Raw genomic sequence first — 72,089 nt, forward strand, 5'->3', positions numbered from 1 at the left:
CAGATCTCTGAGTTTGAGGTCAGCCTAGTCTACACATTTAATTCCAGGATAGCCAGGGCTACACAGAGTACCCCTGACTCAAAAAACAAAACAAACCAAACAAACAAAAACAAAACCCCAAACCAAAGATGAACAAAGAAAAAAATAAAACAAAATAAAACACCAAATAAGACAATGTTGAAGCTGAGCTTGGAATAAAAATAACACTAACACAGTGCACAGGCCCCACATGGCAGGCAGTAAAAACAGTGGCTCTTTAATCAGTAGTGATGGTTGGGATTTGGTCAAAACTGAAGTAATTTAAGACCACTCAAATATAGTTTCATGTCTGTAAAGTGTGAAAAAAGTTGTCAGAATAAAGATGGAGTCACATCAACCTTAACAAAACTAAAGCTGGATGAATATAAAGTGAGGGTTAAAGTGCTATGAGAGATGAAAAAGGCATTGAACAAGTGTTCATCTTTGTCTCAACCTTCTAACTGAAGGTCCCAATCCTGGCTTCAGGTCTCTGGCTCAGGTCTCTGGGTCTCTGGCTTCAGGTGAGTTAGAGTCAACAGGAGGCTTGTTCCACTTGCTGACAGGATATGAACATTTATGCTTTCGCAAACAAGCTCCAAGGAGAAGCTTCGGCTGTGTGGAAATGACCACAGTCTGAATGGAGGCAACAGAAGCAAGTGGAACACAGAGGTTGAATATCCATGGTCCCGAAGGAAAAGACAGGGCAGACTCCTTGGCCTCCAGTGTGGCTATGACAACATCTGTAGAAAGGGTAGAATTAGAATAGAAACACTATGACTGAGTCTGAGGAGGGTTGATGGGAGCGGTGAAAAGAAGCCTACTTACTGGCTTAAGAACCACTGGACTTTGTGAATCAGAGACATCTCATAGCATCCTCTATGTGGCCCCTTGACATTTCTGAGTTTATTTTCTTTTTATCTTTGTAGTGCTAAGGTACTGAACCCATGGACTTGCACATGCTAAGCAAGCATTCTACTAGTGAGTAGTATCTTTAGCTCTATTTATTTTTGGTGTTTTGAGACAGAGCCTCACTTTGTAGCTCAGACTGGCCTAGAATTCATCCTGCTGTTCTTTTCTTTTTTCTCTTAAGTGGTGTGTGTGTGTGTGTGTGTGTGTGTGTGTGTGTGTGTGTGTGTGTGTGTGTTATTTGACTCACTCATTCTTAAGATAACATGCAACAGAAAAACAAAAACCATATTACCTCTGATCCTGTGTTGCCTTCTGAGAAGGTCTTAGGACTGAAAGGCCCCGTGCAGACCTGTTAGTATAGAGGAGCTGGCATTGCTGCCTAGAAAGCAGGGTGTGGGAACATGTGTTGGTTGGATGGTGAGAGATCTATGAGACCACAGTGGAGCAGGCTACCTCTATGCTCTTGTCTGGACTTCAATCAATCATGCTGTCCCAAGGTCAGGAGACAAAGGTTGAGTCAGAATGTGGTTTGGATAAGCACACAGATGGGCAGAAGTCACATGTTGGCAGGAAGGCCCTTTCCATCTCTGTCCAATACCACCGTCTACAGGAGGTTAGGGGAGAACCAGAGGAGTCATACAACACGGGACGCAAGAAATGGTCAGTATCATGTGCTCAAAGCACTCCCTGTGTTCAAACCCAGGCTACTTCTGAAGGGCCTCCTGAGATGGATTTTTCACCTTCTTGCATTGACTTTGGAAGAAAAAATACCTTTTGTGTAGGCTGTGGAGAGTGGGGACAATTGCAAGCAGCTTCTTCCTGGGCCCAGCATAGCCACACCTGGTGCTCCAGCCTAGGCAGTATGGAAGCCTCTGCTCATTGCTATCTGTGGGGCCTGAGTATTGTCATTAGAGTTTATTATGACACTTCCTGCAAAAGGCCAGGAGAACCATGTGAGAATAACAAACTGTGGGTGGCCCACCCCTCCCTGCCATGATCAGTGAGCTTGCTTTGCTCAACTCCTTGACTCTGAGACTGAGTGTTGTGGTTGGGCTTTTTGTCAGGACTGTTGGCTCACCAGTAATGACACAGAGACCTTATTAATTATGAAAGCTTGGCTGATATCTTGGTCTTGTTCCTGACTAGTTCTTATGACTTAAATTAACTCGTGTCTTTTTTTTTTTTTTTAGGCAGGGTTTCTCTGTATCTTTGGAGCCTGTCCTGGACAAGCTACATACAGAACTACATGGAGAGACCCTGCCTCAAAGGAAAAGAAAAAAAGAAAAAGGGATTTGGGATTTGAAGTTAGATGAGGATGAACCTTACTCCTCTGCTTTGCCTTGAGTGAGTCACTTTAGTTTTTATGCCTTAGGTTTTCCACCTGTAAAATGGTGATAACATATCATATTCATTTAGGGAACCTCAATGAGATGTGGATGAGGATGAGTGTCTCTCTCTCTCTCTTTTTTTTTTTTTTTTTTTTTTTTTTTTTGGTTTTTCGAGACAGGGTTTCTCTGTGGCTTTGGAGGCTGTCCTGGAACTAGCTTTTGTAAACCAGGCTGGTCTCGAACTCACAAAGATCCACCTGCCTCTGCCTCCTGAGTGCTGGGATTAAAGGCGTGCGCCACCAACACCCAGCTGGATGAATGGATGAATGTCTCTTATCTAGAACTAAGAGTAAGTAGCTCAGGCGTTCACAATTTTGGGATCCTAGGATATTTCCATAGACCTTGTTAGTTGTGTGTCATTTCACTTAAGAATCTGAAATCTAAACACTTCAAAATCTGAAACTTGCAGAGTGTCATGGTTCAAATACCTTAAACATTACAGCAATATGGAACAACCTCGCCTTCCAGCCTTGTCGTGAGGAAGGATCCTCACAAGTAGATGTATGGGGAGGAAGAGAGGTGAGTGCTGGTGCAGCTAGGAGCAGAGGTGAGATAAGGTCTCACCTGTGGATGCCCACATCAGCATGGGATGGAGCCTCTGTTCTCATGAGGTCTGAATGGCTTCCCTGGGTAGCTCAAAAGCAATGGCTGCAAAATGGTACAATGGGCAGCCACTGTTTTCCACACAGTTCCAGGACATAGAAGGTAGCATTAGCCAGTCACTATCCCCTACCACCCTGTCTGGGGCACCGTGTATGTGTGTGTGTGTGTGTGTGTGTGTGTGTGTGTGTGTGTGTGTGTGTTTCCTTCTCAGTTTCCTCTCTTAATCCAACATTAAAATTTTACTCTCAAAGCACAGCTACTGACAGAAGACACCAAGGGCCATGGCCTGTGGTCTAAATTTGGCCAGAGCCTGTTCAAATGTGGCCTTTTGAACTGACAGCACTAAGTTTTGTACTTAGAAATTATTGAAAAAAACTCAGCAATTTGTGACATACAGATAACTTGCTAAGTCACATGCTGGTGTCACCTGCCGTGTAGTCTGCAGTCACTTTGTGTCACATAGACTATTAATGCCTTGACCCTTTGTGACAAAAATGTCTCTTTATCCCTGAGTTCCAGATACCCTGCCTTACAGAAGCACCCACAGTTTAATTCAAACTCATGCCTCAAGCAACAGAGACCAAAGTTCACATCTATGAGATTTTTTGGAGGGCCAAAGCTTCCTGTGGCTCTCCTTTGCTGGCCAGTGCACAGGGTTCTGGCTTTTAATTCCAGCCCTAGCTAATAAACAATGGAACTTTAAGAAAATGGTCACCGAAGATCTGCACTCCTGGTTTTACAAAGGAAGGACATATCTAGGAAATGTTTAGAGATGGAAAGGGCCACTCCAACAGAAAGATTGGCCAATTCTACAGCATTCTGCTAAAAATCCAGTTCTTTTAATTTTCAGTTTGATAAAAATTATTATAGACCTTTGCATTTGTGCAGGAGATGCTTGAAGCATTTCTAAGGATATTTCACCTGCCAAGTTACAAAGCTGATTATTTCCTCATACCCTAGTAAAGTTAGAGATAGTTCTTCATCACCTTAGGGCAGCTAGCTGCTCTTTCCTGGATATGACAGACACAGGACCTACACAATATCTAAAACATCCTTTGAAAATAAAGGCTCTATGTTCACCCTGCTGGCCCCCTCTAAAGTCTCAAGAGGGAGAATGTCATTCATGAATGACATGGATCTACTTTATTAACAGTCAAGGACTCTGGCTTACAGGGACTGTTTCTAGAAACTAGTATGTCTTTAAATACAGCCCCCTGGGAGTTGCTTGTTTTTATGGCAGTCACAGCTTCTAGACACTGCTGATTTCAGTAGCACCCTATGTCCACAAGTCACCTGAAAAGGCCAGGGCCCTGGAAAAAGACCACAATTGCCTATTATTTGGACACCAAAGCAAGTTGCAGTTTGAATGGCAACCATGCCCTGCAGCAGTTCAAAAGCATGTAACAAGTGGCTTCAGAGGTAGCACTTGGTTCTGTTTCTGCTCTTTTCACAGAGCACAGTGCTCCTAAAAACACAAACCCACATTTGAGCCCATGCCATAGATGTTGCAACACATTGCATCACCTGGATTTTTAATTGTTTATAATGACCTATATTGGCTGCACAAATTGTCTGCTTGTGTCTGTTCAACCGCTCCCCTGCAATCACTGCAGTATTACACAGCTGCCCAACAGGGTGGGCTTCAATCTCCATCAGAAGAATGCATGGAAATCTTTTTCCTAAACCCCAGAGAAGAGCTGAGTGGGAGGTGAGAACCAAGGTAGCTGAAGACGGCGTCTATTTTATGTGTTGGCTTTCTTAGGCTGAATGCTGGGTCTAGTTGACAAATGTTATTGGGCAGATGAGATGTCTGGATGGCAAGGAGAGGCCTGGATGAGGTGACGTGGCTGGTGATGTATTTTCCTGAGGATTTTGGGGGTAGGGGGGAGTTGTCAGCTACTATTCCCGGAGTCCCACCTGTCTGTTCAAGCAAGGTCTGTGATAAGTATTTCGAAATCCCGGTAGTGGGTTTCTCGCCGATGCAGTAAGTCAGATCAGGCAGAATTAAATGTCCAGGTTTAATGAGCAAAGCATTCCCTGGTGATCCCGGGGAAATGGGGGTGGGGGGAGGGGAGGAGAATCACGTGGCAGCTCTAGGGATTGGAGCTTAAGTACTTTGTAGACCAGCCACAGGGCAGGAGCCATGCTTGGCGGGTTTTCTTGGTGGGGGGTGTTGGAATAGGCACTGAGCTGGAGTTTCCCAACAGTCTGGTTGACCCTGGCTGCAGGTGAGACCGGCTAGTATCCCATCACTGCCAGAATCTCCATCCCAGGCGAGAAAAGGCATTTGGCCAAACGGTTCTCATTATTACAGTTAAGTATCTGGACTTGGGGGGGGGGGGGCTTTTTCTCTGCTGTCTTTACCTGCTTACTCTCCAGAGTTAATCTGTTTCCTTAGTCAATTCCCTCCTCTGAAAAGGTCTGCAGTATCACCCTGAAAAAGCATAGCGCTTAGCTGCCCTGAATGAGACTATCGCACTCCCCTGAGCTGTTTGGAAGCCCATGACCTCCCAGGTCTCAGTAGTTTCCAGCCTGTTCCCCCCTCATGCCAGCTAGTCAGAATGCATGTCATCTGACCAAATCATTTGTTAATCCTTGAGGGTGACAATTCATGGGGACATCTCCTAGTGGCTCTGGTGTCGGACCAAGATTGCCCTAAAAGCCACCTCCCCCTACTGTTTTGATCCTGGGCCCTGGGGTGGGTGTGGCCTCAGCTTCCTATTTACTGTTCTTGTACCACAGGTGTGGGGGGTTCCGCTCTGAAAACGTCTGTTTCCTCCCTACCCCATCTTTAAAATGAGGTGACTGCTCTCATGGGTCAGCAGGAAAGTCCCTGTTAATATTGTCCAGAGCAGAATACAAGGCTAAGACAGAACTGTCACTCCCAGGAGCACAAGGCCTGGGAACTGAGGATGAAGAAGGCTCTCTTTCCCGGTCTTGAGCCTTACCATCTCCTGCTGACTGGCAGGGTCTCCATTTGCGCTGCCTTTCTCGTCAAAACAGAATACTTCAGCAGAGTGCCTCCTGATCCTTTCTGATGTGTTTCTAGAAGCAACTGACCCTGAAGCTAGAGGAATCTGATTTATTGATTCCGTACTGGGGAGCTCTAGACAAACACTATCACTCCCATGACCCAGAAGCTAGAGGAGATGGTTGGAGGGCTTTTTGTCCCTGACAGCCTCCAGTTGGAAAGTAACACGGGAGGGGTATGAACATCTCTGGTGTTGGTTTTTCCTCTTGAAAGACGTGTGGGGAGTTAAGCAATTAAAGGCAGTTTTTATTAAAAAAAAATTCAGAAAACACTCCTCAGTGATTAAAAGACACGTGCCTTCAGAGATACCTCAAGCTTTTGGCTGAAAGCAGGCTGGGATTGGTTAACCACCCTTCCCACAGTGCAGTGGAGTCCTGGCTGAACCCTCTGAAGGCAGAAGCAAGTCTGTCTCTGGTGTTCCCAGGTGACTCCAATGCTCAGGAATACTGAGCAGCAGTGTCTCAAGGGTGTGTTTGCTATTAAGCCTGGAGAAAGGCTGAGCACACTCCTTCAGCTCTGGGCTTTCCAGATAAGATAAATTGAGTTCAAGATCTAAGTGATAGTGACAAAGCCCCAGAGAGCTTTGCTAGGTCACTCCCAATGTTAAACTCAAAGCCCTAGGCCCACAGGGTTTAGGTTCAAATGGTCTTGGTAAAGTACAAAGACTCACATTTAGGGGTCTCTTTCCACCATTTGACAATGAGGAACAAACTGAGGATGTCAGAGTAAGTCACTGAGGAAGAGCTTGCCTGTGAGAAATCTCAAGTGACAACAAACACTCCCAGCCAGGACTAATGAGGCCAAAAGATGGTGGCTCTTTCCCTTACTGGGAAAGGGCCAAAGGGAAAACAGAGAAAAAGGAGGCTTCCTAGAGAAGTAAAGGAGTCCCAAGTTTTTAGATAAAATCTTGGGATCTAAAGAAAACAGATTCATGGGAAATAGATTTATATAAAACATTTAATGGTGCGCTTAATTCTCATTTTGTTCTGTAAGCCACGGAGCACCTTTTACCAAACAGATTGATGCTGCAAGGATTGCTCCAGATGGTGCTCCGTGGCTGTAAGGCATGTCCTCAGGGCACCATGGCCAGGCATCCCAGCAGCAAGCTGCTCTTGGGCATCTGGGATGTGTAAGAGACAGATTGTAAACAGACCTCAGGCTAGGGCTTACTGACTTGTAGCATGTCAAGGAGGCAAGCTGCCCAGGGCAGGAAGCAGTGTGGAACCCTGTGAAGGCCATGCACCAGAATCCCATGCGTGGCAGTGGGAAAGCTCACTATTTTGAGCCTTCTCTTCTGTCAGAGGGTACTGTTTCCCTCCTAGAGTCTGATGAGGCATGGCTACATAGAAAACATTTAGTGGCATACTTAATTCCTTAGTTAGAGAGGCAGATTATTTTAGCTCATCGAAAACCTCTTCCCTCACTTGCCCTAGTACATAGGACTTGCTCAGGGCAACAGGACAAGTGAGGTCTGTAGTTTCCATTTGATGCTAGCAGCAGTTAGTGGGAAGGGACGCATTTACCCTTTAGGGTGTAACTGGCAATGTCAGAAGTCAACTGTGTCTATGTACTACTGACATCTAGTGGGTAGAAGGCAGGAAACACTGGTAACCCCCTACACAGTACAGGTGAGTCCCACCCTGACGAAGTATCCAGGCTCCAACAGCAGTAAGATTAAAGTTGAAACCTGGACCTAGAGAGAATCCTGGCTTTGACCAGAGGAGGAAGTGGAAACAAACAGTCTTGTTAAGTTTGGGATCTGGTAACATCTGAAAACAACATCAACCACCCATGACTTTTCAGGATCATCAGTGGAAATTCAAGGGAACATTGAAGACAGTAGAGTCAATTAAGTTGGAGTCCTGGGTGGATGGATTCAAGTAGCCTTTCAGCAACGCTGTTGCTCTAGTTTTGCCAAATATTCCTGAAGGCTTAGGTGTTGAAGGCTTGATCTCCAGCTAGGTTGTACTGCTGAGGCAATGTACATGAGGGCACTAACTTTACCAGTGGATAAAAACAGTGGTGAGCTCATGTCTGAACGGTCTGTTACATGTGAGGCACGGTGGGGAGAAGCTGATGCTTGCAGTGCACCTTTGAAGGGGGAATCTTTTCTGCAGTTCCTTTGTCTCTACTTCCTGTCCACTAATGAGCTGAGCCAATTTCCCTCACCTCATGCCTTTTGCCAATGATATTCTGCCTCTTTGACACAGGTTCCTAACAGAAACCAAGGGACAGAGAACTCTGGCACCAAATCAAAACAAATCTTAATTCCTCCACCACCTTGGGTACTTTTAGAACATGATTTTTTGTGTCTGGGTGTTTCACCTGCCTGTGTATCTATGCACCACATGCATGCTGTGTGCCTGTTGCTCTTGGGAGGCCAGAAAAGGCATCACAACCTCTGGAAATGAAATTACAGCATGTTGTAAGCCACTATGTGGGTCATGGGGATCGAACTCAGGGCCTCCGGAAGAACAGCAAGTGCCCTTAACCACAGAATCACCTCTCCAGCCCTTATCTCAGGTATTTTGTCACAGCAACAAAAACTAAGTTTACAAAGACGTGAAAAAAATGGAAATAGGAGGAAGACAGTAGGGCCTGAAACGTGCAGTTGGAGAAAATGGGGCATCACTCCTCATGTTCGAATTCCTCTCTAGGATGAGGCAAACTGCTCATTAAAGCCTCTGAATATAACCAAAACCAAAACCAAAACCCAAAGCCGGGCGTTGGTGGCGCATGCCTTTAATCCCAGCATTTGGGAGGCAGAGGCAGATGGATCTCTGTGAGTTCGAGGCCAGCCTGGTCTCCAGAGCGAGTTCCAGGATAGGCTCTAAAGCTACACAGAGAAACCCTGCCTCGAAAAACCAAAACCAAAACCAAAGCCTCTGGAAACACACAGCAAAGTTATCTGGCTAGGCCACAATTTGCTCATGTATACTTTAAAGGCAAAGTAAAAAAGAAATCCCAATTCCACTACAATTTTGGCTGATTCTGACATTTCACCTTAATAACTAGTGAATTTACAAATCAACTCTGGAACAAGACTTGGTAGCTCAATGTAGGTCAAATCCTTCATGGTCATTATTGTCTTGAGAAAACAAATTAACCTATCTTATTGAAGTATGTTGCTAATCTTTTAATTGATAATTAAAATACTTAGTTTAGTAATAAAAGAGACATTGCCAATGGAATCTTTTGAAAATGCACTTAGACTTCAAGGATTTTAATTTTTACCTTAGAAGAGCTTTATTCTCTGCAAAAGGGAGATAACAGTGCCTACATTCTTAGGACCATGGTTGATTAAACAAAGATTACACAGGAAGTTGACTTTGTATTATGGTGGCCACATGGCCAGAGGCAGTTCCTGAAACTCAAGGCTTTTTCTTTATTATTCATTTAGGGAGAGTCATGTTGGACTTTACAACCAACCAGAACGGGGGGGGGGGGGGGGGGGCTAGCTGGGTAGAACAAATTAACTACTTCCCAGCAGGTCTGGGATTCTTTTGAGCTTCAGACAGTCCCTAGAAGTATTCCAGTTCACAGATGGACAAAACAAGACTCAAAAGTCAGCAAGATAGGGAAGCAGATACCCTCTCAGGGAGGCAGGAAAAAGGAAACCTGAATTACAAGAGATGGAATTCTATCACTGTGTCCTAGGAGATTTTGTAGGCCCACCTCAAAAGCAACCTAGGCACAATTATGAGGACTTGGAAGGCATGGGAGGTGACTAAGAACTCAGATGTACTCCAAAGGGTTGTACAATCATATGTGCTGATCAACTTCAAACTAAAAACCTCGGAGTGACAGAGGCATAGTTTAAGTGGTGCCGTCTTCTTCCTGGAGAGGGTTGCACCAAAGTGTGTCCAAATGGTAGCAGTGGTGGTGGAAGGGATGCCCATAGATGCTATTCCTGAGGAAGGTTTTAAAAGCAGAGTTCCTTGGAAAGAGGTTATACAGAGGGCAAGAACTGAAACCATCTAAAACGCTGAGAAAGGAAAGAGGAACACCAAGAAAGGCCTATTCACTCTGTGCAAGCCTTGATTACAAGCTCTGACTTGAAGGTTTATCTTACACAAATAACTAGGAATCACCTGCTTGGGAAAAGATGACTGCCACTCTCTCACCTTGAAAATGAGACCTTATCTCACTGATTTAAATGCACAGATTTTGGAGATGGGCCTTCTCAAATTCAAACGACAGCAGCTCTCACGAGTTTTATTGAGTGCCTCAAGCCAAAAGAGTAAACCTTACCACACATGATGAATGTTGGACTTATGTCTCTACTGCTATAGTATTTTAGGGTTTTTTGTTTTTGTTTTTTGTTTGTTTTTTTTTTTACACTTACAGCTTGGCTTTCTCATCTGTCAGTCAGCTGCTTTTTTGTCTTCAGCTCTTATAATTCTAGATCTGAATTCTTTTGTCCATGGGCATCTAAATGAAAATTATACTTTAAGAGTACTAGCCAACCTTTCTTTAGTCCCTGGGTGGTAAAGTAGGTGGGGAAAAGTGGTCTGACCTCTTTCCTGGGAGATTACCTACGTTTGTACCTTTATCATAACCTGTTCGTTCCTGTCAGAAGTCAGACCATTAGGTTTATTTTATAGAGAATTATAAAAAAAAGTTTTCTTGAAAAGTATTTTTTACATATATATCATATGGAAAAGGAAGTGTTTTATTAAATGTTCCACTGACTTAAATAATTTTGAAGTGATAACGTTGCTTATATTTTTCAGGAAGAAAAACAATTGTAGTAGCTAATGTGTAAATAACTATAAAGCTATTTTAGTAATTTAAATAAATTTACTTTTTGGGTTTGAAAAAAAAATGACAGCAGCTCTCAAAGTAGGAATTCAGAGAACCTCCATCCTTATGCTGAATGATAACTCTAGACAGATATGGATCTGTCTAGCTTCTTTCTAGGTAAGATCTATCAGCGTTCCCATGCTGCATTTCCACTGGTAAGAACTGTGTGGTACATCAACCTGGTTCAATTGCCATTTAATCCAAATATAATCAAGGGCTCATTCATAGTTTAATCTTGATTTTTATGGAGCCTCAATACAGAAAACGTCCTTAAGGTAGCAAAGGCTATTTAAGTAGCTTTAAAGACTGGGGCATAGTTTGTGGTTGCACTTGCCTAACATGTATGGGTCCATTCCCATGATCATATGAAACCAAACCGAAAGGACACTTATATTCCCAGTACTCAAAAGGCTGGAGGAGTCTGAGTTTGAGTTTAGCCTGGGGTATGCATAGCATGATCTTGCCTCAAAGAGGTGGAGTAACGTCAAGAACCATTTCTAACACCCACATGACTACTTACACACAAGATTTCTTGACATCAAAGCAAGTTTTTGTAGTTAACATGAAGAAAATAAGAAGCACATCTAGTTTTCTGTGGTTTTAAGTAGGCTTCCAGAAATTTTTACCTTGTGAATATAAACAATTTATTAGCAAGTATGGGGTATGTACTAACTCTTATGCTTAGAGATGGAATGGGTATAGCTAAAGCATGTATTGAGGACATATAATTATCTTTATTATCTAATAAACTTCAAACTTTCAATTGGGGTAATTTACAAATGTTTATTAGAATTAGCTAACTATAAAGTTATCAGGAACCCTTTCTTGAGATTGTATTTTAAATTGCACTTATCAGCAATACCCAGTAGCATATCTGACTCAAGGTAGACCTCAAACTATCTCATTTGTGATTGGCAATTTTCCTAAAATTGTGGGGAGAGATCAGATCAAAACCTCAATGACTTTCATCTTGTGAAATGTCATGAAAAGTTATGAGCCTTGATGCTTCAAAATGGGAATAATTACAATTTCCAGTTTAATTATTCTTACAGTCTCAGGATCACACAGGCAAATAATTATTAACTTGTCCAAGAACATTAGAATTTAACAGAACTTCCATCAGTCTAAGCTGTCTTACATTTTAAGGATTTATTCAGCCTTTAAGATGAGATGACTATAAAGTCATGAGGGCCTAGGGATATGTATTTTTTTAATGTATTTTCTTTTGCTTAATGATCTTCATCTATGACCACAAATTTTTGAGATTTTTAAATCTCTGATCACTTTTCTCCCTTGAAATGCTTTGGCACTGCACGATGGTATCCTTTAAAATGGAGGAAACACAAGTGAATATGAATGCAAAGATCTCTATGAGGCTTTGGAAGGCCTTAAACTCAGATCTTCCCAAATGCTGGGATTAGAGGTGTGCACCATCAGACTGGTAGTAGAGATCTCCATGGCAGGAAAATTCAGTTACCTCTTAACTTTTTATAATTCCAGTCAGCTTAAATAGAAAGTTACTAAGAGTTACTCCCGTGGGAAGGTATTCTTAGTATGTATTAAGTGTAATCTCATTAGGCTTTCCAATGTCCTACATCTTTTCAATGCCCCATTTCCCAGTTACTAATGACCAACAATACATGGCTGAGGTATGGAATAGTCCTAGCAGCATTACTGCAATCATTAAATTGTAGAAATATACTGACATGGAAGAGATAAAACATATTATGACTACTTTTAACCCATTGATATTTCTAAGGTTATTGAATGAGAAAAACAGAAATTTAAGGGAGCAGAAGGCAGGTAGCAGATGGAGAAGCAGTGTCTCGTTCTGGAGGAAAATCTACCAGAGTAACTTAGCTCCTAATAATATGCCATTATGTCTACTGTTTCTATTTTCTAAATCCAATTGTTCTAGTCTTTTCCACTTTTATTACTTACTTTGCATAAAGGTCGCTGAAAAAAGTATTGATAGAAGTGTGTAACTTCAGAATGTAAATGTTTAGCTTTATCCTGCCTAGGTTGTGAAAATGGAAATAAAATTCTCAATGTTTGCTAGCTGCCTGATTGTTTATGCTGCAGACTATCCAGAATTGGGTAGAACCCCAGGTAACAAGGGTAAGAGTTCCTGGAGCCTCTCTACCTGAGTACTTACCAGTTTGTTGACACCGGTACTAACCAGGTTCAAGCTAACCCTGGCAAGAAAAGCCTTTATTCTTATACACAATCTGCTCTTGCCCATCAATCTACACATCCTAGCCTTCTAGTTTTCCAGCAGTCTCTTGTCAAAAACATACAATGAAAAGACCTGGTATGGAGGTGTCAAACCTCTACAGATTAAGAGCAGAGTTTAATTACTTTAAATCAATCTTAAAGACTCCTTTATTCTTTTTAACCAAATGGCAAAAATCAACTCCAATCAAACCAATTTTGCAAATGGTATAATATTTTTGTCAACCTGTACTTTCAGGCTGAGGAGATGAAAAGCTGTCAAAGGGCCTGCTGTGCAAGAATGAAGAAAGCCCTGAGTATCAGTGATTACTTGCAATGCCTGTTTTGGGTGTGGAGTGAGGCAGGCCTAGAGAGACAGATCCTTGGAGCTCTATGCCCAGCCAGTCTACCAGAATCAATGAGCTCCAGGTTCAGTCAGAGACTCTGTTTCATAAAGTAAGGTAGACAATGGTAAGGTAGAAGAGGTAAATGTAGACTAGAAATGACATATTTAACATCAGGAGCATGTGTGTATGCAGACACTGACAGACAGACACACACTCTCATGACACTACAACCAAGAGCATAAGTTAGAGAGTGGGGAAATTTGAAAAGAAAATTTCATTAAGTAATTCCCTTTATGTAAGATTAAATGATAGTCATTATATGAAAAACACCAAGGAGAATACATTCAAGTTAATGGAAACAAGTCTTTATTAAGTAACTTTTAATATCAGAAAAATAAAACTCTTATAATTCTCTTTACAGCAAATATATAATATCAGTGCTTTGGCCATCTTAAGTTAAGGGCCCTTTATCATAAAATATATGGTTTTAAACTTTACTCAAATTGAATTTATAATCCCTATGACTTCCCTACATATACATAACAAAAGAGTGTAGTAAAATTAGCAAATACTAAACTATATTGATAATTTATCATTCTTAGTTTGTGGTTTTTAGAAACAGTACACGCACCTAATATATGTCGATTCCTTGGCTTATTAGTTGCAGTGTACGATGCAACAAAATACAAAACACATGCTTGGTGACATTCGTCCATATCTACAAGACGGCAGCTAGAGATTAGAATTCAATACTGACAATTAACTATCCTACAAGCAATTAGCATTACATCATAATATGCCATCAAGGCAACTTTTTTATACTGAAAAAATCAAAATAAAAACCGTTATTTGTAAACTTTATACGAAATGTAACTCTTCAAGTGGAAATAAAAAATAAAGTTTGTCTATTTACTATTGAATAGACATAAGATTTCAATTTTTGTTATACTGAGAAAAAAAGCTCTTTTGTGTTGGGAAAATAATGCTTCAAAAAATAATTAGTAGAAAAACCCACCAGTATAATGTTTTGTCCTTTCAATGCCAGCAAATTTGGGGACATACTGAGGATGAAGTTAAAACATCCACAGGTGAAATGTACAAGTGTGTTTTAAAGAAATCTTTGTTTGTGATTGGAAATAGGTTTGAAATGAAGTAAACTGATTGGAGGTTGTCACAGCTGCTTTCATGAATTATGCCAAGGGCATTATTATCTCCCTCCCCATCCCCTACATTACTAAAAAATAAAAATATATTTATAATGTGCAAGACAAATATGGATTGAACATAAAATGTTTCACATTTTGATCTACAGTCTAAATATTAATAGCTTGATCAGACTAATGAATGGAATGTTCGCATTCTCAAATTTTTCAGCCAATATAGGTGCATCCCAAAGCCCATCCTGAAATGGGAAAACCCAGTCGGCTATTTCCACATTCACCAAGGGAGGCAATGGGTAGGAATTCACAATCAAAGATAATTGTATTCCTGATCCACTGAACACACCAGCCTTGAGCACTCTGGGCGAGATGAAAGTCAATGTAGCAGTTTTTGTCCCAAATTGTAACCAGTGATCTAGTAAACTGCCATCAGCCCTATTATTACTAATAAGTAATCACAATGCTTTAAAAAGTTACTTGCAATCCTGCAGAATTAGGCAGAAGTTGTTGTAAAATAAAAAACAAACCTGTTTTGTCAAAACTGGCAGTGTAAAGAAGGCAGCACTGGAAGTGTCAGTCATCTGTAATGCCAGGCACCCTCCATAAACTCTTCATGTGGCTAGGCTTTGGGACCCACTGACTACAATCTCAGATGTATACATTTTGCTCATAGGTTACACAGCAAAGTAGAACTTCAGCTTTAACAACTCTTATACAAGCTATGTCTCTGAGTCTATAAGATAGTATTAATAATTCAAACCAAACTAATAGACAAGAGACCACTTAGGTTTAGTGTTACCATAGCAGCCTTTTATAAGTGTACTAACAACTTTAGCCTAATCCCAATAAAGCCTGATAACAGTCATAAGAATTCATTAGGAAGTTTACTGGGGGTACCATTATACCCATGCCTTTACGAGTCCATATAGAGATATAGTATTTATGTATATATATATAGTTAAGAGTGAATTTGGATTGCCTGAGTAACAGCTGTCTGGCAAACTGGACATGATGGCGTTCTCTTTTCACAGATCTTGTTGGCACATTCCATGCAGAAGAGGTTGTGGCCACATGGAACTAGGGCAGCAATAACTTCATTCTCAAAGCAAATCACACAGTCGTGCTTTCTTCTTGATTCTGGAGGTGAGCTAGAGGTGGAACCACCATTGGAAGAGGAGTAACTATTGGTACCATTAGAAAAAGCAGGGATGTATATTGGAAGGCCAACATGGTTGCCTGTACTAGGTGGGTCGCTCCTAACCCTTCGAGCAAGTGGGTGTTCTATGCTCTCAGGAAATGTAGGAGACAGACGAGGAGTTGATGGCTGACTTCCTCTACGCTGAGTCTTCATGTTACCAGAAGGATCACTCCCAAAGCCAGAGAGTGGGTTAACTGGTTCAAATGGAGTCCAGATAGTTTGAGCAGATGTTGGTAAAGAGTCAAAGGCAGGAGAGTCTACTGCAAGATCTTCTGAGCCCACAGATGGTAGTGTATCTCCAAACCAAAAGTTTCCTGTGCTAAATGGGCTTGTTGGACTAAAGTCAGCCAGCCTATTGCTTCCAAAATAGGAATCCGTGGAACCACTTCCTAGAGAACTAGAACTATCATTTCGATAGTTGGACATCATTCTTGCACGGCTAGGAGGAACTGGATTGGAAGAGAGCCATGCAGAGCCAAGAGTGCCACCTTCAAAGCTCACATCAGTACCGTTATAATGGAAATCATTTTCTTCATTGAGCTCTATATAGTTTCCTGTACGCATGGCGATATGCATTTCTATTTCTTCCCGTGCTCGATCAACATTTTCGGGCATCCCTGTCACTTCAAAGACCGGCTCCTTATCTCTGCTTGGAGTTACTATGTACGTGTGGGTCTGTTGCTGAATTCTCTTAATTGTTGCTCCTTTTGGTCCAACTACGAGCCCTACCACACGATAGGGGACCCTGACTTGAACTGTAGTTTGACCAGGCAGATTAGGACTACAGGATAACCCTCCCAGAGCAGGGCCATTTTTGTTTCGAGATGCACGAATCATAGAGAAGTGCTCTGCAGCCGACAGGATTTCTCTTTTGGCCATGGCAACATCTTCTTTCCGTCCAGTGACAACAAAAATAGGCTCTTCACCACGAACAGGTGTCTTGATATACGTGTTTGTCTTGGCTCTCAGTGCTTTAATTTTACAGCCTGTTAAAAGAAAACATTTCAGAATCAGTATCTACTTTAAAAGTATTTGTACAGGCAAACCGTGAAAAGTTCTTTTCAAACTAAACGCCCTTTTGTCTACAGTTCTTAAGAGTTAATTCTTTATCATAAATGTAACACTAAATGATGACATTTCCCTAATTTCATGCAATACTGCCAATGATGGATTCCTATTTGTCTTGTATTCTCTCTTTTGGGAAGAGAGGGAACCACTACTGGAAATCACAACTCAGAAGTCTAGTTTGCTCTTTATTAGTTACTTGGAAAGATGTACAAAATAGTCTATATAGGAAAACTGTATCATCGGTAAGATTGAGTTTTATAATACTAGTGATTTTCTAATTTGCAAAGATGTTGGCGGCAAGAAAAGTATTGAATGTAATTGAGATCTCTGCACTAACTGGACTCAGTGGGTTATTAAACATATTACAAAAATATTTATTGTTTTATTTAGCCCACTTAGAACTCTAAGCTCTGGACCATTACCTTACTTTACTAAGGAAACAAAACTGAAGCTCAGAAAAATTACATAACTTGTTTACGGTCACACATTAGTGGCAGAGCCAGAGTTAAAGCTGTGTGTAATGTAGAAATCTATGATATTTTCATTATTTCAAGAATTTTAATTTTCACATACTCTATGACTCTCACTTGATTATTTTATTGCTTTAACATTAACTCCTTTGTAAAATTCTATTGAAAGCAACATTCATGGCTAGTGGCTATCTTTCTTCAGAGCCCAGTTAGTAAAAATCATTTATTGCCATCTAGTTAATGATAGTTATACTAAGACAAATAAATTTTGTAAATCAAAAACTAATCTGAATATTAAGTGTAATGGAAAAGCGCTCTCTCTCTCTCTCTCTCCTCTCTCTCTCTCTCTCTCTCTCTCTCTCTCTCTCTCTCTCTCTCTCTCTCTCTCTGGTTTTTCAAGACAGGGTTTCTCTGTGGCTTTGGAACCTGTCCTGGAACTAGCTCTTGTTGACCAGGCTGCTGCTGGTCTCAAACTCACAGAGATCCACCTAGCTGTGCCTCCCGAGTGCTGGGATTAAAGGCGTGCGCCACCAACGCCCGGCTCTTTCTTTCTTTCTTTCTTTCTTTCTTTCTTTCTTTCTTTCTTTCTTTCTTTCTTTCTTTCTTTCTTCCTTATTTATGGGGAGACAACCACAAAAGTGTAGGATTAAAAAAAAGTAATGTAGAATGATTTTGTGCCTGCTGTAAAGTTCTTGATCCATTTGAGGAAACAAATACTGCAGACTCATGGAAAATGGATAGAGGAACCAGTACCAGCTCCAAACCCAAACTAAAAGCTTTGGTTCCCAACCCCCCAGGTGTATGTAAAATAATACATGGAAGAAACATTTAATTTTCCATAATTAATTCTTAATTTTAAATCAATTGTTTTGATCACAGAATTATAGTACCAATTATTCAGGTTACATAAGTCTCCAAATTGTCAAATGTAACTATGGCTTAAATCTCTGGAGTTAGTTTTCAAAGAAATTAACAAGCAGATTCCTAAAATATATTCATTCTCATGATTATATCAAACAATTATTTTCTCAAAAAAAAATAAGTAAGGTAGGACTATTGAAGGTAGGAGCCAAAATTTGGGCAGATCTTTTTCTTAAGCCTCCTTTCCCCCTCTTGTCCCAGACAAGTCATTAATGGGTAAAAACTAAGGCTTTATATAATTAGATATATAATTTTGAGCCTACATGCCTGCAATACATATCTACATCTCCAACCTTACTCCAGTTATTTCTCTTTATTTCCTCTAATAAGATGATTTGTCAATACAATATGGGTTATATGGTCACTTCTTTGCACAGAATATTTTATTGGTTTCTTGATAGTCCAAACAATATGGCACACAGAACATTTCTTCAGTTGGTTCCTGACTTTTTAAGTTTCATTCTTCCTATACCAATTCCTCTATTCTTTTAAACTCTATAGTATAATACTTCAACCTATGGCACATTCATACTTCCTCGTCTCTATGATTAAAATCTTCCTTCTTGCATCTTTAGTTCTAGCTGTGATTAACCCTCTGGTTTTGGTTTAGGTACCTTCTCCTCAATAATGTTCCTTCTCTGCTATGGCTATATATCTATCTTCTAAATTACCAAATCATGGGGAAATTGAGTATCAATATATATACTACTTGATTGCCATGTAATATTTGTGGAAGGTTGCTAATTTTCTGTATTAGAACACTTGGCCTTTCTTACATGTTATTTTGGACCCAAAGTCCCCTTTAATTCCTGACTTTCAAGATATTCATCTTCTGGTCCCAAATTGAAAGGAGACTGTCCATGCAAATTGAATTACAGCATATTTAAGACAGCTTAACCTACTATGGAACTTCTGAATCCTAACCACAAATTAATCAGGGTCTTGTTCCTCAACTGTGGAACTTACAAAGAAATGGCTGTCTTTTCACTCTGGGTCCTAGGCACATTACCATGAAAACCCAGACTCAGGTTCTCTGAAACCAAAATGAATTCAAGCACCAGTGAGTATGACATTAAGATGAGCAACTCTTCCTCAAAGCTTTCACAGGTATCTTATTTTTCTTTCATTTTATTTAACTTTCAGAAATCTTACTGCTGGCTATATAGTTTAAGAGAACAAGGAGAACTTAAGAACTATACTACCAGGTAAAGAAGAAACAAACAATACTCCTAGCTGTAGGGCTCAAACCAAAAATTTAAGGAAAGCATTTAATTTAGTACATTAGGGCGGGCTAGGGGAGCTAGTTTGGTGGGATCTATCAAGAAATCACAAGTAAAACATTACTGTGAAACATGAAAACCTTTTTTTTTTAAAAAATATTTTTCATTTACTTATTATGTATCCAACATTCTGCTTCCATGTATATCTGCACACTAGAAGAGGGCACCAGATCTCCTAACAGGTGGTTGGTTGTGAGCCACCATGTGGTTGCTGGGAATTGAACTCAGGACCTCTGGAAGAGCAGTCAGTGCTCTTAACCTCTGAGCCATCTATCCAGCCCCATGAAAACCTTTCTAAGTGCTACAGTAAGACTATATTTACAATCAACTATACTAAAATCACATGAGTGATGGTTACTTTTGAATAAAAAGATAAATTAATTTGTTTTTACTGTACAATGAAAATGAACTGGGTGATCATAGCAATTTTTTGTTTGTTTGTTTCTACACAGTCAAATCTTCCTCTTAGTAGGTGCTGCTTCAGGCTGAGAATTGAGATCACATCTCTTGGACAACATGCAACCCACAGAGATGCCTAAGAAAATCTGAAAGGCAAAAATACTTAAAAGAGTATCATTCAGTTACATGAGTTTACACTCCAGGCTACAACTTGGTAAGAAGGCAGCCTCCTAAAACCTCATTCCTGAGCTGTAGACATGGCTTGGTGGGCAAAAGCCCTTTGTTGCATAAGACTTAAGTTCAAAGTACCAGTGCCATGTGAAAAACCACTGCAGGTGCACTTGTAACCCAGTGCTAATGGAGGGTGGAGACAGGAGGATCTCTGGAGTGTGCTGGTTATGAGCCTAGCTCCAGGTTCAATAAAGAGATTGTATCTCAAGGAAAAAGGCTCCTGCACACATGAGTACATAACACACACACTGAAAAATAAAACCTCATTTCCAGTAACAGACAGCTCTGGTTCATCCTGCAAAAAAAACAAAACAAAACAAAACAAAACAAAAAAAAACAAAAAAACAGGCAATTTCTATTAAATGCAAAGTATTTTTAGAGTTTAAATTTGTCTCCTTTTGATCTTTTCTAGTATCAACCAACAGAAAATTAAGACACCTTTCTAAATAACAACTGCTGAGAGCTGAGAGAATAGCTTAGTGGTATAGTGCTTGCCCAGCATGCAGGAGGCCCTTGGGTTCAATCCCTAGCAGCGCACACTGCACACCCCAACCAAGACAATAACAACAAAATACCACCCAGACAGTAATTCGAGTAATTGTCAGTTCTAGCTTACAGGCACATAGAACACCTATTTGACCTATGGTTACATTAAATTAAATTAAAAAATAGGTGTTTAATGCATAGTCAGGGAAAAAATAGGATACATTAGCAATGAATCACTTGTGATATAGGAAGGCCTTTGCCCCACAAAGAGTAATATACTTTGGTTTTGCAGAATAGGGGAAGGTAGTAAAACAAACAAAGATAGTAAGACCAAGTCTTTTAAGCCACAGAGGTAAGCACTTCTTCCTAAATTCTATGACAAGACTGTGGGAAACCTCACTTATCACACACGACTGACATAAAGATGTTGAGTTGCAAACATTTCTACAATCACATTATGAAGATCAAGATTACTTGATTAGGAAGGTAATTTTCAAAAGGTGACATTAACTTAAGGAGAAGTATCAAAATTCTAAAACTTTTTTGTAGGTAGAGAGGAAAAGAGCTTTATGGAGTATTCAATCTTGAATTTCTGTTTGAAAATTCAGATACTTAAAACAAATAATGGAAGAATTGATTAAGTCCAGAATAATGCAAAACAGAAGCAACAGGGTACTGATAAATTGTGATATATTTTAAAAAATAATTCCTGCATGGCAAAAGTCATCAAAAAATGCTAAAAAATTAAGATGTTTACAATTCATCTCACAAGAGGTTAACTTCTCTCTTGCATGCTCATATTTCTCCATTATAAACACAAAATCCCAAGAGACAAACAGGTAAAAGAAACAGCTTACAGCAAAGCAAACAAGTTGCTTTTAAGATGGACAATTTTTTGTTTGTTTCTCAAGACAAGGTTTCTCTGTGTAGCCCTGGCTGCCCTAAAGTTTGGCTCTGTAGACCAGGATGGCCTCGAACTCAGAGAGATCCTTCTGCCTCTGCCTCCCAAGTGCTGGGATTAGAGGTGTGTGCCAGCATTGCCCTGCTAGATGAAAATTCTTATTTATGCAGTAACTAAGCTAATTTTCCCACCTACTGCTGTCAATGTCAACATTATAATACTGAAAGGGAGACCATTATTTAGTTGGTCAAGGTGGACAATTGTAGAAGTCAGTTTGTATATTAAAATGATCTTGTGCTCCTATAATCCCATTTGTAGAGGTGATCCTGCAGTAATACTTATATAAGTGCAAAATGTTCTCAGTATTTTATTACTTATTGTTTGTCTTAGCATGAGGCTAAGACAGCTGTGGAATGGAATATAATGTATTCATAAAATTGGTTGACTTGGAGGGACAGGGTGAGAGAGACTTTCCATTGTGTACTCAAAATATTTGGTTAGAATATATGAATAATATCTTACTACTTTTTTCCTACTTTTGTTTAAGTAACACGTTTAGCTAGCACTGTTGTGATTTTATATCAGCAGGATAAATGATTTCATAGTCAAACTCAATTTTGCAACTCTTAAATGTACGGACTACTACTTGTTTTCTTATAGTTATAGATAAAACCAGCTTGTATTGCAGGTGTTGGTGGCGCATGCCTTTAATCCCAGCACTAGGGAGGCAGAGGCAAGTGGATCTCTGTGAGTTCCAGGCCAGCCTGGTCTCCAGAGCGAGTGCCAGGATAGGCTCCAAAGCTACACAGAGAAACCCTGTCTCGAAAAACAAAACAAAAAACCAGTTTTTATCAAAGGTAGTTACAGGGTGGAAACTTGGACCAAAATTTGAGTCAAGAACTAGAGTACTAACAAATTTTAGAGCTGTAATTTCAACTTAATTTGAAAGAAATTTCCTGCAATAAAGCCTCTAGCTTATCTTGTTGGCATAAGAACCAATTTTTTCCTTTCTATCACTGTTACTGCTGTTTTCAGGTTAAAAGTCTCCAACTTCAGCCCCAAGTTGTCCCCTCCCTCCTTAGTATAGCAAAACATTCTATCTCAATTCTCAAGGCTAAGAGACCTCTAAAGAAAGGGAGGCTCTCTGTTGTTGGGATTGGAGTTAGAAGTAAGAGGGAAACTCAGTTTTCAAACGATGAGCTGCAGATCAACATTGTTTTGCAGGTAGCATGTAAAACTAACCAACCAAACCATGACTCTTGTGTGTTCCCAATGTTTCTGTGGACCATGTGTACAATGGGCTGTAGTGTAAAGTATTCTTTTTATCATGGGTTACCATCATTAAAGCATAAGGCCTCCATATTTGATTATTTTGAAGACCACCTTCTAGTTCTAGAAGTATGACAAGATATACTTGCCAAGAAAAAAATTGGTGAGAAGTGAAAGGGAAGAATCACGAAGAGGAGCTATTTGCAGATGGAACTTTCCAGATTGAAATCGACACTATAGTTCTGCTCTATGGTCATATAAATCATGTTTTGTAGGCCAGAGAATCTAAATACATCTATAAAGGTGAACTTACAAAGTCAACTTTTCCCCCCCTAGTTATCTGAAAGATACCTTGTATATCTAGAGGAAAACTATACAAACTGCTTTTGTTCTTAATGAGTGAGTGGTTGATTTAGATGGTGGTAGAAAGACCATATGGCCCCACCTATACCATCTGTTCCCATTTTTCAGTTTTTTTTTTTTTTTTTTTTAAGGCATTACAGGGGCTGGGGAGATAGCTTGGTGAGTAAAGTACTTGTTACACAGCCTGAGGACTGGAGTTAGAACCCCAGTAAAAAGCCAAGCATGGTGGCATGCTTGTATAATCCTGCTTGGGGAGGAAGAGACAGGGAAGATGGCTAATTGTCTCAAAAAATAAGGTGGACAGTTCCTGAGGAGTAAAAACCCCAATACCCGATGTGGCCTCCAGACACTTGTACAGAAAGAAAATGAGAAAAAGCAATGTATGATAAAGAATTGAACTATTTATGTTACTACTATTGGTGTCTATAGTTAATAAAAATGGATCTATAATAAGCTGATTATCCTTCCCTCAAAGAAGGTACAGTCACAGCATGTGTAACAAGCATGGTAAGCAGAACTTTTGTTTCTGATGGAGCATTCTAGTACACAGCCCAACCTGGCCTCAAACTCAGCCTCTGGAGTGCTTAGACAGATGAGTGCCACATGCTTTTGCTGGCAGATGGAATTTAAGATGACCCCCTGCTTCCAGATTTCCAGCCCTTGACTAGGTGTAGTGGTGCATGCCTTTAATCCTAGCATTTTGGAAGCAGAGGCAGGTGGTTTTGTGAGTTTGTGGCAAGCCTGGACTTTATAGCAAGTTCCAGGCCATCCAAGAGAGCACACGAGACTCTGTCTTAACAAAAGAAATTCCTGGCCTGAGTTAAACACAAACTTAGGTACTCTTGGAAAGAGGTTTTATAGATGTAATTATAACTGTGGGAATACACAGAAGATCAGTTTTATTGTTTTAAAACACATGAAAGAAGGTTTCAAGGGCCCAGAGATAGAAGGTGAAGAAGTTGCTACACATGCAGGAGAACCTCAGTATCCCTTGAGGCTAGCTAGAAGCTGATAATCTAGATGAATCAGTGAACTCCAGGTTCACTGAGAGATTGTGTCACAAGATAAGGTAGAGAGTGACTGAATACAAGACCTAACACTGACCTCTGACCTCTGTCCTCAACACACAAGCACAGGCCGACTTCAAAGACATTTTGAAAAGAAGGCTAGTAATTTTTTTAGTTGTTTTTTTTAGTATTCATATAAGTATATGCACACATTTGTGTGCACAGGTGCTCGAGGAGGCCAGAAGAGGGCATAGGATATCTTGGAACTGGAATTATAGGTATTTATGAGCTCTTCAAGAAGGGTGCTAGGATTTTCCCCCTGGTCCTCATTACAGAGCAGTAAGTGCTTATTTGCGGAACCATCTTTCTACTCCCAAACTAGTGATTCTAAAATTCACCCTTAAGTATGTTAGAGAAGTAGTGTAAATATTCAATGAAAAAAAGTTACACTTTTTATTAAAGCTGCAACAGCCAGAAGATGTAAATTAGACAGGAAAGATAATTTTTCTTACTAGAGATCTTATGCCCATACCCTTTAAAAAATGTTAATAGAATTCCAGAATTATCAAGCTAGGGATGCAATTCAGTGGCAGAGAACTTGTCTAGTATGCATGAGTTCCTGGGTTAGATCTCTAGCACCACCAATAAACCAAAACAGTACAAATTTTAAGAGAAGCCAGTTATCTGTAAGATTCTCTTCTCCCTTTGCTAGAAGTACACACTATAAACTTGAAAGACTGGTTCTTTTAGGCAAAACACTAAAATGACAATTTTAGATTTCATCTAGAATTTGACAGAATGTAAAAGACACTTATTAATTACAAAAGTTTTACAAGTAGGGCATAGCTGGCATGTGCCCAGTAGTTCAACATCAGCCTGGGCAATACAAAAAGTTCATTAATTTTACCTTATTCCTTATAGAATTTGTCAACCTGCACACTGAATCTATATTACTGACATCTTAAATTTTACCCTTACAGCACAAAGTAGAGGTTTTGGAGAAGTCACAAGCGAACATGGAACAGGTTTTCTCCAAAGAGAAAAAAACTGAGGCTTAAAGGAAGCGATTTGTCCCAAGTTACTGGTAACCATGATGAAGTTAACATAAAAAAGGCAAAGGTGAAGAGTGGTATGGGGGAGCAATGTTCATGACCAAATCCTTTATGCCTAATTTCAACTTCACCTGGGATTTTCAGTAACAAATTCTCTAGTATTTTAAAGCAAAGTCTTACTATTTCATGCTACTATGTGTGGTCAAATAAGGCTTTCCTTACATGCAATGATTAGTAGTCTTCTGCTTCCTAGACAAAGGCAAGAACCCATACATACTCAATTGTCCTAAATTCAAACACTGGCATGAAAGATTCTATAGTTACTAAATAGTAAGTAACACAAAATTCTTAAAATCGGTCACAGACAACTATTCAAACAGCATTATGCTATGCATATACTTAATTTAGTTGGGTTTGGTAATTTTAGTACTAGAAAATTACTAGCTGGGTGTGATAATATGCCTGTAATCTCAGCATTCATAAAGTGGGGGCAGAGATCTGGAGTTTGACTTGAGGTGAGCCTGGACAATATAGAGACTTTCCCTCAAAAATAGAAAAAATAAATACCTTCAAGGCTTAATTATCAAATTGAATTTTCTGGCCTATATCCCTAGAAACTGTTTTTTTAACTGCAAATATACTTAGTCCACCGCCCACCCCCCGAAATTTTCATTCTGAGTTTAAGTTAGTAATGATGAAAATCACACTGTTTAAAATGGGCCCAAATCTAGATCTACTAAGTACACAAATTATTTAGAATCACGGGTTTGATATCTGCAAAATACCTATAACTACCAAATAGTTATATGGCACTGATAAAACAACCCTCTTCTTCAGCAAACAAACAAAAGCCAAAAGCCCCACACACATGGAAAGATACCATGATTTCAGTGCTGTTCTGAAATTCTTTAGTGAAACACATAACGTATGTTTGGATGGGAAATGTATGCACAGCAAGACCAAGTGTTCTGTTTCTCCTGATCAAGCACTACTGATGAAAATTTGGAACAGAATGGGAACACACACACACACACACACACACACACACACACACTTACTGGAGATCAGCAGTAACAAGGTAAGTTCAATCAATGAGGAAATTATCTAAATGGTCTAGTTTAGTGACATCTAACCTCTGGGTATGGCAACTCACAACTGTCTACAATTCAGTTCCAGGAAATCTGACACCCTCATACAAATATAAATGCAGGCAAAAGACCCAATGTACCCTAATAGGTAAATCTTAAAAAAAGAATATCAGCATATAGATAAAAACAAAATTTCTGTATGACATACATTATTTTCGCATACACTATTTATACACTTCGTGTATGAATTGTATATTGAGGGTACAAAGTTTTTTTGACAAGAGTGTACAATTAAAAAAAGACTTCTAGACCTATAAGATTAAAGAACATACACTAAAAATTAGACTCAATTTATAGCATTTAACATTGATAGTGTAGTAAAAAATAGATCCAAGTTGGGTGGCGATGGCATATGCCTTTAATCCCAACAGAAGCAGGTGGATCTCTGCGAGTTTGAGGCCAGCTATGGCTGTTACACAGAGAAACCCTGTCTCAAAAAATGAAAAAGGATCCAGAGTTGTATTGTAATTCACCTTTTGTACTTATCAGACAGTAACTGAACTGGAATAAAACCTGTTGACTTCAATCAAACTTGTCAACAATTATTAATGTCTTGCAGGCACTACACTTTAAAAACAGACATAGTCTAGATTTATAAAACAAGATCTTATGATACTTTTAGTATTATATACATCCGTGTGTGTCCATGCATGCCCATATGGAAGCTAGAGGTTGATGATGGATGTCTTCCTTTATGGTTCTTCACCTAGTTTGAGACAGGGGCTTTTGCTGAACCTGGAGCCCTGTGACTGGTTAGACTGGTTGGCCAGCAAGTCTCAGGGTCTTCCTGTCAGTCTCACAGAGCTGGGATTACCACTCTATGGCACCAGATCTAGCTTTTTATGTGGCGCTAGGGATTTGAGTCACACCTTCATGCTTATGGAATAAGCACTTTACTCACTGAGCCATCTTCTCAGCCTGAGACTTATTTTGAAATTTTTTTTTACTAATCTCTCTAGTTCCTAATTTCTTATTATTTTAATAATTTAAACAATATAATCATAAATTTTATTACATTATTAACAGTATTGTTAATTTCACAAAATTAAAAAACACACTCAAGCCAGGCGTTGGTGGCGCACACCTTTAGTCCCAGCACTCGGGAGGTAGAAGCAGGAAGATCTCTGTGAGTTTGAGACCAGCCTGGTCTACAAGAGCTAGTTCCAGGACAGCCTTCAAAGCCACAGCAAAACCCTGCCTTCCCCCCACCAAAAAAAAACCAAAAACCAAAAAACAAAACCAAAAAACAAAAACAAAACAAAACAAAAAAACACACTCAAGGGGGGAAATGGGAGGACAGGAGGAGAGGGAACTGGGATTAGTATGTAAAATAAGATTGTTTTTAATTTAAATAGTTAGTAAATAAAATAAACACACTTAAACACAACTAAGACAACAAATTTAACATGCACAAAGGCCATATGCTCTGAGAAGTAAAATAGAAGGTCAAATGCTCTGCCAGTTTTTATCTCTATTATAAGTGGTCTGGGGAGAAGAGGGATGAAGAGATGGCTCAGTGGTTAAGAACACATACTGCTCTTCCAGAGGACTCCCGTTCAGTTCCCAGCACCCACATCTGGTGGCTATGGCTCCACCTCCAGGGGATCTGACTCTAGTCTCTGTATTGCTACTTGTACTCGCTCACACAGACACATAATACAAAAAGAAATGTGGTCTTGGGATTGGAGAGATGGTTACGAGCACTCAGTTGGGATCAGTTCCCAGTACCATATGGTGGTTTATAATATCTTTAACTCCAGGCATCAGGCACACACAACACTCATAAACATAAATAAAAAAAAAATTGGTCTGGGATAGGTATAGAGGCTATATGATGAAAACCTGTCTCATCAATGTATATTATTTGAAATATAAGGGAACTAGGGGCTATCTGTAAATGCTGCTAGTTATGTACTTATGACTCAGAATTCCTCTTATCCTATACTCTGCTTCAGAACTGAAGTTATGAATGTCCCCATCTGTGACACAATTATTTCCAAAACCAATTAAGAGATGTCAAATAGAAAATTATGACTTCAGGTAATGAATAAAATGGCAGGGATGGCTAATTCTTAAGGATGGACATTTAGCTCTTCCAAAGCAAAAAAAGAAACCTCAAAATGATGTACCTTTAAAAAAAACTCAAAAAACAAAACCCACTTAGGACAGTTAGTTATTCTCACAAGGAGAAATTTTCACATAGTAAAAGGGTGCGAATATTAGAAGCCACTTAGTTCTCTATAGAGAACTACAAATACAGGTTTTATTATCACGCTGCTGGGGTGCGGGGGTGGTAAAGGGGTCAATGATCCACTTGTTGAATGGTGCAAAACAGGAAAAGGGCAAGACTTTGTGCCTTAAGATAAGATAAAAGATGGCATACTTTTAACAGTACCGGCAACTCTGGGAAATATTAAGTGCAAGAAGAACAGTCAGCAATTTGTCTCCATGTTCTAAGACACAGATTCATATTTCCTTATTAACCAATAAGCATAGCCCTAAGAAGAAAAACTAAGACATTTATGATGTAATAGCACAAAATAAAAACATGCAACTTAAATCTGTATAAACACTACCAATTTACAGTTAAGGTGCTTAAGGATATAAAGGACAAAAGTTCATGTTAAACTAAACCTACCAAAATATATTATTGTCATGTGGTAAAACTAGCAAGCAAATGAACAACAAATTAAGTTGTGTTATGTTTTCCCAGTATGCATTCCAAATCTCTATATTCCACAGCCTCAACAATCACTTCCCAGGCCCTTTCCATCACCCTAGTTTACCAGACCCTAATCATTAACAAAATTTGGGTGATTTTCTCATCACCACCTAGCAGGCACTCCTCCACACTTTGTTGTTCAATATTTGCATCCTTGTTTGCTAAGACTGCATTCTCGAAGGGGCATGTTCTCATGTGTATGATTTGTTTGCCTTGGTGTAGTTTTAGCACCACTACTGTCACATTACTTTAGAGCTAGTCTATTACATTGTTAGTTTCTAATAAAAAGCAGAAAGTCTGTCTGAATCAACCTCAAATTCTTGGCTTACTCGTTATCGTAAACTCATTATCAGGCAAAATCAAGCACTCAATGATTTTAAATCAAAAGTCATCTCATTCTGTACCTATAAATAAATGAATTTTTATTTCATGTACATAAAACAGTTTTCTCAGGTCTGTTATCCTGATCAGCTCCAACTGGCAAGTGAGGCATATGAAACTGATTAGTCAATATCAAGCTATTTTACAAGCTATTTTGTGCCCAGATATCATACAGGCTTTTCTTACCAAAATCCTAGCAAAGAAGCAAGCCATCTCTTACATGTGAAGTCACCGCCTCAAGAATCTCTTATTTATGTGTACTTTAGACCACTTGGGGAAATGAGATCATTCAAGCAGCAGTGCCACTGTCTCTATTTGACCTCAACAAGAGGCATGTATCAACCAGGCTACACCATGTTGTATCATGGCAGCAGCAGGTAGCATGTTCCCCTTTCGAAAAAGGGGCAAAAGCTACACTTAAGTATATAGAACCTTCCCTAAAAATGTCGGATACAGAGGTACTCTGCATCCCCTTCCCCCACCTCCACAAACCTACTGGAATCTGAGACATAGGTCCTTTGTCTGAATAATGTGGGAGGAGTCTGTCTGCAGACCGGGTGTGCTGGCAAGTGAGAAAATTTATCGAAAACTGCACAAATGCATAAAGTTCCTTAATTACCTAACTGCCCAGTTTTCCCTTCACCGTACAGGCTAAAGTGTTCTAAAAGACTAACAGTGTATCGCTTTGAGAAGAGCAAAGTGTCCACTGAGTACCTAAGACCAAACAGAGTTGGGGTGCTCCTCTAAAGCCAAGTTTTTGAATAGCGGAGGAGGGAGGCGGTGATAAGGCCGCCTGAACATCTATCTATCTCTTCCCTCCCGAATAGGTTCTTTGAACATGCTGCCTCCATGTCGGTCTCTTTCTCTCTCATCTGCACAAGCTTTTCTAAGGAAGGATGATCATTTTTACAGGCCACTCGGCTACACAAACTTGCCACCTCGGAGCTCTCGGGAAACAATACCATACCCCCAACTTCTGACCTGACCTTTTACCACCTTGCTGAGGTTTCTGGTGCCACGACAGCCTGGTGTTCCACGAGTACACCGATTAAAGTGAACGCTACGAGACACCGTGGCCCGAGAAACTTAACACTTCTTGCAAGGCGTGGGTTTTTCGCAAGGTGACCCATCTCGGCGACCCGGCGGTCCCTCCCTGACCCCCTTTCTCCGGGGACTTGGGGGACTCTCCGGGTTCGCTCTTCCTCTGCACGCTCGTCTTTTTCGTCTCCCACCCACGCCCAGGGCCGTGCCCAGATGGACCTCAGCGCACTCACCCTGGCGTCCGACAATCTCGGCGACATGCTCGGAACTGGGCACGGGGACGCACTCGGTGGTGTTGACGCTCTTCCTCCTCAGCAGGGCCGCTTGCTCCCCGTTCAGAGCGGCAGCGGCGGCACTGCCACCGCCGGAGCCGTAGGCGTGGGACAGCATCGCCGCCATCATGCCCTGGGCATCGTCCCCTCCGTACAGCACCCCCGCCGCCGCGGCCGCCGCCTCCCGGGCATCGAAGCCCGCGGCCGGCAACAGCACCGACCCCAGGGGCCCGCCCGGGATCGGCTGGTTCTGGGAGGCGGTGGCCGCGGGCGGCGACAGCAGCAGCAGCGACGGCCGGTCCTCCTCCTCAGCCTCCTCCAGCTCCTCCTCCTCCAGCAGGTCTCCGTCCAGCTCCGCTTCCTCCCCCTCCTCCTCGTCCTCCTCCAGCTCTAGCTCCGCCGTCTCTGAGGTCGCCGGGCGGCCGGGCGAAGCGGACTCCTCCGGAGCCAGCCCGGCCGCCCGCCGGGCCTGGCACTGCGCCGCCGCCGCCGCCGCGGCCCTGAGCGCCGGGGCGCGGGCTCCGCGGCTGGGGTCGTCGAGGCCTAGCGCGCCAGGCGTTCCTCAGCAGCAGCCCGTCCCCTCGAGCTCCGGGCCTCCCGCGGCGGCGGCGGAGGCGGCGGCAGGGGGCCGGGCCGCCGCAGGGCCAGGGCCGCGGAGCTGCCGCTTGGCATCGCGGCGGCGCGCTGTCAATGGCGGCGGCGGCGGGGGCGCGTCAGGCGCGGCGGCGGCGGCCCCATGGCGGACAGGGCCCGGGCCCTGCTCAGCGCGCAAACACCTTTCCTCGGGGGAGGCGGCGGCGGCGGCGCCCGCGCCCCGGGCTGAGGAGCGCCAGGGCCGCCGGAGCGCGCGAGGGCGGGGTAGAGGAGCCGGGGAAGGAGCCGAGCTAGGTAACTAGGTGGGTGGGTGGGGACGGCAGCGGCTCCCCTCTCAGGGTTTCTTTTGTTTCATGGCCTTAACCAGCCCCCGGCGCGCGCGGCGGCGGTGGCGACGCCCCACGCCGCTCTCCGAAGGAAGCCGGCGCGCTCTGATTGGCTGCTTTTAATCTCCGGGAGCCCGCCCTCTCGTCCCGCAGCCTTCTAGTTCCTTTCCCTCAGCCCCACCCCCGCCCTCTTTTCGGGCCCCGCCCCGCCCCACCCCAGGCCGCTCTGATTGGATGACGAGAACGAGCCAGTCCTCGAAGCCGGCTCCTTCCGTCTCCTCCCCACGCCCCGCCCTCCTCTTTCCCGAGCGCTCACGAGGGAAGCGACTGTGATTGTTCCATTTATACGCCACTCTTTGTGACGTAACCGGGAGAGAGGCGGGAGGAAGGCGCGCGAGCGGCGGAGGCGAGTGCCCTGCGGATGTCTGCGCAGGCGCGTGCGGTTCGAGCGCCGGCTCGTGTTATTCTCCCCGCTTCTTCCCGTCTCCGTGGCCTACCCGGGGCCGTGCTAGGGAAGGCGCTGGGTGAGCAGCCCGGCTTTGCGGCTGCAGGCGTGGGCCGCTGGGCGGTGTGCGGAAGCGGCTGCTGTCGGAGGAGGGGCCGGAGTGTCGTCCTATCCAGTCGCGGGGGTGGTTTTCTGAGCCGCGTGGCTCCGGGGCCTGCTCTGCCTCTCCAGGACTGCTCCTCCCTTAGGTTGGCCGCCCACGCCCGGCCGCACAGGCTTCCCTAGCGGCGCTGTTCCTTAATGTCGGACCCGGAGGGCAGAATGGAAGTCCTCGGGCTTTTGAAAGGAAATTAATTGGGCGTGTGCTGTCGGACGCTCTTCTCCGTTTAGTACCAGTGAGGCCGTTCCAGGTTAGCTTTAACCTCCTGCGTGGTCCCAGTGAGAGAACTCAAGCAACAATGGAGCAAAGTTTCTAGTGGCCTCATTAAAGTAGAAAGAAACAGCTTTAACATGACAGCTGCTTCAGTGCGTCCCAAGTATTGCCATTTCAGTATGTAAGCAATACACAATTACAGTATTTTAACCCCTCTTCGACCCCGTGCTAAATCTTTGAGAACAGTGCATGTTCCACCTATAGCATAAGTCGATTAATTTTGCTCCACACCAGCCACGTTTCAGGTCCATTTTGCCACGAAAACCTCCAGAGCTCTTGAGTTTTGAAGTGTAACTTCAACACCCCCCACCCCCATCAAGTTGCCTAAAGTTTGTTATGAAGGAACTGTAGTAGTTTTTGGCCCCTACCACCACAGCTCAACTGTACGAAAGAAAGCTGAACTATGGCTTCCATGAGCTATTTTGTGCCTAAAAAGCGTTTTGCAGAAGCCTCTCCCCATCTCCTCCAATCAGAAGTGCTGGAAAGTTTTAGCTAATACTAAACCTTCCCTATTGCATTCCAACTCTAGCTATCATGTATGCTTGTTTATAGCCGTAGCTGTGGAGTATGGATTCCCTACCCTGGCTGTACATGAGGGTACGAAAGAAACAGTACCTGCATGGTGGCACAGACTTGCAATTCGAGCTCTCAGAGAATTGGTTCTTGACTCTTGACTGCCTCATGATCTAGCCAAGTTTTTAAACACAATGATCACCACCACTCACAACAGACAGCAAGAGGCATATTCCTGGCTATTTTTTAAAAAGTCAACCAGATTTCTAGTTGCATTAGTGTTGAAAACACTGTTCTAGAGTTGACTGGGTTTACAGAAGTCTTACTATTAATTTTATGAAATGTGATCTTACCCACTTTTGCAGTTAGGTAGAATCTTCACTGGTTTGCTACAACTGAGATTTGCCTCAAGAGCGTATTTCATGGTGTCTTAATTAAAGGGACTGAGTCTTTTAAAACATTATTAGTGAATAACCAGTGACTAGTCGCAGGGTATACACTGTTTACTGCCTGATGTTTCAGCTTATTTGGGCAGGATTTTTTTTTTTTTTTTTTTTTTTTTTTTGAGACAGGGTTTCTCTGTATTATTTTGGTTCCTGTCCTGGAACTCCCTCTGTAGACCAGGCTGGCCTCGAACTTACAGAGATCTGCCTGTTGGGCAGGATTTTTACAAAACCTAGTCAAAGCATACCAAGGGAGAAAGCCAAATAAAACATGCAGTGGATGTATTTGTCACTGGAAAGGATATAAAGAACTGCAAACTGAAACTTTTGATAGTCTCTCTTTTGTGAATTGTCTTAAATCCTCTTCCCTGGGACCCAATACAGAAGCTGTAAGAGGAGTGGTAGTCCACAGCTGAGAGGTGGGAAGGATAATTCATGTACATTAGGTCTACAATGATAAGATTTTTTTTAAGAAGCTAAATGGTTCAATTTAGGTGCTCATGATAAAAAATTGCTTTCTATTTCACTTTCATATTATAAATGAGGTTTCATGTGTCCCCATACACAAATATATACATTCATGCATTAATTTATATGTGATCAATATTGTGATTTATGAACGAGGCAGGAGATATTGAAAATTACCAACCTTCTCATTTGAGCCTAAAGTTATTGTCTTGTATTAAATCTTGCTTATGAAGCAACTTCTAGATTTTCTTTTGCTATAAATATATTACTGGGTTATTCATTTAAAACCACCAAACCAGTGAGTGCCTTCTGCTCCTCCCCAGCCATGCATCTTATTAACTTTGCATCTGAATATGATTTCCCTTTTATTGCTTAGCTGCTGATTACGATGCAGTTTGATACAATGGGCCATTCTTTTAAGGGTCTTGAAACTATAGAATTCCCTGTTTACCCAATAGCAGACTGATTGTTGAACCTAGCCTTTAAAATCTAATGCAGTTTTAATATTAAGGCTGAATCAATTACAAACCAGACAAAACTCAAGATGTCTGTCCTTGTAGGAAAGCAGCTGACAAGAAGTTTGAAGCTGTCATGAGGACTGCTACCAGTGCATTGCTCAAACTAAGACTTGCTTTCTTGGTAGCCTACCTTTTTTTTTTTTTTAAGACAGGATGAGTTTCTGTAGGATAGTGATCAGTGGTACCTGGCTGCAAGAGCTCCCCCTGTCTCCCTGAAGGAGAGAGTCCTTAACCTGTGGGGTACATGCTTCCTTGGGTAGTATCAAAATATAAGAATATAATAGCCGGATTGTGCCTAGAGAGTTACATTTCCTGGAGATGGCTTATTCTACCTTGGATTTCAGGTTCTCCAGTTGCTCAAAATTGTCCCAGAAACCTGCTCAAATCTCTGTTGTATTACAGAAACTGCTTTGATACCACACTCCCATACTGTCTCATTCTTACTCCAGTAAGCTGTCTGTACTCAATGTCCGTTTCTTCACTATACACTGCAATCTAGCCATGGCTCTTGATGCTTCGCTGGAACTATTTTTACCAGTTTTGTTTTGTATTTTTTTCAGGTCTCCTGAAGCACGTAATGACCTTGGACTTGTTTAACAGCCAAGGATGATTTTGAACCCCTTATCCTCCTGTTGCCACTTTGTGATGGCTGAGAGTACAGTCATGTGCCACACCCAGTTCATGCAGAAACTGTGCTGGGCATTGGACCACAAGGGCTGTGTGCTTAGGTAAGCATCTACTAACTGAGCCACGTTCCCAGTCCTCAGTGACTACCTTTTTACCCTATGGAACTTACTCTCCCCATGCGGACTTGATCATTTCTTTGGCTTTCCCTAAAGCATTTCTCCGTTTTTCTGTTTTTATTCCTGTTTCCACGGCGTGCCTCGAGTTACTTTTAAAGTTCACATTACATTTGGTATGCATTCAGCATCTCCCTTAGGTGTGCTTTCTGCTTCTCCCATCCTTTCCACAGAAAAGATTTGCTTCATTCCCAAGATTCTTAACTGACAATTCTTGGAGCTCCCAGATATTTGTCACAGCAGAAAACAACGAACAACCAAAACCGAAACAAAACAAAACCCGGATCCAATCTTCTGTACATTTGTTACAGCAGTTATCTTACCTAATATATCAGGCTAAAAACTTACAAAAAGAGAGTGAAAATATTAGTGATTTCTGAGGGTTATGGAAAAAAGAGGAAGGAATAAGTGGAGTTTAATGGATTTCTATGATAGTGAAAGTACTCTAGAGAGACGTACAGAAACTATTTTTTGCTCACTTTTGCTGGATTTCTGTAACTGCTTTAAAAATGAACTGAGCAGAAAACAGAGATTCTGCGCATCTGTCTAGAGTAGTTTAATAACACATAGCTACAAAAATGCTACTTCAGATAAACAGACTAAGATAACATATTGTCTTGACTATGAGTTCATCTAATGAACCTTAAAACATACATGAAAATGTGACAAAATTGAAAGGAGAAATAAATAAATCTGTAATTATAGTTGAGGACATGAGCATGTCTGTCTCAGTAATTAGTGGAATTATTACTAAGTACCCAGATGAATAACATTAACAAAACTAATCAAGCAATACAACCAGCCAATAGGATTTAATTGATATTTACATACCACTTCACTAACAGCAGGGAATATACATTTAAGTACCCGTTGTAAAATTCACATATGTAAACCTTATCTGAATTATAAAAACAAACCTCAATAAACCTAAGAGTCAAGATTATGTGGAGTATTAATTGGCTATAATAAAATCAAGCCAGAATTCAATAATGGAAAGAGAATAAGAAAATGCTAAATGCGTAGAAATTATGGAGCACATTTATAAGTAACCCATAGGTCATTGAGATGTCTCATGGGAAACAAAGAAGTACATTAATCTGTACAAAAATAAAAACACAGCCATGAAACAATTTTTTTTTTTGTGAATTTGAAGAGTGTCTCAGTGAGGGGTCATTTGGAGCAGGTTGGCCAATAGACATGTCCCTGAGGGATTGTCTTAATGTTAACTGATGTGGAAAGACCTGGCCTAAAATTGAGTGGTGCTATTCCTTGGGTTTGGGTCCTGGACTATAAAGGAGGAGAAGGTGATCTGTGAACTAGCTGGCATGGGCATGTGAATTCTTTCTATGCTCTTGACATGGCTGTGACGTAGCTGCTGAGTTTCCTGCCTCTTCCCTTCCCTGAAATGATGGACTGTAATGTGAATCATAACCAAATGAACCCTTTCTCCTTTAAGGTACTTTTGTCAGGGCATTTTATCACAGCAACAGGCTGTGAAGTGAAGCCAAGGCAATTTATGCAACAGAGCCTCCAAGTTTGTGGCACTAAATGTATTGGAGAAAAGAGGCCTCAAAAAACTGGAAAATGAACAGCAAAATAAACCCACAAGAGCAGATAGAAGGAACTAATAAAAAGCAGAAATAAAATGAAATTCAAAACAAGGAAAACAGCAGAAAATCAATGCCAGTATTTCTTAGAAAAAAATCAATAAAATTGACAAATCTTTTTCAAGATTTGCCAAAGAGGCCAAAGAGGAGATGAAAATTGCCAATATAAACAATGAAATGGAGGTAGTCAGTGTAGATTCTGCAGCCACTAAAGAGTTAAAAGGAGAACACCAGGAACAATTTTAGTACTTAATTTCAACAACCTGAAGATGTAGACTTTTTCCTTGCATTTACAAACTTCCAAAATTCAAGTAAGATAAAACATATAATCTGATGAAATGGAACTCACAACTGGTATGTACAGCAAAACCAGACAAAAATAGAACAAAACTATAAATAAAAATCTTTCATGCAAACAGACACAGAAATCTCAAAAAGATATTACCAAACCAAAGAAGAGAGTTTATTGCAGATATTTGAAGCTTACCTAATGGGTAAAAAAAAAGTCCACCAAGTGGTACCAAGTGTGGCAGATGATGCCTATGGTCCCAGCTACTTGAAAGGTTGAGGCAGGAGGACCACAAGTTTGAGGGCAACCAAGGAACTTAGAGATCCTCTTTCAAAAATAAAAATATAGAGGGCTGAGGGTATAGTTCAGTAGTAGAATGCTTTAGCATTCATAACATATTGTGTTTAATTTCTACTAACGCAATCAATATAATCAGTAGTCTAAAGAGGAAACCATATATATCAATTGATACAGGAAAAACCATGTGATGAAATCCATTCATGATAAAATCTTTCAGACTTGGAATAGAGGGACCTTCAAGAAGATTTCGAGTATCTACAAGAGGACCCAACAGGGCTGGAGAGATGGCTCAGTTGGTAAAGCCTCTGTCTTGCAAGTTTGAGGACCTGGCTTTGATTCCTGGAATGCTTGTTAAAAAAAAAAAAAAAAAAAAAAAAAAAAAAAAAAAAAAAAAAGCTACAGGTGGTTGTAATCCCAGTGCCGAGGAGACAAGCAGGGCCCTTGGAATTACTGACCAATCAACCTACCTACTTTCAGGCCAGTAAGATACAATGTCTCAAAAAGTTGGTCAGAGCTTAGAACAACACCTAAGGTTGTCCTCTGGCCTTCATATCCACAAATACACACCTGCATGTCTACATTCTGTCCTGGCTAGTTTTATGTCAACACAAGCTAAAGTCATCTAAGAGGAGGGACTCTCAATTGAAAAAATGCCTTCATAAGACCCAAGGAAAGTCTGTAGGGTATTTTCTTAATTAGTGATTAGTAGAGGAAGGCCCAGCCCATTGTGGGTGGGGACAGGACTGAGCTGATGGTCTGGGGTTCTCTAAAATAGTAGGCTAAGCAAACTATGAGGAGCAAGCCAGTAGGCTGTACTCCTTTATGGTCTTTGCATCAGATCCTACCTCCTGTTCTGACTTCCTTTGATGTTGAACTGTGATATGGAAGTATAAGCCAAGTAACCCCTTTGCTCCCAAGTTGCTTTTCATCATAACAACAGAAAGTTAACACACACACACACACACACACATGTTGTGTACTAACACTGTAGCTAAGAGTGAAAAATACCTTTTCTGCTTAAGAATGGGACCTGGCAAGAATGCATGTATCCTTACCACTTTCACTGATGAAGTATGAAGAGTTTTAATAATTACCTAAGAAATAGACATACAAATTGGAATGAAAATACTACTAATTTAGATGGACTTTCCTAATATATGTGGAAATTTAATTGAGAATCTAAAGGGAAAGATGAATCTCAACTTCAAAAAAAAAAAACAGTTCAGGTTTTGAAATTAAAGTGGGAAAATTAATGTGATTACCCAATTTTAAGGGAACTGATTTAAATGTAGATGATTAGTTATTATAATATACAAAATACTTTAAAATACAGCAACATATACTCACAGAAATGTTAAGAAAAGTAGAAAACTGTCTAAACAAGGCATTAAGCCTGTTGAAATGAAAATAAGTTATAGCAGATAAAACAGTCAATGTATAAAAAAACAAAAAGTAGCATGAAAAGTTAAAGAAGGTTATGAAGATTGTAAGAAGCAAGGAAGGAGAAAATACTGTAATCAGTCTTGAATATAAATAAATAGTAGTTGGTGGAGAGCCAAGAAAAATGTCTTTACACCATTCGAATAAGCATACATTTTAAACTTACATTAAAAAATACTAGATTACACTAAAGAAACTTGGCCCATCAACACAAATGTAATATCACTTTGTTTAATCTTTGTTCTTTTGATTTCTATCAGCTGACTTGAGATTCTTTACTTTCCTTTATTCTTCACTTCTAATTATCTCCTTGAGTTTTTAATATTTAACCATTGTGAAATGACACTTTCTCTATTTGTTAGACAGTCTCATGTAGCCATGGCTAGCCTTGAACTCACTATGTAGCTGAGAATATCCTTTAACTTCTAGCCTTCCTGGCTTCATCTCCCAATGGCATCACCATATTCAAGTTTTCCCCTCTTTTTAACTTCTGAGGCTTGCCAATTCAGTTCAGCATTTTTACCAAATTATCAGTTTGCTAGAATAACCTGTTCCATAGAATATATTTTTCTGAGACCATGGAGAAGACTAAGCTAAGGGAATTGTATACTTCCTAGGGAATTTGATACTTTTTAGTTTGGTAAATCACTTACCCAGTCTGTGCCTCATTTATTTATCCAGTAGATTCCTTTTTAGCCTTTTCTATGTCCCAGTTGCTGTTCTAAGTATTTAGGAAAAAAATAGTGAGTAAAGAAGAGCTCCTTTATCTTATGGAACCTATACATTCTACAAGGAAGACACAAACTAATCAGTGAATTAACTACTCACTGTGTTAGGAGGCGATATATAACATATATGCATATATAGTTAGAGATTTGGATATAAGTATCTCCAACTAAAAGTTAAGAGTGTGATAGAAGAAAGAAAGCACTGGTCACAGTGGCTTTGCCAGGCTGTACTTCTAAGCATAGTGACCCTGAGAAGGTGATGCCTGTATACATGTTTGAATGTGAGGACATTTAGTCAAATGATTGGCTGGAGAATGAGTACTCCCATAAGGGTGGCACTGTAGGCCATTTGGAGGATTTTTGCGTGAAATGAGATGGTATCCTTGGGTCTTTTTTTTGTTTTTTTGAGACAAGGGTTTCTCTGTATTGCTTTGGAGGTTGTCCTGGAACTCTCTCTGGAGACCAGGCTGGCTTCTAACTCACAGCGATCCGCCTGCCTCTGCCTCCCAAGTGCTGGGATTAAAGGCGTGCGCCACCAACACCCAGCTGTATCCCTGAGTCTTAAGTTGAGATGTGACAGTACAAAGGTTTTGAGAATTGACTGTAGGAAGTAGGAATAGAAGCAGATGATAAGAAGCAGATTCAGGAGCTAAGGCTTAAAGTTAAGAGGGGTCCATGGTCAAAACTGCAAGTTAGATATATTGCAGTGAGTACAGAAGCTGGGGTTAAAGGGAAGATTAAAGGTTAAAACAGCAATTTTGAGAGCACTGAAGAAGATAAATAAGGAGTCTTGTGGGTGGATATGAGATTAACTGAGCACATAAGAGGAGGGATAGGACTTCGGGCCTAGGACAGCAGTATGGCTGCCTCCCCTCTTCCCCAATCCCCCCAAGGAGCATATATAAAACATTGTCTTTTCATGTATTCTTGCTTCTAATGCAGCTAATTGTTACAGGGTGAATTGTAAGTAAGGATGGCTTCTAACAAAAGGCCTCCACCTGTTCCAGGGAAAAGTCCACAGAGCATCCTGTAGACAGGAGCTCTAAGAACAACACAGATACTTCTTGGTCGCTGTGAGAACACACAAAGTTTAGTGTATTTAACAGCACTTGAGACATCTACAATGCCAGAGGTAGCAACACCAGCCAATGACTAATAGCTTGGAGACAGTCAAGGCCAACAGCTAACAAAGCACAAGTCAGAGATGGACGTGTGTGTGTGTGTGTGTGTGTGTGTGTGTGTGTGTGTGTGTGTGTGTGTGTATGTGATCACCGCTGACTGATTGGCTACACATGGGCAGCACATGGTTGGGCTAGGAGACAGCCATAGATTGTGCATGCACACCATTGGCTTGGCTAATGATATTCCAGAGAATTAAACAATCTCAAATAGAGATTACCACAGCCTTTGTCCAATTTCTGCATGTAAGGAATTTTAGAGGCTTCCACCCCTCCTCTTTTGGGAATTCTTACAACTTTTAGGAATTTCTCTTACTTTTCCTTAATTTCTTATTTTTTCTCAATTTCTCACTTTTCTGTAAATCTTAATATACTTGCTCTGATGCTTCTGCACAAAAGTCTGTATCTTTAGTCTTCATTGGTTTGAAGCAAGGAACTCAGAGTCACAGGCTTAGAGGTTGACCTTTGTTGAATGATGCGTGTCTTGCATCTCAGGACTCTGGGTCAAGAAAGATCCTGTTGTACTAAAAACTGATGCAACAAAGCTATGTGCAGTATGACACATTTTTGAAGACAGCCATTCGATGACAAGATTGGTTGCCTGCACAACTGGAAGGGCAGTATTTCTGTCAGTGGGAGGGACTACAAGGCAGCCTGATTTTGGGGCCAAGTATTTCTATGGTTTCAAGAGTTTCATGATGCTTGATGCCCTCTGTTTGTAGTTTGAATTCAAAGATATCTTTTCTGGTTTGGCATTTCTCACCATCTGTGTTCTCAGTTCCCCATTTCTCTTTTCTAGCTTTCTGGGCAGGAAGGCCAGCCTAATTTTGGCAATCTCCCTCTCTAAAATTGTCTCTCAGGGCATGTCTTTGAAAGAATGTGTGATTCCTATCTGAAAAGTAAACTTTCAATTTTTTTTCTTTTTTGGTTTTTTGAGACAGGGTTTCTCTGTATTGCTTTGGAGGCTGTCCTGTAACTCACTCTGTAGACCAGGCTGGCCTCGAACTCACAGAGATCCACCTGCCTCAGCCTCTCAAGTGCTGGGATTAAAGGCGTGTGCTACCAACACCCGGCTTCAATTTTTGTTTTCTCTTTTTTTTCCCCCATAAAAATTGTGTTTGAGGTCTAGAGAGATGGCTTAACAGTTAAGAATTCTTGCTGCTCTTGCAGAGAACCAGAGTTTGGTTCTCAGAACTGATGTTGAGGGGCTCACAGTGACCTGTAACTGTAGCACAAGGGATGCAAAATCCTTTCTAGCCTTTGTGGACAGTTGTGCTCAGGTATACATACACATATACATGCATATGCACAAATAAAAATAAATTAAAAATTATATTTTGTAGTAATTCTTGGAAGCAAATTTGAAGATAATTTTGCAATATTGCAGGATTTATTTCTCTAGGTAGGAATGTGAAAACATTTCGTCCACTATTTTGTAAAATATTTGAAACTTGACCTGATGTGAAACTTCTCTTAAGGATGAGTATATACAATACCATTTCTGTGCCAATCTAGTCTCTGGCTAATTTGTTTTGGGTCACACGAAGAAGTCATTGAATCCATTGTGGATAAAATGAGTTTTAAAATATACCATTGTCCACTAGGACCTGAACTGAAACTATTACCTTATTTTATTCAGGTCCTTGGGTAGCTGTGATACAGACAATAGTCCCCCTGGTCAGGTTTGCACTGAAGTCATTGTACTGCAAAACTTCCCCAAGGCCGCATTCTTATGTTTCATTTCAGGATGTTGGTGCCATAGGAGCAATTAAAATTTGTGAATAATGTATTTTCCACTCTTGATAAATAATGTGGATGGCCTGCAGTCTGTTCATATTCCTGGCTAGGGATTTAACAGGCTATTGTGTTAGCAACAATATGGATGCAAATTGTAAACATTCATCATCTCCAACGTTTCATGCAATTTTCAAAACAGTGTCAGTTGAAAAAGATGCTTCAACCCCACCTCCATACAAATTGCTGTTTGGAGGCTTTATCCACATTTTCCAAAGCCAGTTTGTTTTCCCGTAACTTCTACTTATTTTTTAAAATATTATAAAGTCTACCAAAAAGTGTATAGTAGTGGGTAAAAAGCTTAATAATGTCCTGTAGAATTGATTTCACATCACTTTAGATTGTATGAACTATTTAAAGGCATATCACCCAAACCTCCCATATCGTGAAATTAGTAATACATCTCCTCTCCATGTTCATTAGCATGTTTATTACAAGGCAAATTGAATTCATGTAGTGAAGACTTCCCAATGTTATCTTTACTCTTAAAATTTTATGACAATTTGACAAAAGGTTAATTATGCTTAGTGGATGGAAAGAATTTACAAATTAGTAAACATTAGTCCTGAAATCCACAGATTAAGTGTAGTCTTCACCCCTCATCAAGGAAACTTCTCACTGCAACAGATGGTGACCACTACAGAAAACTACAACCAATCAAATGCATAGTTGTAGAGTCCAGTCCCAATGGATATTTCTACAAAGTACTCCTTCACCTAAAGTTCAGGGGACATTGCAGAAGGGCTAGAAAGATTTTAAGAGAATCAGGAAGTTTACCGGGAGACTATGTCTCCTTGTAATGTCAGAAGCTACAACCTGTAAACTCTCAAACTGACCAAACACAAGTTGAACAAGGATGACACCAATGAACATGTCAAATTCGACAGGGAAAAGCCCGTAGGGCCTGAGCACTACACAAAGAACTATAGGCAATGGAGGAAAGCTGGGAGAGGTGTCCTTCCCAGGGAAGAGGACACCAATTGGTTGTTCAGGTCCAGTTGGTCAGCCCTGGAAACATATATATAAGTAACATTATATGAATCAAACAGGTTATATTTAGGAATATATATGTATGTAGTATATACTCATGCAATAACAATTAGTGGAAAAAGAGATCATGAATTTAAAGGAGACTGGAGGTCTGTCTATGGGAGAGTTTGGAGGGAAGAAAGGGAAGGGTAAAATGCAATTGCATTATAATCTAAAATAAGTGGCCCCAGAAAAAAAAAGAACCCATATCAAAAGTTCAAGAGGGAAGAGAATTGTCTCCTGCTTATGTCTAATGAGCTGCTCATTGTATTTCTGTTAGAGTGCCCTTTTGTCTTTATCCCTCTTTGTGTCTCCATACTGTGCCTTGTCACTCTCCTTCCTTGTGACCTCATAATTGATCTGTATTATGCCTGCTGAGTTCTGTTTCATCAATAGGGCCATCTTTTCAAAATGGGTTCTTCTTAGCTTTTCATCTTTACCCAGTTGTTCCAAAATACCTCCTTAACTTGGGTCAAGCCATTTTCTTTTTAGTCTCTTATTAAAGGACAAGGGGGACTACTTGGGCTCTGCTAATTTTCTCATTTATTTAAATTGTTAATATTTCCAGAAGCTCCCCTTAGGTTCATTCTTCCTTTTGTTTGAGGGCAGCAAACACTTGGTTTGGTAGTCAGTAATATATCAAACAGCTTTCTCTCTCTCTCTCTCTCTCTCTCTCTCTCTCTCTCTCTCTCTGTGTGTGTGTGTGTGTGTGTGTGTGTGTCCATGAGTGATTGGACCTGCTGGGTGTTTTGTGTGCATATTCTTATATTATATACTATATTCTAGATTATTTAGGACATACTAGATTATTTAGGACATGACCATAAAATATCATTGAATTGATTACATAGAAGTAATTTCTAGGGACCTGTTAAATCTGTTAATTCAATCTGATAAGCTGGCTCCTGTTCCTTTTACTAAATCTGATAAATTTTCTAGATCATGTTTTATTTCTTAACTTCATGTTATAGATATGTCAAAGTAATTTGGCATTATAATATCTTAAGTAGAATAGATTTAGATAAAAAGAGAACATGCAAATTTAAATCAATTTGTACTTACAATAAAAAGAAACACTCTTGCTGGGAATTGGTGGCGCATGCCTTTAATCCCAGCACTCGGGAGGCAGAGGCAGGCAGATCTCTGAGTTCAAAGCCAGCCTGGTCTCCAGAATGAGTGCCAGGAATAAGCTCCAAAGCTACACAGAGAAACCCTGTCTCACAAAAAACCAAAAAAAAATAATAAAACACTCTTATATTACTATTGTCTTTTAAAAATTTCTTTTTGAATCACCAAACAAGCTTATTAAGTTAAAAACTAAAAATATGGGAAGGGCTGACAATAAGTAAAGCCATCTGCTTGCCAGGCCTGATGACCTGATGTTGATCCCTAGGGCCCATGTGGTAGAAGAGATCAGGTTTCCACAATTTGTCCTCTGACCTCCACATGTAGACTGACATGTGCATGCCTTCCCACGCACGCACGCGCGCGCACACACACACACACACACACACACACACACACACACACACAACACCACAACACACACACACACACACACACACACACACACACACACACACACACTAAATGTAATGAAACAGCAGGAAATTTAGCACATTTCCAGTTCTGCCATCTGGAAACCACCCTTTGCTTGACATTTATGAACAGATCCAGGGAAATAAAATTTAGGCTCTTGTTCTTCTATACATTTAATTTTGAAAAAGATTATCCTGCCTCTACATAAGTTCAGTACTAAATAAAATGCAAATAAGAGAGGGAGATTAGATATTGACAGGGACTAAGGGCTCTTCTTAATCCAAAAGAAGGGCCATATCTAATAGGACTGACTGTGAGCTACCAACCTCAGACATACATGATACAGTTCATGGATTGGATATGAGCCCATCTACATTAACCACATTACTGACCATAATATCAATGTGGCTTTAGATGTCAAATATTTTAAAACTCATGTCTGACCATACATAGCAATTCATCCCTAGGTTTAATAGATTTTTCTTAGTCTGTGTCCCTCTTTTATCAGACCCCCCAATTCTATTGTTTTATACAACATCAAGGCTTGGCTTTGGCCTGAAAGAGCAGCCTATCTCTGGAGGAGCCTAAGACCCAGAGGTAGTTAGGTTCTTCTGCCACTTACCCTTCTCTCCATAGGCTTTCCTGTCACACCCTCCCTGCTCCCATATTCCTTCTTAAATAGTAAAGCACTCATGATTTGGGCGGTTCCCTACCATTGGATTGGCAGGTTGCAGAAGGAAGGCAAAAGCCTGGGTGTTCCTGCTGGTGGCAATGGCAAAGGTATGTGCTTTACTGGAATTCAGAACTCACTTCTCCATAGAAACCGTATTATACTGTTAGGTAAGTTCCATAGCTCACTTAGAAGTCCAGATATCTATTTGGGTTAAATGGATTTTTATCAGTTTTGGGCAATCTATCAATCTTTTTAAGCAAATAGGAAAATAGTTCTGTGTTCCAGGCAGTTGTCTATTTGATCTTCACACACCAGGAACCCCAGAGACACAGGCCTAAACTGTCTGTTATGGATACCGTTGAGGTGCTACACTTAACTATACTCCCACTTCTAGCCCCAAACTCTTCAGCTGTGAGGGAACCCAAGAAAACCCTCAGAGTGAGCACTTCAAAGGAATATGACAGACCTGAAGGAAACTAGACATACAGGAGCCCCGTGGAAGGCCAAGGTGGGGATAGAATGCTCAGGATAGGCGGGGATGGAAGTTGCTAGGAGGTCTTTTGGCTCACCTCCTAAATATTGTAGTGTGTCATGCTCAGTGCATTCCAAAAGACTTGTACCAGTTATTGGTGCTCTGAAGAAGGGTTTTAACAAACAGCAAGTGGTTGTATGCTTAGAGTTCACTAGGGAACAGAGGCCAGGATTAGAGTTGTCTTGTAACTGTTAGTAAAGCATATTGGGAGGGGGGAGATATACAAACTTTTTTTATTCTTATGGGGTGTATTAGTCACTTTTCTTTTGCTGTAATAGAACACCATGACTAAGGCAACTTATAGAAGAAATGTATATTTTTTTTTGGCGGGGGAAGTTATGATTCCAGAGAGTTAGGATCTATAATGGTGGTATAATATGGCAGAAGGTAGCAGACATGGTACCTCACATCACAAGCATGAATATGAAGCATGCACGCATGCGCACACATACACACACTCACACACACACTCACACTCTCTCTCTCTCTCTCTCTCTCTCTCACACACACACACACACACACACACACACACACACACACACACACACACACTCATGCACACACATAGACAGACAGACAGACAGACAGACAGACACTGGGAATGGTGCTAGGCTTTCTAACTTCAAAGATCACTACCAGTTATGTACTTCCTCCAAGGTTGCAACACCTCCTCAAACAGCACCTCAAACAGTACCTCATTCCAACTACCACTTGAGGGTTCTTTGAGGGCAATTGCTTAGCTAGAACAAAAAGTGTTTCTCAGTTATTGCTGAGGTCATACTAACCTAATGAGTTCTCCACATCAGGGAGAGTGGAGCCTTATGAAATGACATCTGGATCATACATCTCTGATGAAGACTGAAAGCAGCACTAATGTAAGGATATACATACGAGTATTTAGAAGGCAATTTGGTCACAGGTCTATTTAGCAAAACAGTAGTAGTAGGTTCTCCATGTTAGATGGAGTACTCTGCAGGTATATGTTAAATCCAACTTCATTCCAAGTTAGGAACTAAGGACAAAGTTATTGGCAAACTTTTAAGTATGTTTGAAATTATTTGGGCATGTGGTAAATTTGCTCTGTTGACTATAAAATGTATAAATCTATATATAGATCAACCATGTCTGCTAAAATTTATTTACTTTTAAAATTTACTTTTCCTTCCCCCTTACCCCTTTCCTATCATATTTAGCATCTGCTTTAGTCAGCTTTCAGTTGCTGGGACAAAATACTCAAATAATCAACTTAAAAAGAGGAGATGTGTGCTTGATTTAGTTTTGAGGGTTTAGTCCATGGTGCTTGGCTCCATTGCTTTGGGCCTCTGGTAACACAGTATATGATGACAGAGCACATAACAGAATGAGGGATGGGGGTCAAGGATCTCAACTATCAGGATGGGAGCTGGCCCCGAAAACATGCTCAAAAGAGTGTAGGCTTTAGAGAAGAACCTGTGATTGTTGTTTTGCCAAATGTACACATTATCAAACTGTCTTCTAAATATTTATGCTTCTACCCATAGATTACTTAGTACTGCTCCCAATCTTGGTCAGATAAGCTTCCTGTTGCCATGAGCATCAGTCATCCCAGAGATTCATTCTCAGTGACTGTCTAGTGTTGGGACATGTATAGGACTTCTGCAAGGTTCAGTGAACATCCAGAGGAGGAGGGAGAAATAATGCAAGAGCTGGGAGGAGTACTGTGAAATGTCTTGATATGACATGGTGGTTGAACTGATGAACTTATAGCAGCTATGGTTGCCTACACAAGATCAAGCCAGTCAACATTCCAGTGTTCGATGGAGAAGGGACTTACAAAGCTCCACCCCTATCTAAGGAGCTATTGGCAACAGATGGCTACTGGAGGGGATGGGGTGTCACTTTTCTTTAGGGGTGTGGGTACTGGCAGGTTACCCACATTCTGGTGCATGTCTCTACATGATTACCTATGAGAACAACATTAATTGTACTCAGTGGCTTATGAAAAGGAAAAAGAAAAGGCTATGAAGATGTGAGGGGGCCATGTTGGGAGGTCCTAGGAAAATGGGAGGGATGTTTGGAGGGTGGATATGATCACAATACACTATATACATTCATGAAATTGTTGAAGAATAAAGTATCCTAAAAGATAAAAATGTTGGTTACAGGTGGAGACAATAATATTGGGATCTACCAAATCAGATAAAATATATTTCTAGGGTCACTTTTACTTGTTTTTACCTTTTAAAGCATGATCATGAGGAAACCTAGACTTCCATGTGAGGCTCACATTGTCACCTCTATGGATCAGTATGCCTTCAGTGTTGGATATGAATGGGAATAGGGCACTTTTCTCACCCTGTGTCTTTCCCCACAGTACCCACTGCTCTCTAGATGTCCATAAATGCTTAGCACACAAGTGAATGGATGGTAGCATTCAGTCCAACAGAGCAGGAGCAGCTTCACCTAGAGAACCATATGTCTTGTTGGTGCATTTGTTATATTTATTGTTTTCTTCAGTGGTGGGGATCAACCCGGGGCTTTGTGCTTGCTAGTTAATGTTCTATCACTGAGCCACACACCCAGACAAATCTGTCTTTAAAGTAAAAATTCAGGGACAATAACCATAAAGCAGTGAGGTTAATGAAGTTCTCATGTATTTTCATCTCCTGGAAGTTAAAACATTTAAGCTTGGTAGATCTGGTAATGATACCTAAACCATTGGTACAGACTATATTCTGTGATTAGACTAGGGATGTACCGGCCACAAAAGAGTAGATCTTTCCTTAGTTGGTAAGTAGCAAAATTTTGGGTGTTTTTGAGAGATGAAGACTGATAGTGTCATCATGTAAAAATACACTATGCTGCTACCTGCTTACAATGTTTATTCCCCATGATGTCTATTTTCCTCTTCGTGACTCAACCCTTCTTTCCCCAGCAAGGCTGTCTTTGCCATTTGCACTTTTGTTTGTAATGAGAAATAAACTTTTTTCCCTTACCCCTGACAGGATCATTTTATACAGCCCAGGCTTGCTAACTCATGATCACGACTTTGGTCTCCCTAGAGCTGATATTAACTGCTGTGCTACCATGCATGATCTAATTATTTTATTTTTGTTGAAAGTCCACTATGTTAATAGGAGAGCTGCCATTTCATGTCACCCTTCTCCTTTTCAGCCTCAAGTGTCCCATCAATGTGTCAAATGTCATCTTTCCCTATAGTGTCCCTTGTCTGCTGAGTCCCTTTCTCCACAGGAAGGATACACTAGACACACACAGACATAGTCCAACAGTGACTTCACATATTTAGAGATAAAGTCTTTCTAATGTTCACCTTGCCTGTGTAACTAGTAACTTTGTGAGGTCTGAGTCATCAGAAGGATCATGGGACTTCCCTGACACTCCCAGTCTGGCCACTCTGCCCTTCTGTATTTTTCACAGATCGAAAAACAGCCAAATCCAGGGGCTTACTTTCATTCATTCTGTCTTCCTGCTATCTTTAGTGCAATGACCTACTTATGCTAAGGGGAAATATAAACCCCCAAGGAAATGTTCTGGCAGCTATTTCCTGGGTAGAAATAGGTTGGGTACATGTTAGAGAGAAGCCTGTGAACTCTAAGAATTGTTTTGCCTGCAGATGGAAGTGCAAAAGTGGGGACAGAATCGTTAATAAAAAAGTGTTAGATTGCAGAGTGTTCTTGGGGAAGGTGATGATGTGTGGGGACAGCTGGGTCAGAATCAGCTTCTCAAGGGCAATTCCATGAGGAGTTTCCATCTTCTGTTTAGTTCCTACTATCAGTTTCCTATTCAGGAGCTCCATACCCAAGGGCACAGATATGAAGAGTACCAAGGCCCAGTCAGAAGATACTAAAGCCAAAGCATTATCAGAAACCACTGCTGTCACCAGCACCATAGTAAATTAGTGATATTCTGGCACATAAATGGCAGCAGAATTTGGCAAAAGACGACAGGTGGAAATAGCTTCTAACCAAGTGCTGAAACACCTTCATTTTTTCCTGGGTTTGTTGGGATTTGGCTGGTCTAAAGACTTTTCACCTCAGTGATTGGCTTTCCCTAGCTGATGGCTAAGATGCCTTAGACATTTATATATTGGTTAATAATTTTTGTTTTGAGACAGGGTTTTTCTGTATTGTTTTGGAGGCTGTCCTGGAACTCATTCTGTACATCAGGTTGTCCTCAAAGTCACAGAGATCTGCCTGCCTCAGCCTCCTAAGTGCTGGGATTAAAGGCGTGGGCCACTAACACCTGGCTTTAATAATTGTTATTACTTAGTTTGTTCTTCATCAAGGCGTCAGATGACTTGTCTTTCTTCCCTTTCTGTTTTTACTGGATATATTGTTAGGTGGGACATAAAAGAGCTCAAATATCTGGGAATAGATCCCCAGACAGCAAATGTGCCTTTGAATCATGGGTTGCCAATTTATACTGTAGAGTCCCTTTGGCTAGCCCTAACGTGAGTCACAGGCCTCTGCAGCCTAGGGATCACATGTTGTGGGCCAATCCTTCTCCTATCTTCTAGTACAACGTGGAGGTTCATCTATCTCCTTGACTAACAATTCAGAAACTCTTGGCTGGGCCTGGAAATGCACTCTGCTGTCTTAATCCCACCTTAACAGTTACATTTCTTAGAATAACCATCAAAACTAGTAACATTTGTAGACCAGTGTATAAGCTTAAACATATGCTGCTAAAATTTTTTAGGACTCAGAGATCCTAAAATCCATCAAAACCAATACTATTAGCACTTTGGAGATGAAGAAGACAAAATGGGTTGCCCAAGGTTACAGACCAATCACAGCAGTGCAAAGTTGGTAGAACACTCGATTCTCAGGTTGCCAGTCTTCCCTGTACTCTGTGGCTTGTGTAAAGCATCAATACTAAAATATCAAAATTTAAAGAACACAAAAGGTTTACAGTGAAAAATTATTCTAACCATAATCATCTCCAACTTGTGTCTTCCCTTTTTTTTCAACTTAGAATTAATTGTAGCTTAAGGTATGAGGTAGGGATCTGACATCCAGTGCTTTTGCAAGCCCAAGAGGTGTCTTTACCTTGTGTACACTTCTCTCCTGGTATTTTTGTGTTATTTGTGTTTATTTTTTTTCCTCTGGGAAGTTGAGAGTCAGCAGACACATTAAAAGTACATTTTGTTCTTTGTTAAAAATGGGATTGTATTAAATGTGAACTAATTTGTGAAATGTTAACAGTGTTACGAAGTCCATTATAGAGCTTCAGACATTCCTTCTGTCTTGAAAGTTGGGACAACTGCTTTTTGATGTGGCTTTGTGAGGGTTTCCTTGCCTAAACCTAAAATGCCACACCTTGTACTAAAATAAATTTCAGTTGTGCTGGTCTTTTTGCTGCTTATTCAACTCAAAGACATGTTCTGTCAGAGCACCAAATATCTCATTCCATCATTTCCTCCCTCTACTCTCTCAGTGTCACCTTCCTACTTTCTTGTTGGGCCTACTCTAACCACTCAGATTAGCATCACTCATGAAGCTGTACAGTGTGGCATCTCCCTGTCATTCGAGCATTTGGGAGACCAAAGCAGGGGCTTGTTTTTAATTCAAGACCAGCTTGGGCTACATAACTAGTTTCAGGCCAGCCTAGGCTGCATAGCAAGACTCTGCCTCAAAAGAAAAACCCAAGCAAATATCCAAATAAAAATAAACTCAATGCCTCACAGTAGCTTTCTCATTTTCCTTCTCTTCTCCTTAATCTTTCACACTACTTCCTATATTCTCACATAATAATTTATTTAATTGTGATGCTGGTTATATATTGTCTGTCACCACTGCTAAAGTGTAAATAAGAGGACAGGGATTTCTGTTTTATTTGCTCCTTTTCCCAAGTGCCTAGAATTCCCTGTGGCAGATAACAATGTCCAACAAACAGACATTGCACTGAAAAAAATCAAGCATTGACTGTCTTTTTAGCATCTATGTAAGTAATTATATATGAGAATCACTTTCTCTTTTCATTCTAGTCATGGTGAGGTATTTATTAAATTTCCTAACAGGGAAAATGTAGCTAGGCCTGTGTTTCCCATAAGTTACAAAACTAAATCCATTATTTTTGTTACTGTTTGAGAATTTAATATATATTGATCATATTCACCTCTCTCTCTCAACTCTCCAACTCCTTTCAGAGCCATCTCTCTTTCTTTGCTTGTTCATCCCACTTCATGTACCCTTCCATTAAAAGAGAAAACTCCATGAGGTACTGTTTTTTTGCTGCCCATATGGTCCTGATGTGTGTCTTTCCACTGGAGTGTGGTTGACCTACCAGGAGCCATTGTTATCAGTTAAGAAACATTTGTTATCGCTGGAACATTAACTTCAAAAAGTAATTGACAACTCCTCCACCTCCACTTAAAAAATGCTCTGGAATAGTTCAAATAGTATTGGATTTTTTTCTTGGAAGTATAGTAGCTTATGATTTCTCAGGATTATGACATCTGGGTCTTTAAATTTTATATTTTCATATGCATAGTATTATGAATATAATACATAAGAAAAAGCTTTCGACATCATACATTCTTTTAAAGCAAATGTCAGTTCATGAGTTTCTATGATGTGCCAAAATCTTGAACAAATCAACTTAAAAGTGGAAACATTTATTTTGCCTCATGGTTTCAGAGGCACATTTGTGGTCAGCTGGCTCCATTGCTTTCAGGCTGTGGGGAGTCAGAAGTATAATAGCAAAGGCTATGGAGGGTGGAGGCTACTCATTTCATGGTGGCAAGGAAGGAGAGGTGGGTGAGAGAAGGAGAAGAAGAAGGAAGGGAAGGAAATAGAGGAGGAGGGAGAAGCTGGATACAAGACTCAGTCTCTAAGGGCACATCCACAATGAACTATTGTGGAATATTATTTTAAGATGTGTTACGTAAAGCTGGGTGTTGGTGGCACACGCCTTTAATCCCAGCACTCTGGAGGCAGAGGCAGGTGGATCTCTGTGAGTTCGAGACCAGCCTGGTCTACAAGAGCTAGTTCCAGGACAGTCTCCAAAGCCACAGAGAAACCCGGTCTTGAAAAACAAAACAAAACAAAACAAACAAACAAACAAAAGATGTGTTACGTTTGTTTATGCTATAGAACATTTGTTTAATGATGCAAAGATGTGTTGCATTCTTTTATGTTGCATTTGTTTAACTGTGAAGCTGTGTTACTATGCCTGTCTAAAACACCTGATGGGTCTAATAAAAAGCTGAATAGTGAGGCAGGAGAAAGGATAGGTGGGCTGGCGGACAGAATAAATAAGAGGAAAAATCTGGGAAGAAAGATAGAAGAGCAAGAGAAGGACGACGACACGGGGCCAGCCACCCAGCCACAAAGCCAGACAGAGTATGATGGAAAGAAAAGATATACAGAAATAGAAAAAGGGCAATATCCCAGAGACAGGCTAATTTAAGTGAAGAAAAACTGCCTAGAAACAAGCCAAGCTAAGGCCAGGCATTCATAATGAAGTATAAGTCTCTGAGTGTGATTATTTGGGAGCTGGGTAGTGGGCTCCCCAAAGAGCTAAGAGTAAAGATTCAAAAATCAAAACAAAACAAAACAAAACAAAAAAACCAACTACAAACTATTCCTTCAATAAGGTCATGCCCCTAAGTTTCTTCTGTCTCACTGTAGTGGTTTGAAAGAAAATGATCCTCAAAGGCAGTGGTACTATTAAGAGGTATGGTTTCATATATGCTCAAGATATCACAGTGTCACGAATGACTTCCTGTTGCCTGCAAGATGTAGAATTCTTAGCTATTTCCCTAGCACCATGTCTACCCACACACCGACACATCCCACCATGATAATGAACTGAACTTCTAAAACTGTAAGCCACCATCTCAATTAAATGTTTTCCTTTATAAGGGTTGCCATGGTCATGATATCTCTTCACAGCACTAGAAACCCCAAGACACTCCTAATGGTCCATTACATTATAAACCCATCAGTAGATTGATTCATTGATGAAATTAGAGCCATCATGATGCAGCCAAAAGACTATCTGTTGACAGCCAAACTTTTAACATGTGGCCTTCAGGGGCATTTCAGATCCAAACCATAACAGCATTGCTGGGGCTCCTCCTCCCTTCTTCCCTCTTTCTTTCCATCTCATTAAGTAATCAATATTTGATCTAGGTTAACCTTTTGGCAAAAAAAATATTTTGTACAGTGCTGGAGGGTTGACTCTAGGGCCTTGCACACAGTAGGCAAGATGTGTTTCTCAACTGCACTGCCAGCCCTCAATTTATTGCACAAGCATGCTTAAACAAACAAACAAGCAAACAAACAGCCTTAAGGTTGGAACTGGGTATTATCATTAAAGGTTCATAGAATTATAAAGCATACATTCATTTTCTTCTGGTGTTGAAATGGAAGCTCAGCCTGAACCCATCTTCTGCTTCATCCTCAGAGCCCTGTAGCTCTTTGCAGCCCAGCACTGCTTCCCTCACTTGGCTCTCAAGGCTCATGTGAACTGTTCTTCTCAAGAGTTTTCTCTCACAAAGGTTAAATGTTAAGAATGTACAAGTCACTGCCTGAGATGTTAGGAGCATGGTTCTCAAACTGTGGGGTAACAACCCCTTGGGGATCAAACAACACTTTCACAGGAGTCACATATCAGATATCCTGCATATCAGATATTTACATTATGATTCATAACAGCAAAATTACAATTAGGAAGTAGCAATGAAAATAATTTTATGGTTGGGGGTCAGCACAACATGAGGCACTTTATTAAAGGGTCACAGCATTAGGAAGGCTGAGAGCCACCGTGTTAGGAGCATGGAAGAGGAACAAAGTTCATCTAAGGTTTAGAAAGAGACCCAGACAAGTAAACATAACTGCCACACTGCATAAAGACATAAAGGGACAGGAAGAAACAAAACAAAACAACAAAATCAAGGAAGAATGGCACTCAATGTGAAGATGGGGAGTTTTGGATGTGGAGGCCAGGCAAGGAAGGTTCTGTTTGGGTTTTCCATTCCTTGAATTCAAATACTGTATGCTCATCACACATGCTTAAAAATGTTCTCATTCCCAGGGAGCCAGTGATGAACCGAGAACTGTGCAGTTAAAGGCCTGTGTCCTCTTTACTGTACACTACATCAAGTTTCTTATTGTTTGCCATGTTCTGGCCTGTAAACTGCCTCGCAGTCCTCTGCTCCATCCAACATAGCTCTTCTCTTAGACCCTCTAGAAGCAGACATGCCTTTGACAGTGTTCGAAGCCCTAATCAGAAAAGGGAATTTACACCCAGGTGGGAGCGGGAGATGATCATATTTAGCTTTATGCTTAAAATACAGAACCTCTGCCAGTTGAACAAACCTTGTTCACTAACACTATTAAGTAATTTTCCCCACTTTATTTATTTTGTCATTATTTCTCAGGCTTGTTCTTTAATTCTACTCATTGTGACTGCTGAGTGCTTACTACTGAGTAAGGTAAAGTGACTGCTGAGTGCTTACTACTGAGTAAGGTAAAAGGAATAAATGAGTTTTTTTTTTTTTTAATCATGCTCCCTGCCTGATGGAGCTGTCATTGTAGTGAGGGAGACAAGACATGTGGAAATCAAAGGTAAGCAAGAAATCAGGTCACTGTATAACTTGTCTCAGATGGGTGGGATAATTATTATTATTGAGTGCAGAGCAGGAGTGACTACAATAGAGTAGTATGCCAGTTCTTAATTGACCTGGATTTGCCATCTGTGATGGTTACCTTTATGTGTCCACATGGGTAGGCAGTTCATTTGTTTGTTCAAACAACAGTTTAGATATTATTGTGAAGGTATTTTTAAGATACAGTTCCCATTTGAACCAATATATTAGGAGTAAAGATTATTCTGTTGGAGGTGAACAGGCCTTATTTAAGCAGTTGAGAGCCTTAAAAGTCAGATCTAGGAAGGAAGAAAGTCTGCATCCAGACTCAAGACATCACTTCCTTCCCAGGCATCCAGTCTATGCTCACCCTGAAGATTCTGGACTTTCTAGCTTATGCAATCTTAAGTCAGTTACATTTACAAGAGTGTCCCCTCCTGCTTTAAGTAACCTATTGGGTCTGTTCTTTGGAGAGTTCTAACTAGGTCAACAGATTCTCTTCATTCAGCCTTTTCACTTGGCCTCTAAGGGTACAAGCAGAGTTGGTATGTCTTGATATTCTTACTGAGTTGCAATCTCATTGTTTTATTTATTGGATATTGTCTTAGAGTTTCTATTGCTGCCCTGAAACACCATGACCAAAAAACAAGTTGGGGAGGAAAGTGTTTATTTGACTTACACTTTTATATCACTCTTCATTATTGAATGAAGTCAGGACAGGAACTCAAGCATGGAAGGATCCTGGAAGCAGGAGCTGACACAGAGGCCATGGAGGGGTGCTGCTTACTGGCTTGTTTCTTATGGCTTGCTCAGCCTGCTTTCTTATAGAACCCAGGACCACCAGTCCAGGGATGGCACCATCTACTGTGGGCTGGGAACCTCTTCCATTGATCGATAACTTGGAAAATGCCTTACAGATAGATCTTAAAGAGGCATTTCCTTAGCTGAGGCTCCTTTTTCTCTGATGTCTTAAACTTGTGTCAAGTTGACATAAAACTCCCTAGCACAGATGTCTACTAGTGTTGTAGGTTAAGAGAGTATGGTTTCATTTCTTTGATAAGAAGAATAGTTTATTGAGTATGCTTCAAGAGGGCAGCCCGCTGGGCAGTAACTAGAGTGCCGTCTACAGCAGAGTGGAGGCTTTGAGAGTAGTCCACATAGGTCTGTTTTCTACTGTGAACTGTAGTTTTCTCATTATAAAATGGGGATAATTCAGGAACTTACAATTTTTATGGTTGTTTTGAGGAAAAATTAAGTCAATAAAATATCCTTAGTGCTTTCTGAATACTCAAAACAGTTAGCACTTGATATATATTAGCTATCTTCATTGTGGCTTTGAAGAGACAATGGCAAGTATTAACATGGGATTTACCCTTAGGCTGCTCAGAGTCTAGTTGGTGAGTGCATTCATTTAAAGTTAACAGTGTAATTCATGCAGAATATTTCTTAAGCAGGAAAGAAGACCAGATTTAAGTATGGAAGTCAGCATCATAGAAGTGACAGGCCAAATACTGGTAATAGAGTAGTGTGAGAGTCAGTTAATATTGTTTGTCTGGACAGGATATAGAATTTTCTAGGAGACATGTCTATAACTTTGCCTATGAAGGAGTTTCTAGGCTGGGTTAACTAAAGTGTGGAGACCCCACTGTATGTGTGGGCAGTGCCATATCATGGACTCTAATCAAAGACTGAATAAAAAGGAGAAAGTGAGCTGAGTGTGAAGTAGATGTAGTGTAACCAGCTGTCTTCTGCTCCCACTGTCATGTCTTCCCCACTGGGATGAACTGTGCCCTTAAACTGTGAGTGAGTCAAAACATACGCTTTCTTCCTTGTTTTTCATCAGATACTCGTTTACAGGGATGAGAAAAATGAGCAATATAATTGGTCTCTTGGAGAGAAGTGGTATCAAGAGAGGAAACCAAGGCCTGAGTCCAGTCCAGTGTCTCCCCTGTTTTAATTTTTTCCCTTTGACATGCTCTCATTTCCTAGCAATGTTGTGAATTAGAGGAACCAAGACAAGTGTCGTTTGACATATCCTGACTCCACAGGCATGTGAGGGTTGTAGTGACTGCTAAATGAATTGATGATCCAGGTGCTTCCTGGGTACCGTCTCTCACTGGAGGACTAATCAGAGCAAATAAGCTCATCATGATGCTTTTGTTGCTTTGGCCCTCGGTGAGGTGAGCCAGTATTCTCGTGATAATAAACAACCCCTTTCTTGCAGTGCCAACACCTGGATTGGGGGCATTGCGTGTCTGCCTTCCTAAATCCTACTCTATTAGGCTATCTTTCTGTCTTTATTTCTTACTTAAGACATGTATATTATAACAATGGGATAACTAAAATATGTTACTGATAAGACTGAAGATAATAAAATTGAAAAGATTATAATATTCATGGACTGGTAAACTCATATTTCATATATGATTTCTAGATACTGAACCTAACTAACCCCATGTAAAATATCAGCTTTTTTCTTTATTTTGAAAAATATAGTATTTTAAGTTAATTATTTGAGAATTTCTTTTAGTTTTTCAGATTTTTACTTTTTTTGGTTTTTTTCAAGACAGTGTTTCTCTGTGTAGCTTTGGAGCATATCCTGACACTTGCTCTGGAGACCAGGCTGGCCTGGAACTCACAGAGATCCACCTGCCTCTGCAGATTTTTTTTAAAATTGGAAACATGCTTGTTTTACATGTCAATCCCAGTTCCCTCTCCCTCCCCTCCTCCCCTGCCCACCACTAACTCCCATCCCATCCTCCCCTCGCTGCTCCCAGGGAGGGTGAAGTCTTCCATGAGGGAATCTTCAAAGTCTGTTATATCATTTGGAGCAGGGCCAAGGAGCACCCCCAACCCAGTGTGTCTAGGCTGAGAGAGTATCCCTCTATGTGAAGTGGGCTCCCAAAGTCCATTTGTATGCTAGGGATAAATACTGGTCTACTACCAGAGGCCCCATAGATTGCTGAGGTCTCCTCCCTGACACCTACATTCAGGGGATCTGGAACAGTCCTATGCTGGTTTCCCAGCTATCAGTCTGGGGTCCATGAGCTCCCTCTTGTTCAGGTCAACTGTTTTTGTGGGGTTCACCAGCCTGGTCTTTACCCCTTTGCTCATCATTCCTCTCTCTCTGCAACTGGATTCGAGGTGTTCAGTTCAGTGTTTAGCTATGACTTCTGCTTCCATCAGCTACTGGATGAAGGCTCTAGGATGGCATATAAAGTAGTAATCAATCTCATTGGAAAAGGACATTTAAGGTAGCCTCTCAACTATTGCTTGGATTATTAGTTGGGGTCAAACTTGTAGATCTCTGGACATTTCCCTAGTGCCAGAATTCTCTTTAAAACTATAATGGTTCCCTCTATGACAGTATCTTTTTTCTTGCTCTCCTCTATTTTTCCTCTGACTCAACTTTCCTGCTCCCTCTGCCCCAAATACAAAGGGACCCATGTTTGTAAAAGAAACATTACTAAAGCTCAAATCACACATAAGACCTCACACAGTTATAGTGGGAGACTCCAACACCCCACTCTCACCACTAGACAGAACCACCAAACAGAAACTTAACAAAGAAACAAAGGAACTAACAGGAGTTATGATCCAATTGGGTTTAACAGACATCTATAGAACATTCCATCTAAACCCAAAAGAATATACCTTCTTCTCAGTGCCACATGGAACTTCTCTAAAATCATCCTCATACTTGGCAACATAGAAAACCTCAACAGATACAAAAAAATTGGAATAAACTCCTGTATCTTATCAGACCACCATGCTTTAAAGTTAGAATGCAACAACAACACAAATTGCAGAAACCCTATAAACTCATGGAAATTGAACAATGTGCAATTGCACCATTCCTGGGTCAAGGAAGAAATAAAGAAAGTAATTAAAGACTTCCTAGAATTCAGTGAAAATGAAGACACAACATACACATACCCAAACTTATGGGACACTTTGAAAGTAGTGCTAAGAGGAAAGTTCATAGCATCAAGTGCCCACATGAAGAAACTGGAGAATAGTCACACTAGAGAATTAACAGCACAACTGAAAGCTCTAAAACAAAAAGAAGCAACCTTATCCTGGAGGAGTAGATGACAAGAAATAATCAAATTGAAGGCTGAAATCAATAAAGTAGAAACTAGGAAAACAATACAAAGAATTAATGTAATAAAGAGTTGGTTCTTCGAGAAAATCAAGAAGATAGATGAGATTGGTTGCATTCAGGGTGGTGTGGCCGTTAAGATGTCTCAGAGATTAAGAGCACTGGCTGCACTTCAGAGGTCCTGAGTTCAATTCCCAGCAACCACATGGTGGCTCACAACCATCTATAATGAGATCTGGTGCCCTCTTCCCTCTTCTGTGCAGACAAAAGTGGAAGTAGAAAATTGTCTACATTATAAATAAATAAAATAAAAAAGAAGATAGACAAACCTTTATCCAAAAGGCAGAGAGAAAACATGCAAATTAACAAAATCAGAAATGAAAAGGGGGACATAACAACGGACACTGAGGAAATCTAGAGAATCTTCAGGTCCTACTTTGAAAACCTGTATTCCACAAAATTTGAAAATTTAAAGGAAATGGACAATTTTCTGGATAGATATCATTTACCAAAATTAAATCAAGAGCAGAGAAGCAATTTAAACAGACCTATAACCCCTAATAAAATAGAAGCAGTCATCAAAAATCTGACAGATGGCTTCACTGCAGAATTCTACCAGAAATTCAAAGAAGAGCTAATACTAGTACTCCTCAAATTGTTCCATACAATAGAAGCAGAAGGTTTATTTGAGAATTTCAAGCAATGTATTTTGATAATATTCATCCCTATTTTTTGCCCTAAAGGTCTATCTTTACCTCCTCACTTCGTCTCAACTTCCTGTCGTTTTTTTTTTGTTTTTTGTTTTTTTTTTTCAAAAATAACCCACCAAGCCCAGTATGTGTTTGTAATATACTTATAGGTGTGGGGCCATTCACTGGAGTATGTTTGGCCCAGGAGCCACACCCTTAAAGAACACTGACTTCCTCAGAGGCCTTAGCTGCCAATAGCTCCTCAGAGGTGTAGGCTCATGAGCCCTTCCCTCTTTTATGCTACAATGTTGATTGGCTTGATTTTGTGTAGGTCTGGCATAGGTGGCCATGAGTTCATGAGTGCAATGGTCCTGTCATGCCCAGAAGACACTGTTTTGCTGTGCTTCTCACTGACTTCTCGCTTTTAAACTCTTTCTGTCCCTTCTTCTGAGATGGTCCCTGAACCTTGGGGAGGATGATATTAACATAGCATTTATGGTTGAATACTTCACTGACACTCTTCGAACTTGAGCTAGTTATGAGTTGCTGCATTAATCACCAGACACTGACAAAGACACTTCCCTGATGAAGAATGAAAGCTGCATTTAGATAGGAATTTAACAAAACAGCCACAACAGAATAGCAGTTGACTCACCCCTGGGGCCTGTGAACTCCCCTATCACAGGTTCTTGGCCAGAATGTACAGTACCAGGCACACATCCTGTGCAGTGGGCTTTAAATACAATTAGAAAGTAAATTTTTTCTCATAATATTTGTACCTATATTGTGCCTCAGTATTAGTAAGTGTTCTCTAGAGGAGCAGAACTGATATAATGAATCTCTCTCTCCATATATATCTATATATCTACATATCTATATATGTATCTATATATATGTGTGTAGACTATATATATATATATATATATATATATATATATATATGTGTGTGTGTGTGTGTGTGTGTGTGTGTGTGTGTGTGTGTGATATGTATATAAAGGGGATTTATTAGAATGGCATACAGGCTGTGGTCCAGCTAGTCCAACAACAGTCCAAGAACCCAGTAATTGTTCTCTAGAAAACAGATCTTATAGGAATGAGAGTAAATATCATTACTCAAATAATATCATTACTCAAATTCTTTAGTCAAATTATGCAAGCTTTATTTTCTGTTGGACAGTGTTGTCCTGTCTTCCTAAAGCTGGGTTTGAGAAAATAGCAGCTAACATAGGAGACAGTGGGGTTTATATAGCCCCCCTTAAAGCTGATGACTAGGGAGTTTTCAAGGGTTAGTGAACTTCCAGGGGTGTTTTGGTTACATAGGTATTTAGCCAAACATTTCAAAGTTATTTGGCAGAACATCTTATCAGGGTGGAGTTAGGGTATAGGGTGTGGAACGTGTCAAATTCCAGAAAATCTGTCAAATAGGTCAAATCTAAGTTTTACAGAAAACAGGAATGAATTTACTCTTAAGATGGAGTCATCTGGTCTATCAATATATATAATAAATATATATACAGTCTAATAAATCTCACACACACCTGCTTACAGACTATCCAACTATCACAACAATGGCTGTCTACCAACAGCCAAAAATCCAGTAGTTGTTCAGTCTATGAGGCTGGACATCTTAGCTGGTCTTCAGTATACACCAGAATCCTGAAGAAGTAGGCTTTAATGCCAGTGAAAGAATGGATTTGCTAGTGAAAGGGAGAACAAGCAAGTAAAGAGAACAAGCTTCCTTCTTCCATGTCCTCTATATAGGCTGTAAGAAGATATGGCCCAGATTAAGGTATATCTTTCTTCCTCAAAGGATCTGAATTGAACGAGGCTCTTTCTACTCAAAATATCTGGATTAAAAGTTGGATCTTCTCACTTGAAATGACTTAATTAAGAAAAATCCCTCACAGGTGTACCCAGCTGCCTGGGTTTGAGTTAATTCCAGATGTAGTCAAGTTAGCAACCAAAACCAGCCATCATGAGTCCCCCCTTTGTCAATTTGACACACACAATCACATCTCCTTATGTCATGCTTGATTTTCAAATGAAAACAACCAGGTCATAAGTATGCCCCACATGATACAACCATCCCACATATAATCACAAACATGTTATAAATGCTTGATAAACACAAAAATGTTTACAGTAGGTAGCAATGTCCTTAAGGGACATTGTTTTGGTATCTCAAAACTTAAATATGATAACCACTGATATTCCCTTAATTGATGTTACATTATATGATAAATTGAGGAAAGAAAACACAAATATATGTACAAATGTTTTAAAAACAAACTATGACAAAAACACTCATGCCAATTATAATTCTCATGTCTGCATCTGGTCACAAGGCCAAAGGTAGTTAATAACTACTTTCCACTACTATTATTCTGTATTTCCTCCACTCTCAGCAAGAACCTCAGGAGGTCTTGGCTCTTTTCCTGGAGGAGTGACCCACACCTTCATTCCTGAAGGGTCTGTGACCTTTGTCATGCTGCCTGAATTAGGTTGTTGTAGTTTCCCATTGCTTTTAATCACAGGATATGGCAACACCCTGAAGGGTCTGTACTCCAGACATAATCCTGTTTACCTTCTTAACACTGTTATTCCTTTCTTAGACTGTTGGCTTAATGGCATCAGTGGTTAGGAGAAGTCTGAGTTTCTAGTTCAATGGAAGGCTTGATGCATCTCTGGGCTGGAGTGTTTCACCATCTTGAACCAAAACTTCTAGGCCAGAAAACTTGAGGTTGTAGGATCAGGAAGCATAAACATTCTTAGTGAGGAGTGATCACTAGAACTACTCCCTTTTCCACTCCTTGATTCCTGAATCCATGGAACCTGGCTAAGGGAGAAACTGAACCATATATTGGATGCTGATTCCAAACATATACCACCTTCTGGAGAACCCTGTTCCAGCCCTGCAGGCGGCTGCCACATAATTGGTGCTATAATCATGTTTTCAAAGGACCATTTCATCCTTCTGTCAGGGCAGCTGCTTCAGGATGGTGGGGAACACAGTAAGAGCAGTGGATTTCATCACCATGGGCCCACTGTCTTACTTCTTTGGAAGTGAGTTTCTTGTTCAGAAGCAATACTGTATGGAATACCAGATGGTAGACAAGGCATTCTGTAAGTTCATTCTGTAAGTTTTGGCAGAAACATTATGTGTAGGAAAGGCAAATCCATACCCACAATAAGCATCTACTCTAGTAAAGACAAAGTGTTGTCCTTTCCATGGAATTGGCCCAGTGAGGTCAAACCACCACCAGGTTGCTGAAGTTAACTTTTGATGAGCATTTATGTGGGATGTAAGTATCTTCACATCCTCTGTCCATTTGGAGAGATCTGCCCATATGCTTCTTCTCCAAATGTCTTTCTCACTAGTTATTCAATCATGCTCTTTCTAAATCCTTGACCATCTAGCCAACCTATTGACTACAATTCATGAATCAGTAAGCATTTTTCCTTCCAAACAAAATATATGCCTGAAGTTCTGCCCACTGTGAAGATTTCCCCTTTCTGGTATCTTTCAGTGTATTTTAAGAGAGGTGTTGTAATGCTGTAGTATTACAGCTGTCCGTTTCTTGGTGGTGTCTTCATACTGTGCAGAACCATCAAGAGGCTCTAGGCTTGCACTTAACTGATCACAGGGCCTATCTTTTAGGCTAAAGGTGCATGCTTGGCAGCAGATGGCATTGTAATAGGAGTGGAAACAATAGCCATTTGAGCAACTTCTTCATATAACTTGCTTGTGCCTTCAGGACCTGTGCAGGCCTGATCACTTATATACCACTTCCATTTAATAATGGATTGCTGCTGTGTATGTCCTATTTTATGGCTTGGTGGGTCAAATAACACCCAGATCATTTTGGGTAGCTTATAGTAACTTTGTGGCCCATTGTCAAATGTTCATTAGCCCATTAGCAGGCCAAGATCTGTCTACAGATGGTGGTAGAGCCTTGCTCCAAAATTCCAAAGGTCTCTTCTATGATTCACCTGTAGTAACCTGCAAAAGCTTCCAATAGCATCTCTGTCTGCTGCTGATACCTTGAGTACCATCAGGTCTGTTGGATCCTATGGTCCAAGTGGTAGAGAAGCCTGCACAGAAGCTTGGACCTGTTGAAGAGCCTTTTCCTGTTGCAGGCTCCACTCAAAGCTAGCAGCCTTCCAAGTCACTTTGTATATGAGCCAGAGTAACACCCTCAAGGGAGGAATGTCCTGTCTCCAGAACTAAATAGGCTTACTAAGTATTGTGCTTTGCTGGGCAGTGGTGGTGCAAGCCTTTAATCTCAGCACTTGGGAGGCAGAGGCAGATGAATCTTAGTGAGTTCAAGGCCAGCCTGGTCTACAGAGCAAATTCCAGGATGGTCAGAGCTGTTACACAAAGAAAGCCTGTCTCTAAAAAACAAACAAACAAAAACGTGTGCTTCTTTCTTGATAGTGGAAGGTGCAGTAACATACTTCACTTTAGAATGGATATCTGCAGGCCACACACCACTGGCTTCCTAAGAATTTCACTGGGGTAGAAGGCCCTTGAATTATGGTTGGATTTATTTCCTATCCTCCGATGTGCAAATGTATTGCCAATGAGTTAAAAGTGGTGGCTGCCTCCTTCTCACTTGGTTCAATCACCACAATGCCATCAATTTAACAGACCAGTGATTTTGTGGAAGAGACAGATGATCAAGATCCCTTCAAACTAAGTTTTGACACAGGGCAGGGGAGTTAATATATCCTTGAGGTAAAACTGTCAAGGTATAATTCTGGCCTTGCCAACTGAAAACAAATTGCTTCTGGTGAACCTTATGGACAGGTACTAGAAAAAAGGCATTTGTTAGATCGATAGAAAGAGTATATTTGTCTCACAGTTTGAGAGTACAGATCATCCCAGTGGGGAAGGCATAGCAGCAGGAGCAGGAGGCAGCTGGTCACATTGCATCTACTCCAGAAAGAGTAGATAGGTGAATGGTCAGCTCACTTCCTTCTTTTTATTCAGACTTTGACCATAGCCCATGATATGGTCCTGCCCACACATATAGTGGGGTCTTCCCACCTTAGGTAACCCAGTTAGAGACTCCTTCATAGGCAAACCCAGAGACATGTCTCCCAGTTGATTCTGTATCCTGTCAATAGCTGCACACCACGTACCAGGTGATGTGTAAGGACACCACATCTGGTACTGCAGCTGCAATTGGACTTACTACTTGATTGAGTTTTCAATAGTCAAGTGTCATTCTTCACAAACCATCTGTTTTCTGCGCTGGCCAGACAGGAGAGTTAAAGGGAGATGTGATAGGAAAGTACATTATCTTTCAAGTTCTTGATGGCAACACTAATTGCCTCCAGCCATGAGATGCTGGTTTTGGTTTACTATTTTTCCTGGCAGAGGCAACTCCAAAGGCTTCCATTTAGTTTTACCAACCTTAGTAGCTCTCTTTCCATAGGTCAAGGGAACCAATGTGAAAATTCTGTCAACTTCTAAGTATACTTGTCCTTTCTGGGACTGGGAAATTAACCACAGGATGATCATGTTCAGAGACCCACTGGACCCACTATGAGTCAGACTTCATCCAAAACTCCATTAATCACCTGACTCTCATAAGCCTCTATTTTAACTGAAGGACCACGGTGCTTCTTAGGGTCTTAGTTAGGGTTTTTAGTGCTCTGAAGAGACACCATGACCACGGCAACTCTTATAAAGAAAACATTTAATTGGGGGTGGCTTGCTTACCATTTTAGAGGTTCAGTTCATTATGATCATGAAGGGGAGTATGGCAGCATGCAGGCAGACATGCTGGAGCTGAGAGTGCTACATCTTTTTGTTTTTGAAGTGGCAATGAAGACTTTATCAAATTATTGAAAATGTTGGCATTTAAACTATTTATGTGTATACATAAAAGTTACATGGAACCTCCAGGTCACTGGAGTACAAGTATGATACAATGAGCCTGTCAGAGAAAAAAAATTTTTTTTTGATTGTCCTAGACAGGCACGAAATGCCTATAATTCCTTCACGCAGGAGGCTAAGGCAGGGGGATCAGGAGTTTGAGGCCAGTTTCAGCCATGTTGCAAGTTCAAGGCCAGCCTGGTCTACCTCAAAGAGAGTGCTACATCTTGCAGGCAACAGGAAGTCAGCTGACTCACTGGGCGGTATCCTGAGCATAAGAAACCCCAAAGCCCACTCCCCACAGTGACACACTTCCTCTAACAAGGCCACACCTACTCCAACAAGGCCACACCTCCTAATAGTGCCACTCCCTATGAGATTGATTATGTGGGCTAAATACATTCAAACTACCACACTTGTGGTCTCTTGTAATCAGTGTCAGTTCAGAATCAGTATCCAATAGACCCCAGAAACTCTTGATTGTTTCTTTCCCCCACAATATACAGTTACCCCTGTGAAAGGCCATGGATCCCTCTGTGGCAGGACTGCCGAAAAGCTAACAGTAAAAGTCTTAGGTATTTTAGCAAGGTCCTTCCTCAGGAGAATCTGGCCATCCCTTCATTTAAGGGTTTCTGGATCTGCAAACTGGATTAATTCTGGAAACTGGCTCACTGGCCAGGATTCTCTTTTATTTGAGAAAAACTTTGCTTATACAGATCAAACAAAAATGCTTCTTATGTTTCATGCTTGAAAACACTGTGGTAGTTTGGATGTAATTGGCCCCCATAATCTCATAGCAAGTGGCACTATTGGGAGGTGTGGCTTTGTTGGAGTAGGCATAGTCTTGTTGGAGGAAGTGTACCATTGTGGGGGTGGACTTTGAGGTCTTTTGCTTAAGCTTCATTGAGTGTCACAGTTGATTTCCTGTTTTCTGCAAGATGTAGCACTCTCACCTCCAGCACCACAACTGCCTGCATGCCTCCATGTTCCCCATCATGATGATAATGGACTGAACCTCTGAAAGTGAGCCACCCCAATTAACTTTTCTTTGTAAGAGTGGCTGTGGTCATGGTGTCTCTTTACAGCAATAAAAAGTCTAACTAAGACAAACACCATGATTGATCTGCCAGTACTAAAGGTCCATATGAGGTATGCCACTATTAAAGCACACTTTCCCTGTGCTGCCCATTATGGGTCAGGCAATTATGGACATTACTTTGTTTATACTGCCAATTACAATTACAATAACTACAATCACCTAGCCTTTGATGATTCAGTGCTGCCACATGGCCCCTGCTACTTTGTGGCTCAATTAAACCAATTTCGTGCAATTCATCCAACTGAGCAGAACCATCTCTGACCCTAAGGTCTGGTACAAGGAAAAGGGAGACAACAAAAATTCTTCAAATGTGCTGGCGTCCCTCTCACCATCTCATAGGATTAGTGAAGGGCATGTCTTCTGGGCCTTTCCATTGTGGAGAATTAAGTTTAACATAGCATACCGCCTCTAACATTGCTATTTTCCTGATCCCCAAAATCCCTTCATCAGCACTAAGCCAAGGGATACCAGGTGTCTCCAACTCCTCTTAAGGAAAAATTCAAAGAAACTTTTGATATGATTTTAAGGAATTCTGTGAGCTTCCATATTAAACCTAGAATCTCTACTCAGTGGGCCTTTATCAATAAACTAAGCCTGACTCAGTTTTATGTTCCTTCTACCATTATCCCATTTCCTTAAAATCCATTTCCACACATATTCCCCAGACTTCTACTTGAATGAATTATCAAACTTCTTATTGTAACTCCTCATGCACTACACTTTCTATCTCCCCTCTAGGAGCCTTCTTTTTTTTTTTTTTTTCTTTTTTTCTTTTTTTTATTAAATTATTAATATTTTCACATGTACTTTCCCTCTCCCTCTCCCTCCCCCACCCCCATTCCTTCTCCCCCACCTCCAACCTACCCCCCACCCCATCCACCTGCCACTCCCCAGGCAGGGTAGGGCCCCCAACCAGGGCTCCACCAAGTCCACCAAATCTTCCTGTGCTGGGCCTAGGCCCCTCCCCATGTGTTCAGAGACAGAGCGAATCTCTTCAAGTGGGATGGGCTCTCGAAGTCCCTCCCACCCACCAGGGCAAAACGCCAGTCCACCTCCAGAGGCTCCCAGGAGTGCAGGGGCCTCCCCATTGGCATCCATGATCAGGGGGCTGGATTAGTCCTGTACTGTCCTCCCAAAGAGCATCTGGGGTCGATATGCTTTCCCTTTTTCAGGCCAACTGTTTCTGTGGGTTTCTCCAACCAGGTACAGACCCCTTCGTTCTTCATTCCTCCCTCTCTTCAACTGAGTTCCAGATTTCAGCTCAGTGTATTTCTGTGGATGTCTGTCTCTGCTCTCATCAGCCACTGGATGAGGACTCTAGAATAGCATAGAGAGTATTCATCAATCTCATTCTAGGGGAAGGGTTTCTAGGCCAACTTCTCCTCCACTGCCCAGACTGTCAGATCGTGTCATCCTTATAGGTCTCTGGAGATCTTCCTAGTTCCAGATCTCTTCTCGGACCTATAGTGACTCCCTCTGATATGGTATCTCTCATCCTGCTCTCTCTCCTCTATTCTTCCCCCAACTCAATATATCTGCTCCTCCATTTCTTCTCCTCTACTCTTCATCTTGTGCTCTTATTGTGGCAGCACCCACTTCCCTACCCTCATGCTCTCAATTAGCTCGGGAGTTCATGCCATTTCCCATTCCTGGGGTCCATTTATCCCTTAGAGTCATTCATGATTTCTAGTTTCCTTGGGGTAGAGGATTATAGGCTGGTAAACCTTTGCTCTATGTCTAAAAATCATATATGAGTGAGTACATACCATGTTTGTCTTTTTGTGATTGGGTTACCTCACTCAGGATGGTTTCTTCTAGTTCCATCCATTTGCCTGCGAATTTCAAGATTCCATTGCTTTTTTCTGCTGAGTAGTACTCCATTGTATAAATGTACCACATTTTCTCTTTCCATTCTTCAGTTGAGGGGCATCTAGGTTGTTTCCAGGTTCTGGCTATTACAAACAATGCTGCTATGAACATGGTTGAACATATGTCCTTGTTGTATGGACAAGCAGTATTTGGGTATATACCCAAGAGAGGAATGGCTGGATCTTGAGGTAGATTGATTCCCATTTTTCTGAGCAACCGCCATACTGATTTCCAAAGTGGTCTTACAAGTTCACACTCCCACCAGCAATGGAGGAGTGTTCCTTCTTCTCCACAACCTCTCCAGCATAGGTTGTCATTGGTATTTTTGATTTTAGCCATTCTGACAGGTGTGAGGTGGTATCTCAGAGTTGTTTTGAGTTGCATTTCTCTGATGGCCAAGGATTTTGAGCACTTTCTTAAGTGTCTTTCAGCCATTTCAGATTCCTCTGTTGAAAAATCTCTGTTTAGTTCTGCACCCCACTTTTTAATTTCATTGTATGGTGTTTTGGTGGCTAGCTTCTTGAGCTCCTTGTATATTTTGGAAATCAGTCCTCTGTCAGATGTGGGGCTGGTGAAGATTTTTTCCCATTCTGTGGGTGGTCGTTTTGTCTTACTGACTGTGTCCTTTGCCTTACAGAAGCTTCTCAGTTTCAAGAGGTCCCATTTATTAATTGCAGACCTCAGTGTCTGTGCTTCTGGCGTGATGTTCAGGAATCGTTCTCCTGTGCCAATTTGTTCAAGGGTTGTTCCCACTTTCTCTTCTAAAAGATTCAGTGTGGCTGGGTTTATGGAGAGATCTTTGATCCATTTGCACTTAAGTTTCGTGCATGGTGACAAGTATGGATCTATCTGCAATTTTCTGCATGTTCGAATCCAATTGTGCCAGCACCATTTGTTGAAGATGCTATCTTTTTTCCATTGTATGGATTTAGCACCTTTGTCAAAAATAAGGTGTTCGTAGGTGCGTGGGTTAATATCTGGGTCTTCAATTCGATTCCATTGGTCTATCTGTCTATTCTTGTGCCAATACCAAGCTGTTTTCAGAACTATGGCTCTATAGTAGACCTTGAAGTCAGGGATGGTGATGCCTCCAGAGGATCTTTTATTGTAAAGAGTTGTTTTGGCTATCCTAGGTTTTTTATTTTTCCATATAAAGTTGAGTATTGTTCTTTCAATGTCTGTGAAAAACTGTGTTGGGATTTTGATGGGGATTGCATTAAATCTGTAGATTGCTTTTGGTAGAATTGCCATTTTTACTATGTTAATTCTGCCTATCCAAGAGCACGGGAGATCTTTCCACTTTCTGGTATCTTCTTTAATTTCTTTCTTTAAAGTCTCAAAGTTCTTATTGTACAGGTCTTTCACTTTTTTGGTTAGTGTTACCCCCAGATATTTAATGTTGCTTGTGGATATTGTGAAAGGTGATGTTTCCATGATTTCTTTCTCATTGAGTTTATCATCTGTATACAGTAGGGCTACAGATTTATTTAAGTTAATTTTGTATCCTGCTACCTTGCTGAAGGTGTTTATCAGCTGTAGGAGTTTCCTGGTAGAGTTTTTCGGGTCACTTATGTAGACTATCATGTCATCTGCAAATAGTGAAAGTTTGACTTCGTTCTAGGAGCCTTCTTAGCTTTCATTGTGGTTATACCTCTAGAAATAACTTTTGGTGGGTCCTGAGGGACATCAGTGTTGTCTTGCCTGGCATCATCTTCAGGGAATATCCCAGATGGTTTTGCAGGCAATGAAAGGTCAGTCTCCTCAATCAAAGGCTGAAAAGGCAATATTTCAGGGGCTGGGCATGTTAGTGCATCTTTTGCTGAGGTTGGGGAGACTACTTCCTCAGGTGAGAACACTTGAGAATCTGAGGGCCCAAAGTTTGTAAACTCTATAGGGCCCTCCCACACATCTCCATCCCAAACTATAGGATCCCATTCTTTACCAGTTAATATACCCATTAACTGCTGACAACTCTAAGGCTGAGTCTTGAATTTTTGTTGTAATTCAGCCAGTTTCACAATGAGGGCTTTGATTTGATTTTCCCACAACTTGAACTCTGTGGCTGCTGGACAGAAGATTCTTTTCTAGAGTGCACTTAGGAACCTTTAGAGTTTAGGGCATTTATGCTCAACTGGTGCTAGTTAATTTTGTCAGTGAGTTCATTGTTGTCCTTTATTACATTCTGAGATGCTAGAAGTTGGTTAGTTTAGGCAGTAGTGTCCCACCATCAAGTTTGGGAAGGTAACTAAGAGCATTGGCAATAACCTGAATTGTTTAGGGGTTTGTGGAACCTCAGGGTCAACAATTTTAAAGTATGTAACCCTACACTTTTTGTTTGTGAATCTCTGATGTCCAGTGGCGCATTATTGCCCTGTCATAGGGTAACTTCATTTTAACTCACATACACATATATGTGTTTCTCTCTCTCTCTCTCTCTCTCTCTCTCTCTCTCTCTCTCTCTCTCTCCTATGATAGAAGGATTTCACATATCTTTTTTCAAAGGTCTTTAGTGTTATTTATCTGTTTGTT

General features: G+C 40.8%; 1 protein-coding gene across 1 annotated transcript; it reads right to left on the reverse strand.

The window, feature by feature from the left end:
- Nucleotides 1-13,653: 13,653 nt before the first annotated feature.
- On the reverse strand, nt 13,654-31,666 carry Mex3c (mex-3 RNA binding family member C). Its single transcript, XM_027397869.2, is given in 3 exon segments — nt 13,654-16,654; nt 30,641-31,279; nt 31,282-31,666. Coding segments are annotated over 3 exon segments (1,935 nt in total). The 5' UTR covers nt 31,352-31,666; the 3' UTR covers nt 13,654-15,428.
- Nucleotides 31,667-72,089: the final 40,423 nt, after the last annotated feature.

Source organism: Cricetulus griseus, chromosome 2, assembly GCF_003668045.3.
Source record: "Cricetulus griseus strain 17A/GY chromosome 2, alternate assembly CriGri-PICRH-1.0, whole genome shotgun sequence".
Lineage (NCBI taxonomy): Eukaryota > Metazoa > Chordata > Mammalia > Rodentia > Cricetidae > Cricetulus > Cricetulus griseus.